At 37.0% G+C, this 61,243-nt stretch overlaps 3 protein-coding genes and 2 long non-coding RNA genes across 11 annotated transcripts; all 5 read left to right on the forward strand.

Moving 5' to 3' along the window:
* Nucleotides 1-15,862: 15,862 nt before the first annotated feature.
* On the forward strand, nucleotides 15,863-16,462 carry LOC139193091 (uncharacterized). Its single transcript, XM_070816053.1, has one exon. It carries the CDS (start codon nucleotides 15,863-15,865, stop codon nucleotides 16,460-16,462), a length of 600 nt encoding a protein of 199 aa, XP_070672154.1.
* Nucleotides 16,463-20,576: 4,114 nt separating this feature from the next.
* LOC103426744 (remorin-like) lies at nucleotides 20,577-20,990 on the forward strand. Its single transcript, XM_017329925.1, has one exon. The coding sequence runs from the start codon at nucleotides 20,577-20,579 to the stop codon at nucleotides 20,988-20,990; it is 414 nt and encodes a 137-aa protein (XP_017185414.1).
* A 19,492-nt stretch (nucleotides 20,991-40,482) lies between these two features.
* Nucleotides 40,483-48,076, forward strand: LOC103426677 (subtilisin-like protease SBT2.5). 6 transcript variants are annotated; one of them, XM_008364761.4, is made up of 11 exons: nucleotides 40,483-40,745; nucleotides 41,467-41,682; nucleotides 42,550-42,694; nucleotides 42,801-43,195; nucleotides 43,822-43,917; nucleotides 44,010-44,082; nucleotides 44,483-44,768; nucleotides 45,752-46,077; nucleotides 46,500-46,767; nucleotides 47,088-47,369; nucleotides 47,477-48,076. In XM_008364761.4, the coding sequence occupies exons 2-11, from the start codon at nucleotides 41,507-41,509 to the stop codon at nucleotides 47,881-47,883; spliced, it is 2,454 nt and encodes an 817-aa protein (XP_008362983.1). In that variant the 5' UTR covers nucleotides 40,483-40,745; nucleotides 41,467-41,506; the 3' UTR covers nucleotides 47,884-48,076. The 6 variants fall into 6 exon arrangements, with proteins under 6 accessions (XP_008362983.1, XP_008362984.1, XP_008362985.1 ...); XM_008364762.4 differs by having other exon boundaries at nucleotides 40,483-40,741; XM_008364763.4 differs by having other exon boundaries at nucleotides 40,483-40,689.
* A 336-nt stretch (nucleotides 48,077-48,412) lies between these two features.
* On the forward strand, nucleotides 48,413-49,715 carry LOC139192889 (uncharacterized). Its single transcript, XR_011577427.1, has 2 exons — nucleotides 48,413-48,713; nucleotides 48,891-49,715. It is a non-coding gene; the product is annotated as an uncharacterized lncRNA (long non-coding RNA).
* A 1,202-nt stretch (nucleotides 49,716-50,917) lies between these two features.
* On the forward strand, nucleotides 50,918-54,128 carry LOC139192892 (uncharacterized). Of its 2 annotated transcripts, none has more exons than XR_011577432.1 (3): nucleotides 50,918-51,129; nucleotides 52,268-52,319; nucleotides 53,887-54,128. It is a non-coding gene; the product is annotated as an uncharacterized lncRNA (long non-coding RNA). The 2 variants fall into 2 exon arrangements; XR_011577433.1 differs by having other exon boundaries at nucleotides 53,892-54,128.
* Nucleotides 54,129-61,243: the final 7,115 nt, after the last annotated feature.

Raw genomic sequence — 61,243 nt, forward strand, 5'->3', positions numbered from 1 at the left:
TAATATACTCGGTTTTGTGACCAAATTTTAGAAAAAGGGTAAGAAAATATGGGTTCAATAGGATGTTGTAGGTCTTCGGGTTTCTGTGCAGGTTTGGTTTGTGCAGTCAATGATGCCCACTTCAATGGGTTTTTTGAGTTAGGGAGTGAACTTAGTGAATTTGAACGCTGAAATGGTTTAATGGTAGATTGAGATTTGTTCTCTGCCAAATGAAATGGTGTAGGGATAATATAGTTCGAATTGTTGGGTTAATTCAGGCCTGGGTTCAAACGGGTTTTAGGATAGAATTTTAGACAAGCTATAATGTTTGAACGTTTCTGTATTTTTGTGGATTTTGGATTCTGCAAGAAAATTCTCAGATGCCGATTCGGAACTTTCGATCAAAATCAGTTGAATATTTTCCTTGTCCACCAACGTCTTCTTCCCTAATTTCTTCTCAAGTTGAAACTTAGAAGGAACGTTGTTGGATTCGTTACTTGACAAGGAGGAAGTCTCAGATGTAGTTCGAGACGTCCTCGGATAAAAACTGGGCAAATTGTTTTGATTCATGAAAACCTGGCTCTGAGGCCAATGATAGACATCGGGTAGTTCATAGGATCGGAAACGGATGTCGCTTAGACTATCGATCACAATATGGTATGAAAGATATGAACACATAGTAAGTATGGAATTGAATGAATCTGACAAAAAAGGATTTGACAAAATATAGAGATGGAAATAACCTTTCTAGAGGAGTTGTATTCTTTATGGGCAGTTATAACTTTTCATGTTGAAATACAACTGTTCATATCATTTTAGAATTAATTAATTAAATAAATAAATAAATAATTGTATTATTTCATTTATTAATTAATTAACTTATTTCACTACAATCATATGTATATTAGTACATCAATGTTATGGTGTACCTTCGCACATAATTACACATATTGTGAAAACCATGTTATCATAATCATATTCCAACAACATACACGAAAGGTCAAGTGTTGCACTAATTTTTTGTTTCCCTTAGACTGTGTGGAGACCAATAACTACTGACCTAGCATATTCTTCCCTTTAGTTGGGTCTATAATCTCCTCATTTTTGGCGGGCTTCACAACACTAGGTACTGTCTCATTTAGCTTCGCCTTTTTCGGTTCCCTCCAAGACTTCATCTCCTTGAAAACAAAACCAGTCAACTATTTCGGTTTCCTTTGTTTCTTTTTCAACCTAACAATCCAGGTAGCGATCTCAGAGGAGGATGCATGTTTGTTTTCATCCATTTCCTTTTGTATGCATTCTAGTAGTCGCATAAGGTTTGACAATAAGTCATCACACTGATTGTATGCATCTGCAACAAGATCTTCAACATCTCAGCATATTTCGTGCTACACCACAGTATGCACTTGCACTACGTACCTCAACTTCCATTTTCAACTTTTTAATCTCTTCCTTCAATGACTTATTCTCCGAACGTTCCTTTTCTAGTCGTTGTTCCACACTAAGTTCATAATCTACTGACATGGTGTGATTCAATGAGTTCGCAACCGTTAACTCCTTTGTGGTAAAGATTATCTTGTGAATTGATACGTTGCAACATTTTTGGACAGGTCAAACTCTTTTTTGGAGTTAGTACTCACCACCTTTTTTTTGGGACTTCATCACCATTAGAACTACCACTCAAACTATTTGTCAAATGGTGATCCCGAACACCAACATTTTTCTGAAGTTCAAAATTGTAAAGTTTGAACAAGTTACCACACAAATTACATCCTATAGCCATATATATCATATTTCAAAAAGCATACCACCACAAAATCACTACTTTTACCTTTCCAGATGCAACCCTAGTAATCATAATTTACAACTTCATGTTTTTCTCTAAAGACTTATGCGCCTCCCTTGCATTTTGAGGTTCATCACTACGAAATTTGCTCTAAAAATATCCAATGCCAGGGTCTTGTGCACATCTTTTAAATCTTGGTTGTAGATATATTTCTTATGGTATTATATTAAACAATTAATTGTCAAAGACTCAAAATACAAGATAAAATGATTACAATAAAATAAAATATCAACATACCTTGAAATCTTGATCACTATTTATCGGGGACACCTTATTATGAGATTCACACCTCAAACTTCTAGTCATGTGTGACTTTGATGCATCGTTAATTTGATTAACCAAAATGATACTCATCATCAAAACAATATATCAGAATCACCAATATGTAAAAATATTGTTGAATTCAATTTAAAGTACCTATAAACTCGCAATTTTGATATACAACATAGCCTCATGCAATACTTGCAGGTCCCACTTCACAAATTTGAGTGCTAAATGTAAGAATTACATAAGAATTAAGCTAACAATATTACCAACGCAGTGTTAGGATTACCAACATGAACAAATAGATCAGTAACAACCAAATCATAGCATCACATTAGTCGCAAGGAAGACTTACCTGATTAAGTCACCATTGAATGAATAACATAAGTAGTCTTCTATTTCCAGCACACAACAACGATCTCTACTATTGAATATGGTTTAGTTTTGAGAATCTAATTGTGTGGAAGCAGGGACTTCCTCAGCTGATATATATATGTATATATCCTCACATTATCATATTAGAGTTTCACTCAAACCAGCCTATTATCAGTAAGAGTGATAATTTCTCTCTTTAATAAGATTAAGTCCCATCATGACTTTCATTTCTTATATTTACTTAATAAAGGCCCTTAATTGATTGCATGTAATTAAGACTCCAATATGTTTATTTCCTTAAGGCACCAAGAGTCCTAGAGATTTCATTAACTTGTATGCCAAGTCAACTTTTCTCTCAATAATTCTCAGCATAATTCATTGTCATTCACAAAATGGTTTTACATTCTCCCACTTGAATGTCAATGAGAATACCTCAACGAGATAAATATATATGATGATCACTTGAGTCCACTAAAGTACGCAATCATACATTTCAAGTAACTTGTCACATTAAGACTAAGTGCAGAACCAAAGAAAACAAGGCACACATTGGACAGTTCCTTGCACTCCATGATTATATGCACACTTAACTCAAAGCACTATGTTACTAACAAAGTCATGATATCAAGAGCTAATAGTCAAAACATTAGCTCACAATAGTCGAACTGAAAATATGAAAATATATTTCAATACAAAAGTAGTTCACAAAAGAACTCAATAAGGTTGGTAACAAAATCCTACTTTTCTGTCAATATAGAATATAATAAGAGAACAAGTAAAATACGACATATTGTTTACAAAATCAAGACCTCTTATTAAAACTTATGAACAAAATTTAAACAAAATTTACTCTTAAAGCATTAGCCACTAACACTTCGAAATTTTAACACAAAAGGTAATCTCTTACTCCCATTGATTAACAGAGACAACATTATATAGATAAATTATTATTACTCCCACTGATTAAGAGAGTAAAACAAAACTTTGTAAATGTCTACAAAATAAACAGATACCTTTCAAATACTCCCATTAGCAAAACATTAGTCATGGGATCTAGAACATAAAATTTGTGAGCTCAACATCTTTATTCTAGATATCTGTAGGGAAGTGACTCTTGTGACTAAAAAACTATACAAAATCATTTGGTTAGTTTTGTTCATCTAACATTTGACAGAAATAGAAAACTTTACTGAATGTTCTCTTATTGCATCAAAAGCATATAATTCTAGAATCATCTTTGGACAGAAACTAATTATATTAGGTTTACATAGCTAAAACATAAAATACAAGGGCAAACATATATAGCTTCAACACTTTTGTGTAGATGAAGTATTTACAATCTTGTCAATTCCATGCTTCACTATACATTGATTTATAGTTGTATTGAATAAGAAAACACTTTTGAGTAGATTAATTATCCATCAATAACATATAAATCACAAGTCCAATTTCTTGAATAACAAACAAGAATTAATAAGCAAAACACTTTTGAGCAAAATATACATATTAACCCTTCTTGAATTTCCTGCAAGATTAGTTGCATATATAACCAATAAAATATAAACAAGTATGATAATGTACATCTTTTCTTCCCACAACATGACATTAAATGGATGCAAAATTAATGCGTGTGAAGCCCATAAAATATTATTTCTCCCACTTGGGCAAACACTCCTCAAAATTGCAAGATTAAACACTAGAGAAAGTGGTTTTCATATAACAAAATATAGGGTAGTTGAATCAATAAAGATCAAATACATAATTTTTTTTAAAGTACGTTAGAATTAAAAGTTCCATAAATTAAATATTAGGTCATAAATTAAAATGAAACCTAATAAGAGAATCCAAAGTCAAAATTTATGTTTTAATTCTAAAACAAAGTCGATAAACACTTAGATATCTCAATAACATCAATTTTCCAACAATAATTTTAATCCAATTTAGAACTTAGAGAAAATTAAGGCAAAAGATTGGCAAATTTACCTGCTCATTCTCGATTCTGCAAGATTCATCATGGAAGTAATCGAGTTGTGGAGGATCGAACCAACTGCAAATTGCATGATTGTTACACCTTTGGGCTGAAACTAATCATGCAAAGAAAATACCTGCATAGCTTGCCAAAACATAAAATACACCAAATACATACTGCTTCAACAGCTTTGGCCAGATGAAAATATGTTAGAAGTACTTTATGATTTGCTAAAATACTTGCACAGCAAATACATTCTGTTTTTTTTTTTTCAAAATAATCCTTTAGAACAGTATTAAATAACCATTTTGTTGGATATTCAATGATTCTCAAAAGATTCAATCAGACACAAAAGTACGTCGTTATTGACATTGAACAATAGAGTTCTCGAAAGAGGAAACATGGTTATTCAATTATTTGATAGGGACCAAAATGATCAATTAGTAAATTGATGCCACTTTTCAATTTTCTCTCAAATGACAATTATCATCATAATTAGAATTGATGACGAAACAAAACATTGGTTTAAGCAAAACAAATCAATACATCTTTAAATCAAAATTTAATCAGTGTTGTCTATAAAAGTCATTAGTATTGAGAATTTGCATAAAATAAGGGCATATAGGAACCATAAACTTGTATAATAATCGGTACCAATAGATGTGCACAAAACAGTGAAACAATATCACATAACAAAACTAGTTTTGAAGTACCAAAATTCAACAATACTACTTTAGTTTGCAAATTCACTAAAAACTCAATTCTCTTTAGATAATCATGAAAATTTTTAGGTATGCACTAGACATATATGGCTACTATTTTGAAAAATTTCATGATTTGTAAAATTTTTAAGCGAGCCAAACATGAATTCGAAAAGAGAGGCGCTTGAGAAATTGCAGAAAATGTTCAGTACAGACATGAGATTACAAATTCACCAAATATTCATTGTTCATCCGATATGCATGAAAATTTTCAGACATAAAGCAGACATACAAATCTGTTAATTCCCAAAATTTCATAGTTTTTGAGACTTTACAAGTGTACTAAAAGAGAATTAAAATGGGATGTGCTGCAGAAACGGCAAAAATTCTGCAGTACATACTGGAGACTAAATAATTCACCAAAATTTCAATTTTTCTCTAATATGAATGAAGATTTTCAGAAATGAAGTAGACATATAAATTTACTGTTACCCAAAGTTTCATAATTTTTACAATCTTAAAAGTGGGCTAAAAATAAAATCGAAATGGCATGTGCTACAGAAGCTGCGTAAATTCTGCGATATAGTCCCGAGATTAAAAATTCACCAATAAGTCATTTTCATACCAATGTGAGTGAAAATTTCCAGACCTGAAATAAACATCTCAATGTATATCCTACTAAAATTTTATGAATTTATGAGTTACATAGATATATCAAAATAATGTCACAAATTGTCACAAATAGACTATGGTGCAGAATTCCAGCAATATAGTGTAACACTTAAAATTTACCATAAATCCATTTCTTGTCCAAAAAATGGGAAAAAAAAAATACCAGCGTCTATAATTCATTCGATATTACAACATAATAAATTTTCATAATATTTGGAGTTATGGAAGTCTATCAAGATCAGAAACAAAAATAGAACAACATGGTCTTGTTTTTAGAACAACCTTTAGCATGTCCATTGTGATATATCAAAATCACTTCTAAGATAAGAAAACAATTCAAAAGTGAAACCAAAATGGCCACGGCATTAATGTGTTTATTTGAGGAATTTCTCAAAATCAATTGGGTCTCAAGTAATCTAATTTTATGTTTGAAGACAAAGATTAGTAAACACAGAGGACAAATGTAGTAGACATGAATTGAAATCTAATTACATATATCAAATGAAGGAAAAATTAGATTTATTAATCCATTACTCAAAATTATGCAGCGGATTAGAACAAACGACAATTAAAAGTGATTGAAGAAAATCCTCACAACCCCAATTCTGGGCATATGGTCCAGAAAACTTCATGTGAACAAGATATTATATGTACATATAGCTCAAGCTCCTTAGGATCGCAAGATTTGGGACTTGAAATGTTTTCTAAACCTTCTAAATTTCTGTAGAATTAATTCATACATTCAACTAAGATATGAACTTGTGTGCCTGCATACGACATGTTAGTGCCATGGTATCCAAATCCAAATTTTAAAGTATGGAATCATATACAATGGCTCACCCAGGAAACTAGTATCCATAAGGTTAATTTCCATCAACTCAAAATAATATCACAAGATTGTAATAGAGAACCTACCAAATTTAAATTTAAATTTTTTAAACATAAGCAGAAGCATGAACTCTTAACTTAATCGATTTAGTTGGAACCAAAAGCTTAATTTCAATTCAACCAAATTAGGTAGAGATTAAGAACAATTTCATACCTTTCCGGAGAGAATTTGTAATGAAAAATGCCGAATAGAGCCAAAAGCCGCTGGAAAAATATTTGCGTCTCAAGCTTATGTTAATCAGTTGAACCTCTAACCAAGAACCATTGAGCAAACACTCACATGGTTCATCCAAAATAAAATCAATCATCAATTTATCTGTCAAGTCATTTAGTGATAGATAAATGATATTGATTCCTAAAGTTTTAATTCATTTGTTGAAGTCTGATACTCCTTCCATTTGATGCCATTCTGCAAGCATTTCGTCTGAGAAAGATTTGTACAAGCATGTATATGTATGTATGCGTTAATTAATTAGGGATGGAAGCAATTAGCCAATATGCAAAGTACCGGTTTTGATGCGTGCAAAATATGCAGTAAGTTTACAACAAACTCATTCAGGATTGTGGAAGCGTTTAATCAGGATCAACCAAGTGTTTTCATTACTCTGAATGGATGTACTTCTCTGCATAAACGTAACAAACACAACTCAAAGAATACCATGTAATTATTCATCATGCAATTGATTTTAAAAGAAATTGCAGATGAATTGGTCAGAGTATAGCGAAAAAATTAATTTAACCAGAATCAAATATATATACATCAGTTCCTTTAGTAAAAATAAAGAACCCTAGCCACTTTGGGTGGTTCTGATACCACATGTAAGAATTACATAAGAATTAAGCTAACAATATTACCAATGCAGTGTTAGGATTACCAACATGAACAAACAGATCAGTAACAACCAAATCATAGCATCACATTAGTCGCAAGGATGACTTACCTGATGCAGTCGCCATTGAATGAGTAGCAGAAGTAGTCTTCTACTTCCAGCACACATCAACGATCTCTACTATTAAATAGGGTTTAGTTTTGAGAATCTAATTGTGTGGAAGCAGGGACTTCCTCAGCTGATATATATATATATATATATATATATATATATATATATATATGTATGTATGTATATATCCTCACATTATCATATTAGAGTTTCATTCAAACCAGCCTATTATCAGTAAGAGTGATAATCTCTCTCTTCAATAAGATTAAGTCCCATCATGACTCTCATTCCTTATATTTACTTAATAAATGCCCTTAATTGATTGCATGTAGTTAAGAATCCAATATGTTTATTTCCTTAAGGCACTGAGAGTCCTAGAGATTTCATTAACTTGTATGCCAAGTCAACTATTCTCTCAATAATTCTCGGCATAATTCAATGTGATTCACAAAATGGTTTTACACTAAATAAATTCTCCCTCTTACAGGTTTAATCAACGAAATTTTCTCCCACAACCAAAACTATTGACACAAAATATTTTGTAAGTGAACTAAAAAGCATATAGAACGATTTGTAAACCCATCACCTGATACATACCGGCAACAAAACAACACATCTAGATACATGTGATGGTTTTCCGTAATTCTTGACTAGCGTGATTTTTCAAACAATATGATGTTGCTTTTGCCCAATTGTAGTCTTCCATTGTTCGAACATCTTGACACTGCGAAGTTATGTTCCAAGAGATGGTATTACAACTATTAGAAAATAATAATGCAATACAAAGAAGCAAACGCATTAGGCATACAAATCCTAGAGATTCTGTTGTGTTTTTCCTTTTTACTACATTAATCATGGCATATTCAATATTTTGCCTAGTAAATCTTTCAACTATTTTAAAATTTCTTTTAATGAAACCTTCCTCACTTTTTGAACACCGTTCATTAAGATTGTTATCCCGACCAAGGGCAATCTAAGCAACTCCTCAAAATCAAACCCTGTGAACATTTCACATCTGTCACCAAATTTGAATTCGGTTAGCTCAGCATTGAAATAATTAATTATTCTAATTATATCTACGTAAGTCTTCCTACACATATATTCGCTAACTAGCCCTCCAGCATAAGCTTTGAAAAGACCCCAAAATGGTGTTCCCTTTGTAATTTTTCGATGTTCATCCTGAATTTTCAATTTCAAACCATTAAAAACATTCAAAAAAGGACCAAATGCAGCTAGGTAATGCATTTTTCCAAATGGTTTCCTGTTGACTTCCATTTGCAAATCTGCAATGAAACTAACAAAACAAGCGACAACATATCAAGCAATGTGTGAAATCCCGTTCCTGAATTTCACTATTTTAAACTACGTATTTGTATTAACGAGATTTTATATTACTTTTGGGAATTTATATTAGTTTTATTAAATTTAGATTTTAATTAAACTAATTACGAAGTTTGAATTTTGTTCAGTAATCGTTAAAAATTCATAGAGCTAATGAGGTCACACTAAGCATAAATGGATAGAGCTCTATCCTAGGACTGTGTAGGCGAAAGCCATTCGCAAATCAGAGTTGAAACAAAGAACTTAGAGACGTTTTAGTTGTTTAAAAAAATAAATCAAAATTAGAAGATGCCAGATGGCAGCAGGAAAGAGGGGGAAAATGAGAGATGCAAGAGAGAAAAAGAGGGAGAGTGACCAATCAGGGGGAAGGAAAAGGTGAGAAAGGAGAGAAGAGAGAAGCACATGATCCCCTTGACCCGCACGACCCGTTTCCGCGACTGTTTCGACGTGATTTCCATCGGTTTTTCCATTGAAACGTCACCATCCACCACCTGTAACTTACTCAGCGACCTCCCATCTTCCATCTCCACCCAAACCCGAGGGTTTTTGACCTCGTTTTCATGAAGAATAGCACCGGAGTGCTAAGGAGGTTCTCGACAGTGATCTGCTGATCCTGCAGGCAGCACCACTAACCACCACCTATAATCGACTTTCCTTGAACCCAGAACAAGGCCCAAACAAGTTTGGGGGTGGCAGAGCACCCAGGAAAATGAATTAAGAACACCCATTTATAGGTATGCCGGTGGTTCATTGCGTTTTCAGGCCATTCCCCGGCCGAATTGGACCTCGGCCCAGGTATAAAAATTACTCATCTCTTCATGATCTTCATTTTGGTGTAATTTGAGAATTTTTGGAGTTAGGAATCATTTTGGTGGCGCGTGGCCCGAGGAATTATTTGATCATTCTAGACTACATTTGATACCCTGGTTCCATATTTGACACCCGATTAGTGAAATTATGTAATTTGAACCTAGTTTCATTAAGGAAGACCACTTGACCATTGTAGCGAACGATGATCCAACGGTTGGATCATCACCAAACTTTAGCATTCTGACGGTTGAACCACGTTTACCATCAAGACATATATCTGTTTTGAGTATCTACGCCTCTATACTCTGGTGTCGATTCGGCGTGCTTATACTCTTAAAAATATAATCACTGTGAACTTTGTAGAACTAGCAACATTGTCTTCAGGCTGTAGAACCCAAAGGACGGGACGTGTTCCTTCCTCTGCCGCAATCGTAAGATCGAGAAATCAGCTGCGCGCTCAACGCAACTTCAATTCATTTTACTCCTCGGCCGACGAGTTGGCACACCCCGCATCAACCGATGGATGTAGTTAGCCCATTAGTTATTCGACCTGCGTGCCACGTAGGCTTGATAGTTTTTAGGGTCAACATTTTGGAATGCCTAGTGGGACACAATGCTAAAACTATGAAGTTCATGACCATCGAGACACGATCAGTAAAAAAGAAAACAACCATGGGAAAATCAACGACCGATCTGCCAGTTCAGAGTCCTGGACAAGAAGTGTCACATGCGCGAAATCCTATCGTTGTTGTGACCCCTGAGGCTGCAAGTATAACACATCGAGAAAAGGAAGTTTGTCTCTGTACCCAGCCTCGAAACACAGAAGTACCCAATTGAACCACAGGCGTTTTCATTGAATGAATAGTGAAGGACTGCGACAAAGATGTTGGTGAAAGCTCTGACCCTCCAACTAGGTCGTTTCTTTGAATACGACTTGACGAGCCATCTCGGCAAGTTGACCAGACAGTTATCCAAAAAATGAACAATTTGCTCGAGGTAATACGAAGTAATGGTGAGACCCACACCAAATTGCTCGAATTATTGGTTAGCAGAGCCTTCAAATGGGGACCTGCCGATCAAGCTCGACAGCTTCCACTTAAAAGTAATTCGCTACAGGCCGAAGTAGCGTCTACTCGGCTAAAAAAGATTGACTTGGAAAAAAGGGGACGATCAAGTAGTAGGTCAGATGGATTCGACCCGAAAGTGGAAACATCATTCGTTTATATGATCGAGGTCTAACAGATGATCGATTTGGCCATGAAAAAGGGGCCAAAGTTCCCGAAATTCATCCATCCATATCCAGCTTATGTGGAAAAGTTCGAATATCCTAAAGGCTTCAAGATTCGGATTTCATCCTTTTTGTTGGAGAGTCGTCCTCATCCTCGTTAGAACATGTGGTTCACTGTGCAATGAGGAGATATCAATAGTGATTTCCATAAACTACAATTGTTCAACTTTTCGTTGGTAGGCTCAGCATTCGCATGGTATATCAATCTCCTACCTAATTCCATCCACAGTTGGGAAGAGCTGGTTGAGAAGTTTCACGAACAGTTCTATCGGCCGGGGATGGAAATGTCAGTTTCTTCATTGGCTAGGATGGCTTAAGCATCTGATGAGTCACCAATGGACTATCTTACAAGGTTTAAATCAGCCAGGAATTAGTGCCGAGTACCTCTGCCTGAAGTCAAATTTGTTAGGCTCGCTCTGAATGCGCGAGACGTGGAGTACAAAAAGAAATTCTTGGGGGCAAACTTCCGAGATATGTATAAATTAGCCCAACATGTCGAGCAATATGATTATTTGCTCCAAAAGGAAAAGATCTCAAAGTCCCCATCCCAGGGAACAATTTACAAAAATCCCACAATCAGCTACGCATCGGCCGAAGGTGAAGATTCCCAATACGTCAATGTGGACGCAACCGAGATAGTAATAGATAAACCATATGTCTGCAAAGCTTTGACTCAAATTAAGTCCAAGGATGCCAAAACCTGCTCGGCCACTGAAGAGACGGTGAAAATGAAAGTTTACACTTTTGATATTACCAAGGTCGATGCAATTTTCGACCAGTTGTTGCTAGCAAAGATTATCAAACTTTGGCCAGGACATAACATTCCCAAGGCAGAAGAACTTAAGGGCAAGATATATTGCAAGTACCATAACTCGAATAAGCATACCACGAACAACTGTGTCATGTTCCGTGATGATATTCAAAGCTAGATTGATAAAGGCAAGCTAAAGTTTCCTGAAAAACAAATGACGGTTGACATTGATCCATTTCAGTCAGTAACATTCGGTATGGTAGACGCCCACTTGCCCAAGAAGAAAGGGAAATGGAAGGCCGAGTTTGTCCCAATACAACACATCCTAAAGTAGAACTCTCGGCCACGGATCAAAATTGATCTATTTTCCAAAGAACCACCCACATAGCTTTCGGGACCGGTCATAGTCGAACCTATATCAGACTCCAGTACAGAAGAGACCAACGAGCCGATGGTTTTGTGTAGCAATTGCAAGGTAGGCGTCGTATTAACCGAACCAAATGAGAAATCACCTCAGACTCAAACACCACGACAAGCATCTAAGGCCGCGGCGACACCTCCAAAGGAACTTGGTGGAAGCCAGCGCCAGAAAGTGTTCGATAGGCTCAGCCCCTAGAAATGGATGGACAGCCCTACCTTAGTCAAATGTCGTCTTGATTTCGACGCGCCGTTTTATAACGAGGATTATTACTAGCGTAATTCCAGCAGCTCAAGTTCATCGGCAAATAAAAAAACCTTCAGACCGCCTAAACCATGCAACCAACGTTGGTACAATTATAATTCTCACCTGGCATGTATATTGCACTTTCTAAATCTCAGAAACATCGACGTTAGCGTATGAACTCCATGGCTCGACGACAGGCAGCCCAAACTGTTTCAGCCGCTACATGGCAGCCAAAAGAAGCAATAGGAAGCGGAGATGACTGGCCAACCCCAACAATCATGGCTAAATTATAGGGGCATAAGGGAACCAATCATGACGTCGAAACTACCATTGAAGAGTCCTAGAAGCGCATAAAACTTCTCATTCGGCCCGGGGAGATGAAAGCTCGCTTCGAGCAGTTTAGGAACGAAATCGAAAACAAACTTCCCCCGTTACCCCTGCAAGAGCCGCTAATAAGAGTTCGACAGAATCTACACCTTCTATTCCTCGGCAAGTCCTTAGAATACATGAGGGAGTTTCACAAGAAATTTTCTACCAACGATTTGTACGGACTACCCAAGGCGTGTCAAGAAGCTCTCGACCTGGCACTAACTTGCCCCGATGCTGAACAAATCATCCAAAAAACCATTGATCCAACAATGAAGGACAAATTCTAGAACATATGAGAGGCTAGGGTTTTTGGCTTCGAGGTCGACTTATACATGGACATTGATATGGCCGAGCTTCCTTTTTCTCTTGAAGACCTTCAATACTTATGGCATCACTTCGAAGCCTTCTCGGCCATGTCTTTATTTGGTCTAACGGCTGATGAACAAGATCGGGTGGCATGTTTGGATGCCTACCTAGACACAAGGGATGCCCGAATCACCTATGAAGAACGAGCTCGTAAAGCATCGCAAAGACAAAGTTAAACACCAGAAATGGACGGGTTCGAATGCGACAGTAAGAAGGAAACAAGGTCAGGTTATATACCATAAGAGCAAGTACTTGTTGAGGCACACGATGATCAGGTCGAGGATGCTCTAACGCATGATGCTGCAGTCTTCGATAACACGGAAGACGACGACCAAGATCCAATGGGCCATTCAGTCCTCTATAATATGGAAATCAGCGTGGTCCACTTTTTACCTGTTGAATTTCAACCGACTGCACACCAACCAAATATCTTGGATGGCAATGTGGTTATCGAGGAAGCAACGCAAATCGACTTCATCGCCACCATCGAAGATGGGCAAGCAAGTAACGACCACAAACTTAAAGCAGCTCTAACCATATTGTTTCCCTGCTCATCCTTGGTTAATCTTCAACATCTAAAGCTATTGTATGTCATGGCCCACATTGAAGGTTATCCAATCTCTAAAATTTTCGTCGATTGTGGGTCAACGGTCAATATCATGCTTATATCTGTCATGAAAACATTACGACGATCCAACGACGAACTCATCCTATCAGGAATAACCATGAGCAACTTCGTCAGTGACAAATCCTAAACCAAATGAGTACTCCCTTTAGAGGTAAACGTTGCAGGTCGTAATCACATGATCGTATTTTTTATCATTGACTCCAAGACCGAGTATAATGCATTGCTCAGTCGGGATTGGATTCATTAAACGAATTGCATTCCCTTATCTTTGTATCAAGTTCTCATCTTTTAGGCATGGTATTATGATGACCATGTCGGTTATATTACCCTACAGGGTTTAAACGGGGAATGGTGACTGATTAAAATTTCGGTCCAAAAAACGATTGAGGTAAGTGCCGAGACTATCCATCAGGATTCGACGAAACTTGGGCTGGCCGATCTGATCATCGACATTGATGCTTAAAGAAAGACAGGACAGACGCAGGGCCGCGATTTCATCTACCATGAAATGACTGTTGGCCCACTAGTATGTTATTTCCAAACACCTAAATTTGGGCGTCAACTTAGTCAAATTTTTGGCCGAAGGAGACAATGGCCCTATACTATCACTAGATAAGGTTCAGGCTGCACCGCCCAAGCTCGAGGATAGTCAACCTTAGGTTAAAGATCCACAGGAAGAAATAAATATTGGAACGGCTGAAGAGCCACGACCTTTGTTCATTAGTGCTTTGTTACCCCAACATGTAAAAATTGATCTTTGTAATTTGCTTAAAGAATTCAATGATTGTTTTTCTTACCATGAGATGCCTGGTCTAGATCGCACCCTAGTTGAACATGAATTGCGCATCAAATCTGGATGTAAACCATTATGCCAACCACCTCGACGATTTTGGACCGAAGTACAGCTCAACATAAAGGACGAACTCGTTCGACTTTTAAAAGTTGGGTTTATTTGGACAGCTCGATATGTCGAATGGCTAGTGAATATCATCCCCGTTTTACAAAAAAATAGTGCCCTGCGCATCTGTATTGATTTTCAAAATTTGAACTTGGCAATGCCTAAAGACGAGTGTCCAATGCCAAATCTTATCCTTTATGGATGGACATGCTGGTTATAACCAAATTTTCATTGCCGAAGTTGATGTCCATAAAACTGCTTTTCGTTGCCCGGGGGTACTCGACATATACAAATGGGTCGTCATGCCATTTGGCCTCAAGAACGGCGGTGCCACATATCAACGAGCCCTTAACACTATTTTTCATGATTTGATTGGTACCATCGTCGAAGTCTACATCGACGATGTTGTAATTAAATCAGAACGTTGGCATACATATTTGGATAACCTTCATCAGGCTTTTTTACGTATGCACCGACACAATCTTAAGATGAATCCCGCCAAATGTGCTTTCGATGTATTAACCGGCAATTTTTTAGGATTCCTCGTACATCATCGTGGTATTGAGGTAGATGAAAACAAGGCTCACGCAATCATCAGCGCTCCATCCTCGATGACTAAGAAACAGCTACAGTCGTTGCTCGGTAAAATTAACTTTCTTCATCGATTTATTGCTAATTCGGCTGGGAAAATGAAAGCTTTCTCCACGCTTTTGGAACTCAAAGCTTCCGATAACTTCGAATGGCGTGAAGAACACCAAGAGGCATTTACGCAGATTAAGGTCTCCCTAACAACTCCACCCGTCTTGGCCCCACCACGACGTGGCAGACCTCTTAAGCTATATATCTCGACGGTCGAAGAATCCATCGGATGCCTTCTTGCATAGGACAATGATGCCGGGCGCGAACATGCCATTTTTTATCTTAGCCGAAACCTCAACCCACCAGAGATTAACTACTCTACCGTCGAGAAGCTTTGTATCACCTTATTTTTTGCTACATCAAAACTCCGACATTACATGCTCTTGTCAGTCACTCAGGTCATTGCTCAAACCGATGTAATTTGTTACATGCTCACTCGGCTAATTGTAAAGGGTCGAATCGGCAATTGGACGATGGCCCTATCTGAGTTCATCTTGCAATATGTGCCCCAGAAAGCTGTCAAAGGCCAAGCATTGGCCGATTTCTTGGCCCAACAACCTTTCCCGTATGAGTTCGGGGGCAGTGACATTGAAATCGATATAGTAGAAACACGTGATAATTACTGGACAATGTACTTTGATGGTTCTAGCACTTCAGTATCGGTTGGCGTTGGGATTGTTATTCAATCCCCAACTCATAGCTGCTGGTATTTTTCTCTCAAGCTCAACTTTGATTGTATAAATAATCAGGCCAAATACGAAGCCCTTGTCATCGACCTCGGTGTCCTACATGATTTGCGGGTGACTCGTGTCCTTGTTTTTAGTGACTCCGAACTTGTAATTAATCAACTCAACGAAACTTTTCGTTGCATGAGTTGTACTCTGACGCCCTACCATATGGTTGCTAGCTATTTGGCCGAATCTTTCGACGACGTTACTTTCAAACACCTTTCACGAGTTCATAACACTGACGCCGACGAGTTAGCTCAAATAGCTTCCAGAGCACAACTCCTGGGGGGGGAAATTAGGCCGAGAAGTACCTGTATCACTACAAGCACATTCGGCCTTGATTAATCAGCAAGTTCTCCAACGTGATTGCGTGATCCGTACACGGGTCATGTCCTTACCTTCATTGTTAGAACGATTATGCGATATATTGATAACCCTAACAAAAAAACATGACCAACGGACAATGGTCCATGCCACAAACTACGTATTATACCAGAATGAGTTGTATCGAAAAGGTGAGGATGGGTTACTGTTGTTGTGCCTCGGCCCGCAGGAAGTTGCTCAAGCAATGGCAGAAGTACACAAAGGAATTTGTGGAGCTCACCAATCTGGACGAAATATTCGTTGGCTGCTTCGGCGGCACGGCTATTTCTGGTTGAGTATTCTGAAGGATTTTATAGAAGTGTGACATGGAGAAGGTGAATCACCACATGAAGTAGTATGGATGAAACTTGATAGATCTCTTCCAAATAGGGATGGGCAAATACCCATTGATTATGGGTAACTGCGGTTACCCGCCCATTTAAATTAAACGGTTACGGTTATAGGTAACCGTTTAGATAAATAAACGGTTATGGGTATAACCGTTTACCCACGAAATTTAAATGGGCGGTTATGGGTATTAACCACGGTTATAAACGGGTAACCGTTTACTTATTTATTTTATATATGTAAAACTAATACAAACCATGTTCTCGATCCAATAATACTTAGCACCCAATAAATTAGCAAGGAATTCATCGGTCATTCTCTCAATAACACTACTATAGGAATGATGATTCTCATCATCAAGGAATTGGTCAAACTAATTTAAATTCCTTGCGGGTAACCGTGAAATTGAAAGAAATGCTTTGACAGAAATGTCTTCTAAACAATTTTTGTAACCCAATAATACTTAGCAAATATTATATTTATCTTCATTGGTAACAATTAAAAATATCGTCCGTAAATTATTATTTCAATTATTGGAATGGTACAAGGACTTAAAAAATTAAAATATGGAAATGTATGATGAATGTACCTATAACGGTGTTTAATTGTCAAACAAAATTATGACAATATTTTTTTAATTTTCAAGTTGTTAAAAAACATGTAGATGGGTGAAAAATGGGTAATGGTAAAAAAAAAAAAGATAAACAGGTTAAAAAGGATAAATGGGTAAACGGGTATTAAAAGGTTACGGTTAAATGGGTATGCGGTTATGGGTATGGTTAACCGTTTATAAACGGTTATGGGTATGGGTATAACCGTTTAGACAATTACCCAACGGGTAAACGGTTATGCGGGTATGAGCATAAACGGTTATGGGTAAATTAACCGCGGTTACCCGCCCGCCATAACCATTGCCCATCCCTACTTCCAGACATGAGCAGCCTTAGTACATGTTTCATGACTACTTAGATTCTTCACGTGATATGAGATTGTATGCATAAACTCCTTAAGAAAGTCCCGGAACAACTCATCAGAGCCAATCTTGGTATAAGTAGCTTTGAAGTATTGAACTCTTCTAGAGAAACCCACCTTGGTGATACTTAGGTCGAGGATATTCATCACTCTTACGCGTGGAAGAAGACATTTTGAAAAAATACAATTTTTGCAAAAAAAGACCGAGAAATATTGAAAATTGTTCGAAGAAGAAAATGGAAGGGAGGCACGGCACCAGGCCGGTTTCCCACGGATGCTAAGGTGCAACCTAGTACAGCAGCAAGCCTAACCCAGCGGCTTGCTTCTTCTTACTAGGCATGACTCAACCTGCGCTAGTCTAGCTCGCAGCTTAGCCTTTCATACTCCACCACACGGCTCTCAACCGCACCGTGCCAGCAAAAAAAACAAAATTCTTACCGTGGAGTAGTGGCAACTATAATGACAAAGACGACGAACAAATCTTCACAAGGCAAGGGGCAAGCAAAGAACAAAATTGGGGAAGAGGAAACAATTTTCTCTAGCTTTCTCTATTTCTTGTTTGAAAAATAATTGCACTCTAGATTTATTTAATCCTCTATTTAAGGTAGAGATAAATAAATGTGAGACTTTGGATGCGGTCTTTAACTATGAATATTCAATGATTGAAACCTTGTTGATTTTTAATTTTTGATCAAGGTCCCTGAAATTAATGTGATAATTTATTTCTATGTACGTTACTATATTTTTTAAATTAAAAATTAGAAATTTTAGTTGTTTATATAAATGAGATTTTAAATAAAAAGCCATAATTTGTGGGATTAAAAATATTAAAATATAAATACACTATTGTGTGTGTGTGTGTGTGTGTGTGTGTGTGTGTGTGTGTGTGTAAACATGGGTACATTCATCAAAATTAGCCAAAAATTTTATTGTATCAAAACATGGGTACATTCTTCAAAATCACAAAAAAAAAAGGATATTAGGCTTAATAACATTAGTAAATTTCTTCGATTAAGCTTGATATGGATACATTTAAAATCAAAGAAAAAAGAATGTACCCATATAAGTTTAAAAATGGATTAGAAAAAATTGAATAGATTTTATATAAAAAAAATGGTACATTTTACATATAACAAATTGGTATATTTAAGAATGAGTACATTTTAAGATTAAAAAGTTTTACATGAACAGGTACATATAATTAGCATGGGTACATTTAGCAAAATAAAAAGTACAAATAAAAAAATATATGGGTACAAATACAAATAAACTTTAAAAAAAATATGGGCACAAAAAGAAATTAATATATGGGTACAAATTAAAATTGAAAAGAAAATTGGTACAAATTTGGGTACAAACTTAAACTAAATATATGTGATAAAAAAATTTAGTCATAAATATATATATACTAATTGCAACATTTTTAACATTAAATGAATATATTTAGAAATAAAATAATATTTTATTATTAAAATAATTAATGATGTTATTAATACCCAATGATCTTGATCAAAAATTGAAAAGGAATAGGATTTTAATCAATGGAGTAGCAAAAGGAAGGATGAGAACCTAATTTCTCCTAAATAAATCCTATAGGCAGTTGGACTCCATCTCCTAAAAGACTTTCACTACAAGTCAAAGCTTATAATTAAAATGACACACCCCGACCCGGAATGACCACTATGACTCCAAATCGAGATGTGTTGGCCGACATCTGGAAGGTGACGAAGCCATAAAGTGCAGTTATATGGAAAATGTAAGTAAATTTAAACCTAAAAGTGCCTAAATACCAGAGTGCACTAGTGAGCGGGTATGCACCCTCTTCATACGTGTCGTCGGAACATAAGTACAGTAGTGTGGGTAAAGATCATACCCTTAGAGGTAGCCACTTATACTAAGATTCACCAAGAATTCTCGTCGATACGAATCTTCAGCAACTAAAACCTGGAGGGGTGCAAAACAAAAAATATGAGTGGGCAAAAACAAAGTTTTTGAAAACATCATTCTCTTTAGAAATATACATCACAACCACTAACATCATAATGTACTCACATGTAGCTTACCTGAGCCTCTGCAGCATCATGCAACATTATGCATAACTACACTAATGCATATTGTTTGTACCATACTTAGGGCCTCCGTATTTAGACCTCGTATAAATACTCGGGGGACTCAAGTGTAATTATTTAATAAATGAAGGGTAAATATGTAATAAGTGAGGAGCCCTTATTCTATAAAAGGACTCATCACTCTCCTCATTGGGGAGCCAAGTTTGAGGCCAAGATTAAGGGCAAGGCTTAGGCCACAGAAAATGGGCTAGAGAGAAAATAGGCTAAAGAGCACACTGTCTCTAGCCTTCTTGTATATTCACCATTCAGAGTGAGCTAATATCAACATCAGTGTAGACGTAGCCCAAACATTGGGGTGAACCACGATACATCTTGTGTTCTTTACTTTCTTACAGCTTCACGGTCGGATTTACGTTGTTCCAAGACCCCTCCGATTTTGTGCATCAACATTTGGCGCCGTCTGTGGGAAACGATACGAAAAGTTGTGTCGGTTCTCTTTCATTTTTCACCCCCACCGTGAATCTGCAAAATCTGCAAAAACCCAACAACCCAAAGCTTTCCCAGAAAAACCCAAGAAACCAGTCTCATCTCTCTCTCTCTCTCTTTTTCCATTGCTTCTATAATCTTCTCATTCTAAAGACTACAGTGAACTTCCTTTTGAAAACTTTAAGGTTTTTTCCACTTTCAAACCAACTTTAGCAATCAACATGGCAGAGGTAAAGGAATCCAAAAAGCTAGAATCCAAGTCACCCTCGGATCCTCCACCCGCTCCGACTACAGCTCCGGTGGAGAAAGAGAAACCGCTTCTGGAAGATCCAAAAGACCCTGTGTCCCACAAGGACAAATCTGAAATTCCACAACCTTCTCCTCTTGAAAGCAAGGTCGAGCCTAATGAGTCCAAAGCCCTTACTACTATTGTTGACAAGCTTTCGAAACCTATTACCAAAGAGAAAAGTAAGGAGGGTTCCATCAATCGCAATGCTGTGCTAGCAAAAGTTGCAACAGAGAAAAGGCTGTCACTTATCAGAGCATGGGAAGAAAGAGAGAAATCAAGGGCAAAGAATAAGGTTGCGGCGAGGAAACTCTCTTCTGTGTCCGCGTCGCCAGCCAGACTCATTTGAGAAAATTGATGAAGGATTTGCAGAGAGAGACTGAAGCGCCACCACCGGGTCAGAATCCCGTAGATCATGATGATCAGATGGCAGATGATGATCCGTCCTCGACGGCCCTCGATCTCACTAGCTTCCGGTTCCACGATCTCGACTCGGTCGAGTTATCGTCGAGTCTAACAGAGTTAGACCTGATAATGAACCGCCTCACCGGTTTGGACTCTCGGATTGCAACCCTCTCCAACCTCAAAAAGCTCTCTCTCCGTCAGAACCTCATCCGATTTGCCGACTCTGGCGACGTTCTCTTTGTCCATTACAGTGGTCATGGGACCTGCCTTCCCACCGAGATCGGCGATGATGATGATACAGGATACGATGAGTGCATCGTCCCCACTGACATGAACCTCATCGATGAACTTCCTAGTTTGCGGTGAAGTTAATGAAGCGCCAGACACAATTGCGGAGGAACGTACGAGAGGAATATTTTGACCATACTTTCTTAGTCTCTGTTGCTTTGAGCTGTCATCCAGAGCTTTACCCAGCAACCATGTGATAAGTTTAGTATACTCAACAATATTTTGACCATACTTTCTTAGTCTCTGGGATTGTTGTTGGTGGAGTCATAAGAGATGGATTTGTTCATAACGACTGCTTTACTTTTTTATATTTAATATGCCCCACTATTCCACTATCCCATGGGATAACATGATTAAAGATAAGAAGATGCCCACCAAGGTTCCCCGTCTCCACTTTCTATTGGACCAGAAGATGCCCATCAACATGATGAAAAAGATGAAACTTTCATCATGAAGGGGAGTGTAGTCCCCCAACGACTGCTTTATTTTTTTGAATGATGTAATTTACTTTTCTTATCTTTTAGAGACATCTGTATAACCCCATCAGAGGGTAATAAAAATAAATAAAATAAAAAAACGGCAAGCCCAAAATAATGGGCTAGAATGTTATGTGGAGGGCGAAGGCCCATATGCCCAAAAGAGTCAGGCCCTCTATTATCACCAACCAAGTGATCAAAAGTACGTCCAATACTACAAAAAATTATTTGACAGCCTGCCGCTATTATCACCAACCAGGTGATCAAAAGTACGTCCAGTACTCCAAAATTATTCGGCATCCTACCGCTATTATCACCAACTAGGTGATCAAAGGTACGTCAAGTACTCCAAAATTATACATGAGCATCACTCATGTCAATCATACATAAACATTCATGAGCATCACTCGTGTCAATCATACATAAACATTCATGAGCATCACTCATGTCAATATCAATGGCATTTCAATCACATTTCATTTAAAACAATTTCTGGGAAAAACATAAAGCATACATACGTATATATAGAAAACCAAATACCTACTTACCTGGAATATGAGCTACAACTCCCTAGCATGAATATCGAGATGTCTTGAACGATCACCGCCTAGAGCAAATATCAAATCACATCTCATAATCCTTACTGATGGAACACGTAATTTACTTAAACACATCCCCAAGGACGATCTAGAATGATTAAAGACCCATTGACCAAAAGTCAACCATCGGTCAAAGATCGACAGTAGGGTCCATAACCCTACGTAACTCGATCCGGGAGATCCACATATCAGATTTCTGATCCATTAGTTCTTACATTCGTTAAATATTACGAATAATAACATATTAAAGTTTTATGACGATCCAACAGTCGAATCGTCAATTCATATAAGGACCCATTAACGTATCGTTGAGAATTTAGGGTCTAACAATTAACCTACGTCATACAATTATCATAACTAAATTCTAGGTATCTAATTTAACCTAAAAAAAAAATTGATGGCCCTCTGGCCACGCGCCGCCGTAGGTGGCGGTTGGCCGTCCCGACTTGTCGGAAAATCCAACTATTTCAAAAAATTACCAAAATTTATAGAAATGAAGATCTCAATGAACGGAGCAACTTTCATACTTGTGACTAAGGCCAATTTGGCAGAGAAAAACCCCAATTCCACGAAAATCCACCATATAGAGGGTGACCTTCAATTTGACTTCCATACTCACTCCGACGCCTCCACAAACCCCTGGGCTTTGTTCATGGGTTCTAGGGGAGTGTTCTATTGGTGGTAATTGAAGGAGATAGTTTCACAATTGGTGGATCCCAAGCAAGGTTGTCACGACACCCCCATGGGTTATTCGGTAATTTACAACCAAATCCCTTCCAAATTTGGGTGGAAAACAACCGGAAAATATGGAGAAATGGGTCGGTTTACGCGGATCACGCAGGTTGAAGGAACCCGCTTCCTCTTTTCCCCCGTCTCTCTCTCATTCTCATTTCCCTCCTTCCTTGTTTTCTGATTAGGCAGTGCCCATTCCTTCCTCTCCAAGCCCTCCACGTGGCACCTTAGAATTATCTGGAGAAATTCAGATTATTATCAATGATAATTTCACCCCTAACTTTGCTCATTTATAACTTCTTCGTTATAACTCCAATTTCAATTCCGCTTGCGCCCATGCATTCGTAACGACGAGTACTTTGAGAATACCTTAACGGAATAAGTCTTATGTCTCTTAACCATGGCCAACGTACGTCAAAATCTTTGCCTCTAAGGGCATTTTTGTAAAATTACTATTTTTAAGATTTATAAAAACGTAAAATCAAGGATGGGTCGTAACAATCTACCCACCTTAAAAAACATTCGTCCCTGAAATTTAAAATCATTTACTAGACAAAAGTAAGGAAAATACAGTAGAAAAATAAATACGTGAATGAGATATCAAGTTAGAGTGGTTGCATAAAAGAGAATGTCATTCATTCGCGATCAAATTGCAATTATTCCTCTTTCATGCCTCCAAGCTCATACTTTCCTTCTCCTTCAGTACAATTCTTCAATATAAAATCCTTTACAAAAATATCAAGTCAAAGATAGATATGTAAAAACATAACATCAAATTATGTATATATATAATAACGTAAAGTTAAAGTAATTGTACTAAAATCAAAGACCGAACATCGAAAGATTTCACCTATGCTCTAGTAAATGGACCTAATTGCCCACTTGCTTAACGAACCCAACAATAAGCTATTGATATTACAGTATGTAGCCCTCAATACCAATAACTCAATGTCGTCTCGACAAGCAAGGAAGGAATTCTTGAGGGTGTAATATTACCATCTTGCCCCTCATTGGGAAATACACGTACATCACCTGAACAAAGCTTCGATCGTGCTCACACACTACTTTCCCAGGCAACATTGTCAATATCATAAAATTTCCATGTCATAATCTTGATCATTCAAATACATGCTCGTAATTCTCTTCTGATGATCAAATATTGCGAGTAAATATTTATACCATTTCTCAAACGATGCTATGCTCATGACCAGGAATGTAACCGCAGTTACGCATAACTCTAATAAAAGTAAGTGCCTACCAATCATGTACCCAGCATAACATTCCTATATGTCAACCCCAATGGTACCACAACTAAACCAAAATAGTAACCGTAGTTACAAGCAACTAAAATAAAGATAGTGTTATATTGCAACCAAACTAATGACAGGATAGATAAAATGCAACACATCCATCAAGGTTAGAGTAACTCGTATCAGTCTAATCGTTAGTCTAGGAGTAGAACTGTGATACTAAATAGAATCTAATACTCATAACCTTCATAAAGACTTCCAAAGGCTTGGCAGTGAAATGCGTAGCATGGTGAGATATATATACACCAAGATGATAATCTTGTCGGGTTTCTGTTTGCCTGAACTAGCACAAAATTCTAGAAGCAGCTCTCTCATAATGCCATCATCCTTTGAAAGCAAACAGAGAATAAATTGTGGTTGTCCAAGAAGTTTGGACTTTAGTTCATCAATCATCCTTTCTATTCTAACCAAAGGCGGGGCTCGCCTAGACCGAGAATTCTTTTCAAACACCTTAAGTGAAGCCTCAGTTTTAATTCCTTTCATATCTCCACATTTGATTAGATCGCGAATAAGGGCTTTTAGATCACAGGGTGTAGAGAAATTAATAACAACTTACTTTTTTATCTTAGTTGGTTTGACAAGTGTCTTGTTGTTGAAATTCTAGCGCCCATTTTAAGGAAAGAAGTTGTCACCATTACCGACTTTAAGCTTTGGGGCTGGAAGAACACTACCTTCCACTTGAGTAAAGCTACCACCAATTGGAACACCACCTGGACGTAGCATTGGTTCAACATCATGATTATTGATTTTCACATTCTCTACATGTACAAAATAACTCATATAGGGAGCTTATAGTGATGATTCTTCATCTCTGATCGAATACAAGAAGTGATTATAATCATTCAAACAATTCTTCATAATCCAGAAATAATGTCAAATCAATGTTGGTGAACTCCAGTTGAAATGGGATAGGAATGGCTGGAAGTGATCAAGGGTAATTATATATTTTGCGGTGGTAAACAATAACTAAGTTTGCACAAACAGGATGATGTACAATAGTGTAAGAGTAGACATCTTCCAAATTCTTCCACCGTCGCAATAAGAAATTTGATTCTTTTCAGATGAAAATGTACTTGAGAAATCTAAAGTTGATAAAGATTTTGGACACATTCTCCACCTAGAAATGTCATTCGATTTTCAAGCAAAGATGGTAAATGTTGACTTTAGGTCATAGGTAAGATCGTTCTTTCCAAACAGTTCTACACATTGGAAATATAAGCGATAATCCACCATGCTGCCTCTACATAGCCGAAACATCCAAAGGACGCATCATCAAGGATTTCCAAAATGATCAACATAATCGAAGAGTGTAAAACGGTTGTGAGGTGAGACAACAGTTCGGTTGTTAGAAACTCTGTTCCTATCCAATTTTCTAACTAAGTTAACTTTCCTCAGCCAAAAAGTGAAGAAGAATACTATAATAAAAAAAATCTCTAATCAATTGTCGATAAAATCAACAAGACCATAGATATCTCGAAATTCCACAATGCTTTGTGAGAATTTCAACTTTCTTCCGCTACAACCTTTTTGGGAAAGGAAAAGAATCTCGTCCACTGAGATCACATCTCCCAAGGAGAGTACCAATTTAATCAGAGTTTACAATCGAGGAATCTGGTATAAAGCTGACTAACATAGCTTAAATAATTAATCTCACTGTCGAGGTAGATAAAAAGATCATCGATAAGACCACTAAGAATTCATCAAACCATGGAGGCAAACTCAAGTTACAAAGGTTAATCGACTAAACCATCAGTTTGAAATAGGGTTTACATGATTTTTAATCGTCACCTAATCAAGTTGCTAAAGTCTAGGCACCAACCTAGGGTTCAATCTTACGCCTTCTCGAATAGATTTGAAGTTCCCTAGATAAAGTGTTTAGTTGGGTTATTCTCTAATCGGTAAGCCTTGGTGACTAAGTTCTCTTAATAAAGTAGGACTCGTTCGAACAGTCACAAGGAAAACTGATGTAGGAGTTGTTCGATAAGGAATAGGGAGAATAAATATGGTGATAACAAGGTGAATCACTGTTGTATTCTACTCCTCGCATTCAGTGGCATCCCAAGTAGAATTTTGAGAAATGATGCCAAAGATACACATCCTAAAAACATACTAAACTACTAACCAACTCTACGACACGAACTAAAAGTCTTCACAATTTTCTCGTCACTCAAACATTCTAGCAGTGAGATGTCAATTTGTATTTCGATCCTACTGTCTACCTGTGGAAATGATCGAAAGGTTGCTAGTCAAAGAAGTTTTGATTAAATAGGTTAGAGGGTTAACATAACCATGAGTTTATTGTCTTAATACAAGGTATGCTACTAAGTTTCTTCGATTTAATTTCTCCGGCTCAAGTAGTCACTGTTAATTAATCTACCAGTCGTGGCGCTATTTAACGCATATACGATATTTTATTATTGTTCGCTACCCTAAAACGGTAAATCGACGTTATGGCACAATGGTATCATTTCCAGGTACTAGCATATGTCTGGTATCAGAAATCATACCGCCTGAATACTGATTAACAACTTCTGGATATCAGACAGTGTCGCCAATTAGTAGCGACGTTATAGGCTGATTACATGTAAAGCCCGCTCGGGTGAATGGTTTTGAACGATTAGTAAAGAATTAGTCCTAGGAGGTGGTTCATAGTTCTAGGGAAAATACTTTCTACTTCGGGAATTCCTACTAACCGTAGGTATAACAACTCGTACACAAGTGCCTATACTCATCAAAATGACGAGTACAACACCAAAAGAAACTCGGGAACTAGCGTTGGCTGGATAGTCCTAAGGCCAAAGAAAGAATTTTCTAACAATTTACTTTAGGACGAACTTAAACGGAAGTCGATCTTCCAAAGATCTGGAATGATCACTAGTGCATTTGGTAAGATTAGTGTTATCAGGGACCAAAAGTGATTGTCCCAAGATGTTCTTCCATCGAGTGATACCCCTATAGCACCACATTGTCACTTAATACATTTATGGAATCTTGACGAGAGTAGACTTCATAGGAATTCTAATAGGTGGTACTCTAATAGACACTGCCAAGGAACCAAAACTATTTATGATTTCCAATCTCAAAAAAATTTAATAATGATGGCTAAAGAATAGTGATGAAATTGATTTATAGATCCCTGGTGATACACCGTTATCGATACATTAACCCTGCTTTAGGGCCATCAACTAGTCTTAAATCTACATATTTCCTTGGTAGGGAAGTTCTTCGCTTATAATTTAGAGGTGTTCGCCAAAATGATCTTCTAAAATGTCAACAAGTCAACAAAACTGCCAAAAACTTAGGAAGAACTAACACATTTTTTATAGTCGACGAGGTGGCGAGATTCAATATTTAGGTTCAAGAACCTAAAATGCTTACATCATGCGTGTGATGGATACAATACTTTCCAACTCATGCTCTGATACCAAACTGACATATCCTAACCCAGAATGTCCACTAGGACTCCGAATCGAGCTGTATTGGCCGACACTTGGAAGGTGATGAAGCTATAAAGTGCAGTTATATGGAAAATGTGAGTAAATTTAAACCTAAAGGTGCCTAAATACCAAAGTGTGCTGGTGAGCAGGTATGCACCCTCTTCACACGTGTCGTCAGAGCATAAGTAAAGTACAGTAGTATGGGTAAAGATCATACCCTCAGAGGTAGCCACTTATACTAAGATTCACCAAGAATCCTTGTCGATACAAACCTTCAGCAGCTAAAACCTGGAGAGGCATAAAACAAAAAATGTGAGTAGGCAAAAACAAAGTTTTTAAAAAACATCATTCTCTTTAGAAATATAATAACCCCTCACCGTAAAACCCGTATAATTTTCCCCAAAAATAGTACTACATACATATATAGAAATCATTCTCGAAAGCATTGGAAACAAAGTATATGTCATGCCAACTATCGCAGCAATAAATATGTAAGTCAGGTGAAATAAATCAACATAAAATGATATGTCAACCGGAGTCACCTAACGTGACCTGTACAGCTGAACCTACTGCTCATCAATCCAGCTGGAGTCACCTAATGTGACCTGTACGGCTCTAAACCTGCACACGAGTCAGAACCACTTAATGTGGTATGTATGACATGTTGGGTGTAAATAAGTACGCTCAAGTGCTACGATCACGTGAAGGTTGTACGAAGTATCGCAAGTCACCTACGAGTCGGAACCACCTAATGTGGTATGTACAACAAGCCGGCACTTGCCTTAGATCCAAGGTAAGCGTGTGGTGTGGGAGGTGAACGGTCACGTGAAGGCTAGGTCCTGGCCATGGGTGGAGCACTAACACTGGGGTTTAGGACAATGGGCTCTACGTGCATCCAGGCATAACCATATACATCATAACCACTAACATCATAATGTACTCACCTGTACCTTTTCCTAGGCCTCCGCAGCTTCATTCAACATTATGCATAACAAACGTATATATACTAAAATATAACGCAAGTATGACATGGCATTTCAATCACATTTCATTTAAAACATTTTTTGGGAAAAACATAAAGCATACAAACGTATATATAGAAAACCAAAGGCCCACTCACTTGGAGTCTGTGCTACAACTCCTAGCACGAATATCGAGATGTCTCAAATGATCGCCAGCTAGAGCAAAAATCAAATCACATCTCAGAATCCTTACTGATGGAACACTTAATTTACATAAAACACATCCTCAAGGACGATCTAAAATGATTTGAGACCCATTGACCAAAAGTCAACCGTCGGTCAAAGATCGATGGTAGGGTCCACAACCCTACGTAACTCGATTTGAGAGATCCATATATCAAATTTCCTATCCGTAAGTTCTTAGGGTCTAACAACCGTCGTCAATTCATATAAGGACCCATTAACGTATCGTTGAGAATTTAAGGTCTAACAATCAACCTACGTCATACAATTATCAGAACTGAACTCAAGGCATCTAATTTAACCTAAAAATAGCATTGATGGCCCTCTGGCCATGCGCCGATGTGGGTGGAGGTCGGCCGCCCCGACTCGTCGGAAAATCCAACTATTTCCAAAAATTACCAAAAACCCCAATTCCATAAAAATTCTCCTGAAACCCTATAGTGGGTGGCCTTCAATTTGACTTCCATACTCGCTCCAACGCTTCCACAAACCCTTAGGCTTTGTTCATGGGTTCTAGGGGAGTGTTCTAGTGGTGGTAATTGAAGGAGATGGTTTCATAATTGGTGGATCCCGAGCAAGGGTGTCACGGCATCCCCGTGGGTTATTCGGTAATTTACAACCAAATCCCTTCCAAATTTGGGTGGAAATGGGAGAGGAAATGACTAGGTGATGATTGGGAGTGGTGTCTTGATCCAATTCGTGGGAAATCCGGTGGAAAACCACCGAAAAATATGGAGAAATGGGTCGGTTTACGCGAGTCATGCGGGTTGAGGGAACCCGTTTCCTCTTTTCCCCCGTTTCTCTCTCCTTCTCCTTTCCCTCCTTCCTTGTTTTCTGATTGAGCAATGCCCATTCCTTCCTCTCCAAGCCCTCCACATGGCACCACATAATTATCTAGAGAAATCCATATTATTATCAAATGATAATTTCACCCCTAACTTTGCTTATTTATAACTCCAATTTCGATTCCACTTGCGCCCACATGTTCGTAATGACGAGTACTTCGAGAATACTCTAACGGAATGAGTCTTATGTCTCTTAACCATGGCCAATGTACGTCAAAATCTTTGCCTCTAAGGGCATTTTTGTAAAATTACTATTTTTAAAATTTATAAAAACTTAAAATCAGGGACGGGTCATAACAATCTACCCACCTTAAAAGCAGGCAAGGAAATTATTATCAAACGTAAAAGCATGCAAGGAAATTATTTTTGGCAAGCCCACTCAACTTGGGATTTTTACACTTCTAGCACCTCCTATACGCAGCATAGCAGGTATGTGGCATTTGTAAAGTAAAAAATAATTAAGAAAATCTTGGATTTGCCACATGGATTTTATTCACTATTGACGAGTCATAATTGGTGAGAACCACATTCGTTCCACTCACTGTTCAACCAAAGAAGAAGACCTGATATGCTACTACAATCTCTTAGCTCCTCTGCTCATCGCATGAAGATAAGGCAATTGAATTAAAGTAGAATTAATAACTAATTCCTATCTTTAAGCTTTCCTAATTGAAGACATGTTCTTTTATTCAAGAAAACGCAATAAAATCCAATTAAGGATTCTCCAAAGATAATTCTTAGATATTATTTATTTAATAATATCTTTATCCTCAAGCATTTTTATGATATTTTTATGATATGTCAACATCTTAAAGATACTTTCCTACTGCATCTAACAGATGATACACTCTGACCAATTAGAAGCCGACACATGGCATGAGATCCTGTACACATGTGGCCAGCCAAGTTCCTATAAATACCCCACCACTAATTCATTCTCTTTTAAATTGATTTTACGCAATTCATTCCTCAATTACTCAATATTTTTACGGAGTTTTGCACTTTGGATCGGAGGTTCATTGGTTAAACTCCCTCTTTGAGCACGTGGCTTTGATCAGTAACGTAGATGTCTCTTTGTTTTGTTGATACAATTTCGTCAAATCATAAAGCGGTGAAATTTTTACACCACAGTGATCATGTTCTTGACCCATCGAATCCAAAAAGGTATAAAAAAGCAGCAGAAAGTTGGATTATTAGGATGATTTTGGTTTTCATCTATCATGCACCTAAAAGTCCATTAACTTTTTTGAGTGTTTGAAACACTGATTGACAGAAAAAGATTAACCCTCGTCCCCTTGCGTAGCTGAAAAATGAGCGATTCATTTCACCCATCTATCCATGTATGAGTTTTCCTATTACTGGCACATTGTTTTATGGAAAACAACTTACATGAATGAATGAAAGTCCGTATGTCATCGCTGAATAATCTTCCAATTTAATAATTAGTGCTTTGAATTCTAATCTCCCATGATACCACTTTTTTACTTTATCAGACAACCAGCATCAACTTTGTAAATCTAAAGAGATTAGACGCGTTTTCTTTTTCTTTTCTTAATCCTTTACAATTTCATTTTTGTTTTCATCTGAGGCAAAACCTTCACTGTCCTTCATCCAAAATCTCCTCTCAGTTCCTATCCATGAGATAACTTTTAATTGATTAAGAAGCAATAAAAAGATAAACTAATGATGATTATGGTATTAACGTGGTTTACTCAATGAGAGTTACGTTCACAGGTTGCTAGAAATTTTCACTAATACAAGAAGTAGATGACCAACTACAAGCATTATCCGCACACTCATTCACTCAAATGAGAGTTGCGGCTATTTCAAGCCTATAAGTGACTCCGCCCTTCTCCAGTTGCTTGTGAAATAACCCTAGTCTATTAGAAGTGGGGTTCTAACTATTAAAACCCACTAGCTATTATATTAAAACAAGACAAGGCAATTACATTAAAATCATCTAAGTTACGAGAAAAGAGATTCAAACTTGGATACAGAACGTCTATCGTCACAACACTCTAGTTAACTTGGCTAAACTCAAATTTACCCGTATAGTAGTTACAATTTATTTCAAATAAAAGTTAAACAAAACACAAAACGAAGTCACTATGGAGCTACATATTAAGCCTCAAACTTAAATTTTGCACAATTGAGAGGTTTACATCATACATGAGAAGAAATTGAAGTTATATAAAAACGACTTCAACTCCACATGAATTCCAATATCGAAACAAAAGAACGTGAATAAAGAAGGAAAATTAACAAAAAGAAAGTGCCCATATGATCACATGCACCGAATTCGTGTAAGGCACTGTTTGGATTTGGATGGCCGAAAGATAATAAACTAGCTAACAACTGCTCTTGGATTAAGCTATCTGCAATGTGATTGAATAATTGGATTTATTTTGGGGCCACTGAAACGGTGATATATTCGAATGCCATGTGATACACAAAGCTTGTAAGGATAAGTTTGGTGGGGGCAACACTCACAAGTTCTCGGATACAAATGACCCTCACAATAATATTCAAAAGTGAGATGATATTCAGACATTTTTTAGTTAACCAGTTTTATGTCTGATATTAGTCTTTTTAATTAAAATTGGGTTAAAAATAATAAATAGCATGAATGAAAAATGTTGTAGGGGAGGGGCAAAGATAAAAATGGAATTCACCTGGTGAATTGTAGTGGTTGGATGACCCGTCCCATGGTAATTGATATACTTTAGTCTTTAGTCTTTTACTCCTTGTGATGAAGCGGGACCATGAGCAGGAGATTGCTCGAAAATCATATTACCACTAGGTGATTAGGAAAAGACACCCCTCACTAATGGACCCATTACTATAATGTGGTTTCAAATCCATGCTGTAATTTACTTTGGAAATAGAAAACAAACCAAAAGGACAGTCATCGGATGCTGGTGGATTCATCTGATCATGGTGCCGGGCATCAAATCGCTGGGAAGGGAACGGGAGCAAACGCAGTGGTGGGCGACAACAAACAGTAGTGGCGGTCCGGTGGTCCCGCGTCTCTGTTTTAGATTATTTCTTTTCTTAAGAATGACAAACCAAAACCAAACTAGGAAATGAAAGAATTCCACTGATAGCAACTGGAACGAACAAATAAACGAGACAGGCAAACTAGTACCAAACAGAAACAGATTAAATCTTGAATGCTATGATATCAAGTTGAAAATCAAAAGTACGAACAAAATACTAAACTATGAATGATACTTTATTAATTGAAACAAAAAACAACACAACAAGCGGGCCAAGATGGCAATATAATCTGTAAGACTAACTTATTTCTCACACTATATTATAAGTTATATTTATAGAGACCTAAATCTAAGAAACCTAAATACCAAATAATACCCTAATACAAAATCAAATCAACTCTCTAATTTAACTCCTAAATAAACTAATAAATTTCACCATAATAAGCAACTAGCCACCATTTTAAACAAAATTTAGACCCCAAGTATAAGCAAAATTTTGACCCCATTTTAAGCACTCCGGAATTTTTAGTCATTAAAGATATAGTTTGTACTTTCATATTAACTTCTGGTTATAATTATCATAAACTTAGAAGAGTAGCTATAATTTTATTTGAGGTCCAAATTTGAGTTATTTTTCATTATTTCCCATATTTATAGAGACTTGAACCTAAGAAACTCAAATACCAAATATACCCTAATACAAAATCAAATCAACTCTCTAAATAAAATCTCCAAGTAAACTAATAAATTCCAACAAATAAGCAACTAGCCACCATGACACACCCCGACCTAGATCGAGGTATGCTGGCCGTCACGTGAGGGTGACGTAGCCATGTGCACAGTGCGAAAGCAATATTGATATAAGATATGCGAATAAACAAAAACCAAACCAACCAGAGCACTAGATGAGATAAGGTGCAAGTGCGATAATAAGTGTGAGTTCACGATCAGAGCATAAGTAACCTAAGTATAGTCCGGCAAGACAAATATTAATTATACAACACCCAAAGGGAATCCTACATTAGTGATAATCTGTCAGAGCTGCCGTGAGTTCCTCGTAAGCCACCAACCAGCACTCTTACCTAAAACCTGGAGGGGCGCAAAACAGAAAGTGTGAGTGGGCAAAAACAAAGCTTTTCAAAACCATTTCATTTATCAAAAGTTCTAACCCCTCGCCGTAAAACCTGTATAATTTACCAAAAAATAGAATATATACATATCTTAAAACCATGCTCAAAAAACAATATTCATAAGTATGCCATGCTAAATATCTCAAAATAACAGAATAAGTGACTCAGGTGAAATAAACTCATGAGAAATAACATATCAGCTGAATTCACCTAAAGTGGCCTGTATGGCTAGGTTTATATCTCAACAAGTATGCCTGCACACAAATTGGAACCACCTATAGTGGTCTGTACGATAGGACAGGGTGTAAATAAATACACTCTGGTGCTACGATCACGTGAAAACTGTGCGAATAATCACGGGTCACCTACAAGTCGGAACCACCTAAAGTGGTTTGTACGACATGACTGTGCACCTAACTTTGATCCAAGGTGAGCGTATGGTGTAGAAGGTGAACATCATGTGAAGGACTATGCCCCCAACCACGGGCAGGAGCACTAACACCGAGGTGTAGGTTTATAAATTCTCAACACATGTCACATAATCATCAAATCACATATAAACAGTCTACAACTTACTTGGTACTCACCTGAGCGTCCACAACGTCAAATCATATTTATGCATACTATACTAATTAATACTCTAAGTATAAATCAATATGCATGGCATTTCAAAACATAATTTCATTTAAACGCATTTTCTGGGGAAAATACTAAGTATATAAGTATATACTGAAAACCAAAAGTCCACTCACTGATATGTGGCCCCCGAGTCTCGCTTGATTGCACTCGTCCTCAGGATAGGTCTCACCTATATGCGAAACAACTATATAAACGTTATTTTAAAGCACATACACAAAACTAGGTAATAACTTCTCATATATTGCTCAATTGGGGTATTTGAATATACCACCATGACCTACTCAACCTCAGGAATATCCCCATATTTTTAGAAAAAAATTTCGAGCACCCACGCGCCCTCACACACCGACCAGGGCACAACCAGACGTGCGGCCCACGCGCAGGCACGTGCCTGGCACACCAAACGGATTCCCTAACAACGTTAGGGAATATTTCGTTAAAAATCAGCATAAACCGTTATAATTACCTGACGGCATTAGAATATTTCGTCAACTTTGAAGAAGCATTCTCCTCCTTCTTCCTTGGTTCACCGGAGTCCGACGCCAGTGCCACTGCGATCGCCGAAAATTGGAAAAATCTTTAAAACTTCATATCTTCTTCATTTCTCAACTAAAATTCATGAATTATATACCAAAATGGAGCTTGAGATGAGAGGAACAAAACCTTACGAAAATTCTTCTAAAAGCTTCGTGAAGACAATCTAAGACTTCCAAAAAGCTCAAAACTTCAAGAAACACTCGCGATCACGTTGAGTGAACAGTGCACCTCATCGGGGGTTTTCGAAGCTTTCACGACCAACTGATAGGAGCATATTTATGCGACTTAGTGAGCTTGTTTTTGTGCATTTACGTGTGTTTTCTTAGTTAAAGTAGTCTTTTAAGCTATTTTCATGTGTTTTCAGGTTTTAAGGGCAAAGTATGCAAAGTAGTGCATTTTGGAGCCTTTTGGAGCAAAATTGAGCTTGGAATGGTTATCACATGCTTGGAACGAAAGGAATGGACGAGATTGAAGGAGTCCTAATTGAAGAAGGATTCCTAATCAACGGAGGATTCCTAGTTAAAGATGGATTCCTAGAAGAATGAGGATTCCTACTCAAATAAGGTTTCCTACTTGAAGTAGGAAAGTTAAGCCTAAAGTTTCCTATTTTGGGTTGATCTTTCCTAAACCTAAATGGCCTTATGTTTCAGCAACATTGAAGGTTTCCTAAGCATTTTTGGGACACAAAGAAGGTTCTAGAACATTTTCCTATAAGTGCCGCACCAATTTCAGCAAGGAGACCTTTTTCCTTGCCTTGCAAGGCTTTCTAGAAGCCTTATCCTTCTTTCCTTATCCAGCCGCACCTTGTAGGCCTTTTCCCCTTTTAATTCTGATTTCTAAGCCTTTTCCTTGGTGGATTTGGGTTCTAGAAGCCCTAATCTGATTGCCCTAGGGTTTAGGTGCCTATAAATATGTATTTTCAGCCTTTGTCGCACCCTACCACCCCTCATAATTCATCAATTCACGCCAGAAACCTCTTCCCATTCTCTGCCGCAACAATCACCACCATTCTTCCATAATTCCTGAACCTAAACACCCTTTGCCGCACCACCCATCCATTCTAAACACCACTATACTATCCCCCATCCATTCTACACCATTCATAACCCCAAAACTTGTCCCCAAACTTTGTGCCGCAACAAGGAAGAAGGAGAAGTTCGTGGATGTACCTGCTGTCCAAGTTGGAGTGTCTAGGTGTTCTCTTTCTTTGGATTTCAATGTCTAAACTTATTTATCTTTGCTTTGTGCGTATGAGGAACTAAACCCCCCATTGGCTAGGGGGAATTCGAAACCATGTTTTATGCTTGCTATATGATTTGATTACTTCTAATTGTGTTTCATAAGTTGTGAATTCAATTTGCTTATCGATATGAATTAAAACTGATTTGTGTGTGTTGGTTGAGTGTGCACGCTTAATTTTCATGCATAAATCTAATGCTAGGATATAAGGGAGTTTCACCTAATCGTTATGAACTTATATTCGCAAGTAGTAAAGGTTGTTTATCACAATCGTGTTAAGTAAATTCTTGGCATAAGTTTCATGCAATTCATAGTAACAAGTGCCTCGTCAATGCTTATGGTTTTCCTAGAACTAAATGATTCTTGCTTGTATCTTTATTATGCAATTCATGTAGGGAACTCGTGGGGAATGCTTTGGGTTGTCGTATGCAATCATCCAATTCACTAACTTTAGGAAAATCTGAAGGTTAATTAGTGCAATTCACGGTTAATTTGGGGCGTTGAGAATTCATGGTTCATTGAAACGCAATTGGAAATCGTTTTGTATGCAAGTGTGACATGTGTGGAGAAGAACCCCTTAGCTAGCTTTCCATCCATTCACTTTAATCAAATTTGTTTTAAAATCTGTTTTAGTTTACAAAGTTTTTGTTTTGTTTTCAATTTCGTCAAAACCAAATCCCCCTTTATTTTGAAGTGTTAGATTAGTTAGAAATCAATTTAGTTTGTGTTTTTAAGTGTCTTGAGTCAAGTTATAACCTATTTTCGTCCAAATTTGTGTTTGGTGTACAAAACTGCCCAAATTGTGTTTTTAAGGTAGTTTTGAGTGTTTATGTGCTGTCTTGAGTTTTGTTGGTTTGTTTTAGTGTTTTAGAGTTTAGTTTTGCATTCTTTGAGTCTAGTTTAGTGTTTTAAATTTAGTTTTTACGTTTTTGAGTCAGTTTTCAAGTGATTTAGCAATCCCTTCTAATCTTCGGCCTAGAACGATCCCTACTTACATTCTTTACTACAATTGATAAAAAGAGGGTTTAATTTGTGTGCTTATATATTTTGCATCACCAACCAAAGGTATAGATCGAGTTCTGAGCTCACAAGGAACACAAAAACAACTACCAAAACCCCAATCTGCAATTAGTGAGCTAGGTTTGATGTTGTCCGTACGGTGGCACGAAAATGGAAGAAAATCCGAAAGGGATGAGAGAGAGATGGTCAACGGGATTGGTTGGTGTGTGTGTGTGGTCTAGTTTGCAGCCAATCAACCAAAACCTTAGGCCTTTTTGTTCTAATTAGGTCAAATTAATTAGGAATATAACTAATTGGTCCAAGACCTTAGCCTATACACACACATGACTCAACAATTAAGGGGCATAATATAAATTTTCACGCTCTCGAGGGTAAATAATATATACGTTCGGGACGAGCTGTCACACATCATTTTAAACAAAATTTGGACCCAATATAGAATTATAAGCAAAATTCGGTCCCCATTTTAAGCAATGAGGAAGATTTTAGTCAATAAAGGTATATTAGTACTTTCATAAACCTAGAAGGTGACTATAATTTTATATGAGGTCTAAATATTGGTTATTTTTTTCAAATTTCCCATATTTATAGAGACTTAAACCTAAGAAACCCAAATACTAAATATACCCTAAATCAAATCAACTCTCTAATTAAATTCCTAAATAAACTAATAATTTCCAACAAATAAGCAACTAGATTGAAGTTCAATGATCCTTTTCCATTTGTAAATAAAAGATTTTAAGTACATGATTGGCGAAGACATTTAATATTTGAATTGAATTCGACATCTAATTAATAAAAATGAATACTTGTGTTGAGTTCACTACTTAATTATGACTTACTCATTGACCTGTTTTGAAACTCATCTTAATTCTCCATTCCCTTACGATGCGTTTGTACATGGAAATTAATTCATGAGAAACACTTTTCTGTGCCTTTTCTTAGGGTGTGGGAACTAGATTCACCTATTACCATGTTTGGTAAAAATGGAAAAGTAAATATGAAATCAAAGGACAAATTAGTATTTTTATTTTTTAATAGGGATAAAATTGAAAAAGAAAAGTTGAGTATGAAGAATTATTAGTTTTTAGGGCAATGTTGTCCCTAAATTTTGTAATAAATGTTAAAAATGTGCAAAAACAAGAAGGGAAAATAGAGGGAAAAAGCAAACCCTCCATCATCCATGGGTTGGTTTTTCTCTCTCTTTTCCCAACATTTATTACATTTTTTTTCCCACAAACTTAAAGTTCAGATTTACCAAACATGGGAATGGACATGATTTTCCATTCCCAAGCCTCATTTCGCACATACCAAACACAGAGTAGAATATTGCATCCCCTTCGTTTAGAATAGGCAATTACACACCGTCTTAGTTCTCATACACATGCACTTATGTTTAAGGGTTAATCTCACTTTAGTACCTAGTTTTTTTTTTTTTTCAACATTTCATACATCAAGTTTTTTTCGTTCCAGTCTGGTATCTAAAGTCATAATTCAGAGACATTTTCATACAACTGTTAAGCTGTCTGTTAAAACAGTCGTTAACATGTAACCAACCCCCATTTTATAATTCTGAGACTTAATTTCCGATTGTTTTAACAAACAGCTTAACAGATGTATGAAAATGTCCTAGAACTTCAAAACGGTAAACTGAGATTAACCATATATTTAATTATGTTCTTGGTTTTATTTGGTTTATTCAACCGAAAAATTATCTTATGAGTACCGTACAAAATTTATACTCCAATCATACTTCCCAATTATCTTATGACTATGACTAATTGAAATTTTAAATAGGGAAGCGTTATTGAACTAGTAGTTAATGTTAGAGCATCTTCAATGGAAATGTCAAATATGAATTGTCAAAATTTTATTTAAAGGCTACGTGGCCATTTGAAGTTGAAATCAAAATTTCTTTCATTTCAAGGAGTGTGTTAAATTATTGTATATTGATACCCCCTACTACATTTTTTAAGAAAAAAGTAATTTTAAATGGTTAAAAGTTGTAACCTATTGGTGTAGGCTTTTTAGCCAAAATGGTCTTTGAAATTTGTATAACTCCTCACTTTGGTTTCTGAGATTTGAAATCAATACAAGTGGTCTTTGAGATTGTCCACCATCAATCATTTTGGTCCTTCCGTGAATAGTTATGTTAAATAAAGATTAAAATGATAAAACTACGCTCAATTTAATAAATAATAGGCCAAAATGATTTGACAAAAATTGAGGATATTTTTGTCATTTTATCCTTATTTATTGGAGTATTTTCACGGAATGACCAAAATGATCGATGGTGAACAAACTTAGGGACCAATTCAATCGGTTTCAAATCTGAGGGACCAAAATAAGAAGTTTTGCAAATCTCATGAACCATTTTGGATAAAAAGATCCCTCACATTAAATAATAAATTGACTCCATCTTTGTTTTCTATGAAAAAAAGACGACTAGAAAGTAAGAAGTCAAATAACTCAGCTGCCATATTAATTATGACATCTCATTTGAAGAAAAAAAATCATTGATATTTTTTAGTCCTATTTGACGTATTTGACGTTTCTTTTAGAAATGCTCTTAGAAAATCATTTCCCACTCCTCGCATATATGAGCTCCTTATATTGCAGTTTTTGTATCCTAAAAGCGGGATAGGATGTGTAATGAAAAAAATAGACAGACGGACAAAAATACCTGAAACATGACAGTTGCATTATCGTCACTCAAACCCGATCCGGCAGGCAGCCGCTCCATCCATCCGCCATCCGCCATCCGCCGTCTTCCCCCGCGGCAAAACCACGAGGGCCGTTTCGTCATTTCCGTATAAAACCCCCGACAGCTTGCGCGCGAATGTTCGCACCAGCACGAAAGATGATAAACTTTGACTTTCGTACGAAAAATTAAGCCAAAATTTACTGAATAATAATCCCCAAAATTTACTTTTAGTTAAATCGAGCAATTAATAATTAATCCCTCCATCATCTTCGGCCCCCCGAGAATCCGAGATAATAAATAAATATATAAATAAAAAACCCTAACCACCAGAGGAGATACTCCTCTCGCTCTCACTACCGGACACTCTCACTCACTGAAAAGTCGACCAGCTTCTTCACAGCTCTCTCTCTCTCTCTCTAGAGCTCTGCATTGAACCAATGCGATCGCATTCTGATCAAATCTCAGCCCTCCATTGTTAGCCTTGATGTAAATCTCAGCTCCCTCACTCTCCTCTCCCGATTCGCCTCTCTGGATCTCTGCAAGTAACCAAACACTGCCTTTCCATTTTTTTTGTTTTTTTATATAATTGTAGGGGAATTTTTTTTTTGTTTATTTTGTTTAGTATATGGTAGCCGATTATTCCTTGCTTGGATCGCTAACAAAGTGGTTGCTTTTATTTTAATTTTATATATTTTTTTTGGATTTATGAGATTCATTCTTTTGCTTTTTTAAGGTGCTTAGTAATGGAAGCGACTTTTTTCAAGGGAATGCTTTTTGGTGCTCGTTTGTGATCTTGAAGCTATTTTGCCTTATTTCTTGCACTCTGCTACTCACTCACCCGCTCACTCACTTGCTAATCAAAATCTCATTTTGTTTAGGCTCTAATTACTTCAGTAATCTCTTCTCACTTACCACAACTCGGTGCATTTTTAGTTTTTTGCTACTTGGGTATGCCATTGTTAGTATTCGGTTTCGATTTCTGTTACTTCGGTGTTGTTTGCAACTCCACAAGCATAGGAAATGCTCGACCGAAAAGGAGATTTAAGCTAATGTTTTGAGTCAATTTATTTTCTTTACGTGTCCGAGAAACCAATCAAATTGTTACTTTGTTTTCTTTGAGCTCGTAATTGTGAAAAATAAGCGCAGGTAGCAGTAAATTAGTAATTGTTGTGGTCATTTTTCCTAGTAATTATTGTGTTTTTCAATTTAGCTTACTTAAGATCGACTTCTTTTTATTGACTCGGTGTGTTTCTCATGATTCAGATCTTGTGGAGTACTGAAGTTGGATACTTGAATCGTAAAAATGGTGGCCGTGGAGTTTGGGTGCACGGTTGCCGTACTGTTTTCCCTTTTAATTATTGGCAAAGCTGATGTTTACATCGTGACGATTGAAGGAGAGCCTATTATAAGTTATCAAGGTGGTGTTGATGGATTTGAAGCCACTGCTGTGGAATCTGATGAAAAGATTGATACAACTAGGTATATTCAAATTTCCCCCATGATTTTTTTTTTCCAATGTATCTTTATATATCTTATTGTTCACACACACAATTATGCATTTATTTATGTATGTATATTGGATAAGAATATTATCCTATTACCAACCAATCATAGGCAGCCTGGGAGGTGTTTGTATGAAGTTTGAGAATCTGTCAAAGTCATGCATGATGTAATTGTATGAATCTAATGACACGGATGGAGAGCTATTGAAAAGAATTAGGACCATCACTAGAACAATGTTTTGGACCATCTATGAAATGCCACATGTCCTCTAGATATTATGTTAGTATTTGACATTTGATTGATGCTTTTACAAAAGATGATAAAGTCCACCGAAAAATTGATCCAACAAATAGAACTATCAATTCTATTTTTTTTTTCAGGAAATGATCAAACAGGTTAGAGTAGGGTTACACCCAATAATCTGTCATCTGCTTTGTTTGTGTTTATTATGGCAATAATTTCTTTGTTATTGCTTTGTCTTACTATCAATTGGTTTTTGGTCGACCACTTTTTTACATCTTACAATATGTTGCCTGTTTGAAGTAGTTGTTGGGATATGTTAATTAGTTTCATCAATTTCTTTTCTAACACATTGAGACATATGCATGTGTACATGTTCATATAGTACCTTTATGTGACAGCTTACATGCAACTAGTTACTTTCTCCGAAAGAATTCGCCTTTCAATATGATCTTGTTGTCTATAAAGTGCACATCGTTCATCCTAAACTATCATATACGTGATGATATATTTCCCTTTATGACTGGGGTGGTTATCTCTCTGATTCTGAATCATGAAATGTACTGATAAATCTCTTTTGGCCATTCTTTTGGCTTCTTTCAGTGAATCAGTCACGTCCTATGCCCGACACTTGGAGAGTAAACATGATATGCTTCTTGGCATGTTGTTTGAGGAAGGGAGCTACCAAAAACTCTACAGCTATCAACATCTTATTAATGGATTTGCAGTCCACATTTCTCATGAACAGGTAACAACTTGGACAGACACTTCCTGTTATGTCGTTCATATGAATGACAGATATTGATGTCTTCTCTTGCATTCTCATTTTCTTACGCTGTTCCTTTTATTAGTAGGCAGAAACATTGATGCGTGCTCCTGGTGTGAAATCGGTGGAGAGAGATTGGAAGGTGAAGAGACTTACAACCCACACCCCACAGTTTTTAGGTCTCCCAACTGGAGTATGGCCGACAGGAGGTGGCTTTGATAGGGCTGGGGAAGATATTGTGATAGGGTTTGTGGACTCAGGGATCTATCCGCACCATCCAAGCTTTGCGAGCCCCAATATCGATCCTTATGGGCCTGTTCCAAAGTATAGAGGTAAATGTGAAGTTGATCCAGACACAAAGAGGAACTTCTGTAATGGGAAGATTATTGGAGCTCACCATTTTGCCAAAGCTGCAATAGCAGCTGGGGTATTTAATCCTTCTATTGATTTTGACTCTCCTATGGATGGTGATGGACATGGAAGGTTAGGCCCCCACACCTCTGTTACACTTTCTTCATGGGAACCTATGCTATTGTGTATTCTGGATATTCATACATTTAAGGAAACATATTCATTTCAGAGAATTAAAGAGATAAGTACATTTCTTAGTAAGCTTAGACACAATTGGGGAATCCAACAGTAAGCTTAATAAGGCATCAGTGAATACTCTACCATGGATGGCATCAATTGAGGAATTCAATTAGTAAGCGTAGAAACACTTCCATAAATGACAAAAGGTTTTATACTTTCTTCTGTGAACAAAGAGTAAGGACATTTATTAATTGACATACATTTCAATGAATATGAGCATAGGGATAGCATTATGCTAACATATTTATAAAAATATCATACAGTTATAACTTTGATAGATTTACAGAAGATGTAACTTTTGGGGTTTCACTGTTCAGAAAGGGAAAACTTGACAACCATAAAAGTTCCTCTTTCCTACTACTTGGAATTGACAGAAACTATTTTGCTTTCGTTTTAGGCAACATTTATTGTAACATAATATCTTTTGATTCCTTTTCCTTTTCCCCTTTCTGCTTGTGTCAATTGATATTTTTTTCTATCTGAAGCTTTTTTCCTCCTTTTTTATCATTGTCTACCAGTCACACTGCAGCTATTGCAGCTGGTAATAATGGAATTCCAGTGAGAATGCGTGGTCATGAATTTGGGAAAGCAAGTGGGATGGCTCCCCGTGCCAGGTGAGGAAGAAAAGTTCCTCTGGTCATTTCTTGTATTAAAGCAGTAAATGTTTTCTTTCTTTTAATCCAGATACGTAAATTTCTGTCTTCAGAATTGCTGTATATAAAGCCCTTTACAGGCTTTTTGGAGGATTTGTTGCAGATGTAGTTGCCGCAATTGATCAGGTGTGCAATAATTCCATAACATAGAACAAAAGACGTTGGGTGAATGCTTAGTGCACATCTTTTTGTGTACATTTGGACTTATGTGGGTGTCCTTTTTACATGTCGGTATGTGCACATGTAGATATATGTTCCTGCTCACTCTGCAAAACTCTATTAATATGTATTCTTTAGAGATAAAAGAAAAGACAAAAGGTTATTTTTTGCTTGTCCTCTCAGCACATCTCCATCATCTCACAGAAAAAAAAGGGTAAAAGGTTTAAATTGGTGACTGCTAACATATTTCATTAAAGATGAAACAGATAGTGTTGCCTTGCCAACTAGTTTTACTCACTTTTGGGCTATTACCTTTGGTTGCTATGTCTGGAATGGTGGTTCTTATTTGAAGATATTTTTTGAACAGGCTGTATATGATGGAGTGGATATATTGAGCCTTTCTGTGGGGCCAAACAGTCCTCCAGCTACCACCAAGACCACTTATTTGAATCCTTTTGATGCCACACTTCTTTCAGCTGTGAAAGCAGGTGTATTTGTTGCACAAGCAGCTGGAAATGGAGGACCTTTTCCAAAAACTTTAGTTTCTTATAGTCCTTGGATAGCTTCTGTTGCTGCTGCCATTGATGATCGCAGATACAAAAACCATTTAACGCTTGGAAATGGAAAACTATTAGCTGGACTTGGGCTGTCACGTAAGTATCTGTTCTGGGAGCAAACCTATTTAGTTATGTTCTTTTAGCAAATTGTGAGTAGCACATTCATCAATAACCTAAATGCTTGCTGCATAATCTCTTGGAAATAAATTTCTTTGTTAATCAGTTGTGTAACCTAGACTTTAGTTTAAAATAACAGTCCTGATTTAGGCTAAATGCCAAATAGGTAGCCATTAAGATAAATGCATTGTAATCAATCTATAGACTCCCCCTCAAGTTGTAGAACGAATTTTGACAATTCTCAGCTTGCTGCAAGTAGAAACAGTGTGTTTATGAGGTTTTCTGAAAAAGGTGGACAACTCAGGCTCATTTCTAACATAGAGTAGAAGGGGAAATCCTTTTGTCCCACTGGGACCAAAGTAAATAAACCAAGAACTGAAAAAGAGATCTTGATGAAGACATAGTGGAAACTGTGGCATAGCAACAACAGAGAAGTTGTCAACTTTTTCTCTTTGTTGTGGTCCAAGTAGGGTAAGAATAGCAATGGGTTTAGGTCTCAGGACAAATACTGCTCTAACACCACATTGAAAAGTAAATTTCAAATAGGGAAGAAAAATCATTGTGTTTAAGATTCAAACGAAAGCAGTACAATGATTAATTTGGGATGCCTGGACATATACTCTGGTAATCAGCTCTAACGGTTAGACCTATATTTAAGCCAACAACCCTAATTTTAAGCTTAATGCATAGTAACCAGCAAAAATGATAAAGGCCTTATATAAGGCAGCCTCATTAGCATGAATAAGACACGGTTGATTTCAGGATGGTTTTTGTAATGCCTCCACATGGATCCTGGAGCATTCCATGATTGTGTTATCTTGCGACCACTTCAATTTACAGCAGTTCTCACATGTGTGTTATAATACAGGCTTTTTGCATTCTAAGGCAATAACTGGTTCACATTCTACATTTTCGCATTTCCAAAGCCTGAATTACTCCCTCCTCTGTTCCCCTTTTTGCAGCATCAACACATCCAAATCAAACGTACACACTGGTTGCTGCAAATGATGTGCTTCTTGATTCTTCTGTAGTTAAGTATAGCCCCTCAGACTGCCAGAAACCAGAAGTTTTAAACAAGAACTTGGTTCAGGGGAATATTCTTCTTTGTGGCTATTCATTCAATTTCGTTGTTGGTACTGCATCAATCAAGAAAGTGTCCGAAACAGCCAAAAGTCTTGGTGCAATTGGTTTTGTTCTTGTGGTGGAAAATGTTTCCCCAGGGACAAAATTTGATCCTGTTCCTGTAGGCGTTCCTGGGATTTTAATCACCGATGTTGAAAAGTCAATGGTAATATTTCAACTTTTCTCCTTAACGAAACAGTGTATTATTTATTTAAATTGCTTTTAAAGAATTATGAAGTTAGATTTGTTGTAATCAAGTAATAGAGTATGGAACATTCTCCAAGCGTTTTTTGTGAAATTAGATTTACTACAATAGCATATGAGCTTAAGATATAATCATGCAAATTCATTTGTCTTTGACCTCCTTGACAAGAAAAATAAAATAAAACTTCATTTTTGTCACTTCTTTGTATCATATGAACTTGATCCTGTCTGATAACTTACGGTGCTTACCATCTTTTACAATTTAATTGAGCTATTATTTAGGTCTCTGGCCCCTTTTCCTTCTTATGCATGTTCTAACTTTTCCCCTTTCCTGCAATTATGTGCACGATTGGTTCTTGGTGCTCTGGCTTCGATGTTGTTCAGGATCTTATAGAATATTACAACATCTCTACAGTAAGGGATTGGACTGGTCGTGTGAAGAGCTTCAAAGCTATAGGTAGCATTGGGAATGGTTTGACGCCTATACTCCACAAGTCTGCACCACAGGTGGCAATATTCTCTGCTAGAGGACCCAACATCAAAGATTTCAGCTACCAAGAAGCGGATCTTCTCAAGCCGGATATTCTAGCTCCTGGTTCTCTAATTTGGGCTGCTTGGTCTCCAAATGGAACAGATGAACCTGATTATGTTGGTAAGGATCTAATTGAAGCATTTTAAGTGTTTTCTCCCCATATTTTGATGTTTCAAACTTTCCTGAGATTTTTTAGTACTTGGCGGTGTACCAAACTTTAGTTTCAAAGCTGTTTACGAGGTATCAAATTCTGAAATAGGTTAAGAAAAAATTTCCGACACATCCTCATTTTGCTTAGAAAAGAAGGGGAAGATATTCAGATTTCTCACTCACAGCTGTCAAATTAAACCCAAGTACAGCTGTCAAATTAAACCCAAGTCAATAACAATTGTACCTCTAGAGATGCACTTGACATATTAAGGGATTATTTCTTTGACCAGGGGAGGGATTTGCCATGATTTCGGGAACAAGTATGGCTGCACCACATATAGCTGGAATAGCTGCTCTTATAAAGCAGAAGCACCCTCATTGGAGCCCTGCCGCCATCAAATCAGCTTTGATGACAACATCAACAACTATGGACAGGGCTGGCAGACCTCTTCAAGCACAGCAATATTCAGAAACACAAGCCATTAAGTTTGTCAGTGCCAACCCTTTTGATTATGGGAGTGGCCATGTCGATCCAAGAGCTGCTCTGGATCCTGGACTAATCTTTGATGCGGGTATGTATTCTTCTACATCCTTGAAATGATTTTACGCTATCGGACTTATCTTTGGCACATTATGTGATGAAATCTCAATCGAATAACTTTTGGTTTTTAAATTTTAGGCTATCAGGATTACTTGGGTTTCTTGTGTACAACACCTGGTATTAATTCTAATGAGATAAAGAAGTACACAAACTCCCCCTGCAATTACACTATGGGCCACCCGTCGAATTTCAACTCTCCTTCAATTACAGTAGCTCATCTTGTGAAAAGCCAAACAGTTACACGCACAGTCACAAATGTTGCACAAGAAGAAACCTATGTGATCACAACCAGAATGGCCCCAGCCGTTGCCATCGAAGCTAGCCCTCGGGCAATGACTCTGAGACCTGGTGCATCCCGAAAGTTCTCAGTGATTCTGACGGTTCGGTCTGTGACAGGATCCTACAGTTTTGGCGAGGTGATGATGAAAGGTAGCCGGGGGCACAAGGTGAGGATCGCTGTGGTAGCTATGGGATACCAACGGTAGTTTGGGATGGTAAATTAAAAATTTTAGCCGTTATGGTTGTAATATTCTTTGTAACCTGTGGGAATAAGATGTGAGGCTAGATGCATGTTTCTGAAATATATATATGTATGTATGTGGAATTGCTGTAAAGAGAACTGGTGGGGAGACTCTTTGTTTCTTCCACTTAAGTTTTTGCTAATTTGATTTGGTACAAGTTTTGTTCCCTGCATTTCATTTTAGGAAGCTTATTCGCGTTAGACGTGGGCATACAATTAAATAGGTTCATCTGATGGATCATTTTGGATACCTCAATCCTATCGAAATTTCTAATGTGCGGACAACATTTTGCGGACCTTCCGTGCAGACTAAATATGGGCTGTTGGATTTAATCTCAATGGTCATAAGCAAATTAATCAAGGAGAGCTTATAGTGAAATCGGTTCATAAATGACCCGTCATTAAAACCTAATGGATGACTCGACAATAGTTTTTTTTATTTTTTTATTCAGCTAAAATTGTCCCTCTCCCGGACAAATAGTTACATTTCATAAACTTGTTGTCTTCTTCACCCAAAACTCTCCTGCCGAACGATTTGAAAAACGTTTTAGTTGACTTCCCCCCTGTTCAAAACTCAGTCGAAGTTGTCTAGTATTTGTCGTCTTCGGCACGACCTTTGAAACTCACTCGACTTCCACATCGCGCATTCAAAACTCAGGTGAACTTCGTTTGAACTTTGTCCAGTCAGTTCGATAGAAAAGACGTGGTGCTTGCTTTCTTCCAGTCGCATTATGAGTCCTTGTTTCCACAATATTCGACATCATACTTCATTCCCTAAAGTCAATTTGAAATTTGGTGAGTTTGGAATTTGAAACCTTAGAAATAAATTTTGTTATTTTTGTCAAATTTGATTAAATAATTTAGTGTTTAAGGTTAATTATGCATGTTCATTGATGAAATTAGTTGAAATTGATGCATATTTGTAGAATTTTTGGGAAATTTGGGTGTGATGTGATGAAGTGTTGTTGACAGGTTGTGTATAAGGGCTATGCTATTCACTTTGTTTTGTTGAAGTTATATTGTTGAGTTGTGATTGATTTGAATACCTAAACACTTTGCCTCGAGATTGATGAATGTGAAGATCGAAGCTACTCAGAGAATGAATGGTTGCCTCTTGCAAAATGTATCCATGCGATAAGCGTAATCATTACGATCTTTTATTGCATGACATTGAAGACCTCACACCTGAATTCGAAGTGCATTCTTCGCATCGTAGCAGGTCGGACCACCACACAAAGTTTGAAGACTAACCGGTATGTATTTCAGCTTACTCTGAAAGGCACGGTCTTTAGATAACTATCCATCCTCAAGGGAAATAGATTGTCTTTCCGATACTTAGTAATGGGCAATTGTCAGACCCTAATTTTTCAAGATAGGAATAAGGCTGATCCGAATACAATTACCTCAGAAGTTTGGTCATGGACTCGACAGCTCCAAGCAGAGTTGGACCAGATAGAGTAGCCGTACTACCATCACCTTGTTCTGGGGCAATAGGTGAAGTTCGAGCGACTCTGCTAGATGACCATGGTTGTTTCACAAAATACGCGATTTGATCCAGATATGGACTCGATCTGATCTTTATAAATCTTGGAGTTCTTACAATATAGGAATTGGTGTGCGTCGCAAGTAATCGTAACTTTTAAGAGGATGCAATATTTATTTCTAGATATCCTCTAGGATTTTCCCAACTTAGACCGAGGATTGTATCTTAAAAAGGTCTCTCTCCCAACGGTATAAATACACTATCCAGAATTCATTTCTGGTAACGCAATCTCAATACTCTAATTCTCTCGACCACTGCTTGAGTCTAAAACTGCTTGCTAACTTGACCATCGAAAAGCCTTTGGCCGACACATCGCCTCGGTCTTAGGCTTGTTCATGGTTATTATCTGTTTTACAGGTTACCCGAGTTTGTGCCTCCACCATTCGGCGGTGGGCATATTTGGTTCCAACAAATGCCACAATTTTTTAACTACATTGGTGTACCATATGATGTGACAAGTAATTATACATATCATGACAATTAATTAGTTTATCTCATTAGATGTTCATCAAATGTATCATTTTCTACATCATTTGGTACACCAACATGATTTCTAAAAGTTGATCCCATAACATTACTCTATAATTCAACAAATAAAATAAAATAAAAAACCCTAGACACTAGATAGAAAAAAGAAAAGAAAAAAAAACTTACTGTCTTCGACCCCACCTTGACCTTGGGGTCAACGACAATCCTTTTCAATCTCTTCTCTTTCTTTTTATGTTTCTAATTAATAGTGGTCACTCTCTCACTTTGTCAAGGAGAGCTTTTAGTTGTGGTCACTCTCTCCTTTCGAGAAGGAGAGCCTTTTGCAGTAGTTATGATTTACTTCTCAAAACCGAAACTTAAAGCAATAATTGTGGTTCAAATTTGAGGTGGTTTTGGAGTTGCGTACTTGGTACAAACTATGAGGAGGAAGCTCGACTTATGTTGAGGTGACTCGTAATAGAATTTTTTTGTCGATGATTGGAAGATGACCAAAGAGTGGTGTAATCTTTCTCTTGTGGTCACTATAAGAAAACATGGATTGGGTGACGGAGTTTTCTGTGGCGTGTAAAAATTCATCACATTTAGGTAGCATAAGTGACGCTTTTTTTTTTAAAATAGTACCATTAAGATTTTCGCGGAACACCAAAATATTTTGCCTCACTTATACTTTTAGTTTCGTCACAAATTTAACATTCATCACATAACAAGGGAGAATGCCACCTAGTCATTCCTCACTTAAAATATTAAATTTTAAAAAAAATTGAGAAAACCCCAAATTAATAAAAGGAAAACTAATGAAAAGGGTTTGAAAACTTTAAGTTTTAACTATAAGGACAAAATAAAGGGTAAAGTGAACAATATCAGAATTGACTTTTTAGTGTAAAAATGTGACTTTTCGTTAAAGTGAAGAGTACCATGAGCTTCTCGTTAAAGTTCACGTTAATAAAACCTATCTCATTTTATTCACCCCTCCCGTCAAACCATCCCTTCATCTACTCCCTCACCCCAACTCACGACGACCAGCTACTTGGTGGTTGTCAACAACGGCGACCACCACCTCGGCCACTCTCCCACCCTTTGATTCTCATTCTCCAACTCTCTCATCTCTTTGACATAACAATACCAAATTGCGGAAAGAGAAGTTCGATTTTTATTGCAGTTCTTCCAATCGACAACAAGGTACTTTGTTTCTCTATATTTCCTAAATTGTTTTTGGATTTTGTTCTCCAATTAATTCTTTGGTTGCCAAGTTTAGACACCCAGTTATAAATTTCCTTTATATTTCAAAAATTAATCAGCTACAATATATTATATTCCCTGCAAATTTTGCCTCTGTTGTGAAGGTCGCACATTTTTTGCCATATGTATGTAAAATTTGCAAACTACAAACAATGAAATGTTCTTTCCTACTCTCCTTTCTCGCTGCCTATTCTGCATTTGTAATTCCCTATTTGTTTTGGTGAAATGTGAAGTTATTTTACGTGTAATAAGTTGGTAGGTTTATGTTTGAGCAACATCTCTTTTAAGTGTTTGGATTTTGTTAAGTTCTGGATGTTATTGTTCTGCAGTTTTTAGTACACAATTTGAACAACATGACCTTATTAACTACTATAACAAAGATGAAGAATTATTGAAGTTAACTTAATTCTGGGTTTGTGTTGGTCCATTACATATTAATAACAAACATTTGACGTGCTCCTGACTATAAACCTTGCATAGGCTTGTGACTGTTATTTGTTTCAGCAACTTATTAATCTTGTGTACAAGTCAAAAGCTTTCATTTGATGGACGATGACTCCTTTGTCTGTTGTGTTTTCTTAAGCTTATCTTATTGAGGGCTTTCCATATAGGATTTAACGGTAGTTTATATTGGATGTTTTTTAATGTCAAATACTGTTTTTAGTTTTCAGATTCTCTTCCTATCTATTTGTTTTCTTCCTCTCAATTTTTGTTTCCAAATTTTCATTAAGTTAGAGTAATGAAATTGGTATACATGTTGGTCAATACTTTTGCATTCAGCAGTTTTGGGTTGCTTGAAAAAAAAAAAACTATGCATATGAGACCCACTATAACCCCATCATGTTCATTCACTACCATAACCAAAGCCAAACAGTTATAGAATTATAAGAAATTCTATTTCATAATTTAAAATTTAAACCACAGCTTATGCTTAATGTGGTTTTATTTGGCTACTTGCTCTGATGCACAATCCACAATCCAAGTACAATCCACAAACCACAAACACCGTTTAGTTTATTCTGATGCACACTTACCTTTCTATACACGTATGAAATTTTTATACTTTCATGATTTTTAGGATTGAAGGTGCTAAAGATCGAGATTAATTAAGTACAAGACCAAAGCTTCAAGTAAGTATGTTGTCTTAATGATTGCAATTTACAATGACATAATATTACTGCTACCTCTAGCCAAATTATCATTACATATGAATAGTAATGAAGAGTATGAAGTATTGTGCATGTATTGAAAGCATGCTGGTTTTTCTGTTAGGTTATTACAATTTATTATCTAGCATGCTGATTTTTGTGTGATTTTGCTATTTTTTAGTATGCTTGTTTTAGTATCTAGTTGCTCTTGAGTTGGGATGTGTATTTTTTGAATTGAGCTTCTTGACGTTTTTGGTTGTTATATTATATGTCTATCTTAATAATTTTTCATATATATTTTATTAGGGTAATGCTAGGGAGTTCAAATTATTTAAACCCAATTTGCAAACCAAATGATGTGGTTGTAGATGATTGGATTATTAACTAAGTGTCGATTAACGTTCTTGTTTCTTATTGGTGACACATCATTTGGTTTGCAATTTGGTTTAAAAATTTTGGTCTCCCTAGCATTATCCATTTTATTATGGCAACATATTGAAATAAGAGTGTGCAGCTCAGTACTAGGAGTCTAGGATTGAAGTGATCTGACTTCATGGATCGACAATGGATTCGTAGTCGGGATCACCTTAGTTCCGAATATAGAGAAGGGGTCAAGTTATTTATTGACATTGCTTGTCACCATGTGAACTAGAATAATCAAATACCATGACCTTGTAGAGTTTGTCATAACATCTTTTTTTGGTATGGATGTGAATTATGATGGATGGATATATCATGGGGAACATATCCATAAAAAACATAGGTCACTGACTTTTGTATTTTATGATGCTGATATCGTTACATATTAGATTTATAAGTGACGACAGAAGTATCACGTAAAAGTAAAATATGTGGCAACTCTACCATTTTGCCACTTAAACTATCGCTGACGTTGTATAGGTGATGGTAATTGTGACGTTGGAATTTTGTCACATATAGTCAAATGTGACGAATTTTCATATTTATGTGATTAATGTTGGTCGCTACAAGAGTCTTGTTTTCTTGTAGTGGGTGCTTTGCAATGGTTTTGAAGGATACATAATTGTTTTTTCTCTTCAAGTGATGGTATGTGTTTACCTTGTGTATTTAAAGGTGTTGGGTCCAGCTTGTAATGTTTAAGTATTGTGAGCTTATCTAACTTGTTGGGTAGGTGTGGATCTTCCGTAGCTAAGGAATCATACTTGCGAGGAGTTTGTTTTGGGTTGTGTTATTTTGTTTGTTTTGTTTATGGTTTTGTGATGCCTCATAGAAAGACTTCTTTGTCGAAGGAGCATCGTCTATTGCAAGTTCATAAAAAAGTGAAGCAAGGTTTTGTCCTTGTGAGCATTAACTTTTTGTTTGGTTAGGTGTGGTTATGTGACTAGGTTTTGTATGGGTTTTTTTTGTTACGTTTGTAATTATAAAATTAATTTCTTATCAATGATGTTCATGGTTTTATTTTATTAATAAAATGTTTTTTATCTTAAAAAAAATGCAAATCCATACTTAAAGTTGTTCAATAATGTTTGTTTTGTTCTTTTATTATATCTTGTATTGGTTGTTGGAGAAGAGAAGTGAAAAATGGCACAGACTAAGAGTTTGGAAGCGAAAGACGCACTGATTGAAGCCTTTATTGAGAGAAAGGCTAACTATCAATCACGAGATTTCTGATTTTGTTTGTTGTGGCTACTACCATGATCAGGATAGGGTTTATGTCCCCTTGACAAATTGTACTTTTTATTTTCTTTTTATAAATCTACCCCATTGTCACTTTCCATGATAATAATGCTAAAGTGAGATTGACTTTGTGAATTTACAGGAAAAAAAAAACACACGAAGGAAAAAAAAAAGGCTAAAAAAAACTCAAAAATTGTGTTTTTTGTTGTAGTATGAATTTAGTGAATGAAGAAAGAGGGAGATTTGCCAGAGGGAGATAAGTGCTTGAGTACTTCGTGAGTCATATTCCTCATGCCTTATTCCTTTATTTATACTAATAAAGAAGATAGAAACTTGCTCAGTAATACAAGTTGTACAAAGAAAATCTTCTAAATCTCATAGGATTTGTATAGATAATCTACTAAGATTTATACAATCATATTCCTAATTAAAATAGAATTGCAACACTCCCTCATGAGTGTGCAAGTACTCAAGTAGATGACACATCAAGTCTCCAACGATAATGTAGAGGTAGTTGATGAAGTTATTGGCACAATGAATGAATGTGAGTCTAAACTAACAAACTGAAGAATGCATATAGTAGTATTCCACGATAATGTAAGTACTCAAGATATTGTAGTATTCCTAATGGTAAGGATATAACGGTCTGGGAATGTGCCTTGTGCGGGTTTGATGATAACCTTAGATATTGAACTTCGGGTTCCACAACCTCTTTTCAGACCAATAGTGAAGGAAGTGTCATGTCTAATACAATGAGCTAAGCATAACAAAGAGTAAAGTTGAATTTAGATATAAAACTTTGGGTTCCACAACCTCTTCAAGGGTCTCATTTTCATCTAGTGAGATTCATTCTCTCACTATTGTGCTTTTGAGTAAGCAACATGGTAGTAATCAGATTCGAGAATTTAGTGAAGTTTTGTTCTCTACGTTGTTACTTCAAGAGTATGTTAGAGCAAGAAGGATGAGAAAAATCTTCTCTAGTCAAGATTCACTCGAGTTTTATAAACTTCAAAATTGTATCTATTCATGGACGTAAAGGTTTCAATCATGTTTTTCTTCAGGCAAGACCATCTTGCATGATTGAACGGTCTATAGAGCGAGCCAAAGAGCCCTGGAATCCTCTTTAGCGAGGTACTTCCATTTTTAATTTTTTTTTATAGGCATAAATCTTCAAATGAAGATAATGGAGGAGATTCAGCTCAATTCATGTCATTATTGGCTTTAATGGTTTTTCAGCTTCCGAATAGTCAAGTGGAGTATCATGTCTTGTACCCACATAAAGTAGTTTCGGTCAGAAACTTCCATGTCAATGAAATCGAACTTGAGACAGTTTCAATAGTCCACTGAATGAAGAGAATAAGATTGTGGCTGGTGCTATGAGAAATAAAAACCTACATAAAAGTATCTCTAAATGAGATGTCAAAATCCTAAGTGGAATGTCATTGTGCATATTTGACATCAAAAGTCTCTCTAATTGATGTGTTATTTTTTGATTGGATTTCAAGGCTTTGTGATTTGGAGTCAAATTTTGACATCAATATCAAATTTTTTATTAATTCATCTTAATGGTGGGTTCCTTATTCCACAAACATTTCAACCAATTCGGTTCGAGAAGTACAAAATTTGACATAAGATTTTAGATGCCACATTAGCCATCAATTGTATTTTGACTCTTATAATTTGATATTTCCTTTGGAGATGGTCTAAGCATCAAAGTTAGAACATTGGGTTCTAACTCATGGTTTGGTTTGTTGAAAAACTTCATGTTTTTCATGGGTGTATTGTTTTATTAAAGATTCGGGTTTCAAGGACACTAAATTTGAAATTAAAAATTCGATATAAATGAACCTCTAGTTCAAAACAAAGTACTTGCAAGAACATAAGATACAATGTACAACTAGTATAGTGAATTTAGGTTCCTTCGGGGACCCAATATGAGTAGCTTTGGAACTACGAAAGGATGTTAATAGTCCCAAGAAAAATGATAAAATATTGAATCGTAATTTATAAAAAATAGATTTCATGTCAAAAATATGTTTTTTGTCAAAATTATGGACTCAGGGTCACTAAATTAATCCAATAGGTCAGGCCCAAGCAGGGGTCGACAGTATAAGCAAGAGAATATAGTGGTCCAAGCCCATATTTGGGCTAGGTGGCTGCGGGCCAAGTAGAAAAGAACCTAGATTATTGGTATCGGCCGCGAGAAAGGCATCCCAACAAAAACTAGGCGTTGGCTGAAGCAAAACGGTAAGCCCAATTGTTTGGGTTTGGGTCATGATGTGCAGCAGGCCCAACGAATTGGGTTGCAAAAGCAGGATGCCAGACGACATCATTCTGAAATGGGTGCAGGTCGTGGCTTGCGTGCACGATTAGGGTTTTGTTTATAATTTTCTTAAAACACCACAATTTCTTTCTATTTTCATGTTTTTCTTTGTACTCACACAATTTATAAAACATGAACAGCATGTATAATTGAACAATATAGGCAACATATAAAGCAAAAATAAGTGTGTGTTGTGGCCTATATTTTACAGAGATGTGCGGCAAAGAGAAGAAGAGAGATTGGAGAATAGACTTGAGGAATTGTGTGTTAATTCCCCAGTCCTTGTGCCTTTATTTATAGTAATTAGGAGGAGAGAAACTTGTTTTCCAAGTAATACAAAGTATATTAGGGAAGATCTTCTAGATCCCAAAGGATTCCTACTTTATCTCTACTTAGGATTTACACAATCACATATTGATAAGAACATATGTCACAACACTCCCCCTTGAGTGTGCAAATACTCAAGTAGATGGTGCATCAGATCTTCAGGCAAATGTAGAAGTAGTGGATGAAATCGTCTCGTTTAGTCGGCACAAGTAGCGAATGCGAGTCTCAAAACAAACGGAAGAATGCAGGAGTGGTAAAACTCATAAAACCTTGCTATGGCAAAACCCAAGGTGGGAGAAAAACCCATAGGCTAAGGAGAAAAGTGAGAAGTTGCATTAAGTCAAAACTATACGTCTTCTGGACGCAAGTAGAAGAGCTCACAAGGGTATGATCAGCCCAGGATGGGTGCCTCGTTAAAACCTAGTTAGGTAGCAAAAACCCAGTGGGAAAAATTCTCCTAATCGTAGGGAAAAAGAGTACATTAAGATCAAGTGAGTATACTTCTAGATACTCCCCATGAGTTTGACAAAACTTCCAAATGAAACTACAAGCATCGCAAATGAGAAAGTTACGCATACCAATTCCTTGGACAACCTTCTGAAATGTAGACTTCGGTAGTGACTCCGTGTAGATGTCAGCAAGGTTATCTGGGATTGGACTGCTTGACTTCAATCTTCTGATGCTCATGCTGATGTAGACACAATATGCTTGGTGTTGACTTGTTGGATGTATCATGATCTGATCGATACATACAACGTTGTATTCATGGATCGTTGTTGGGACTCAACGATGGATGAAAAACGCAGGGATTTTGAATATGCTCAACAAGAATTCTCGACCATATCTCTCACGTGATGAGACATAGTGAGTCTTGGAACAATTCAAAGGTTTCGCAACAAAAGGTCTATCTAGTTAACCTCCAAGATATTGCGGTGTTCCTTAATGGTAAAGACATAACCATGCGGGAACGTACCTTGTGTGATCAGATAGACGGTCTGATTCAGCGAATCCCACAAGGTAGGCATCATTCTGAAGATCAAGGGGGGTGTGATATATTCTGAGATGTATAGGGAATAAGCCCAAATCCGTAGTAACGGAAAAAAACGTCTTTAACACCAAATTTGGTGGCGGCGTGTTAGGCGCAGTGCTGCTTTATGCCAAAAGATTATCAGCACATAAGATGTCTGATCTAGTGCATTTGAGCTAAGTACAACAAACGCCAATGGTACTTAGATATGGTTGCCTTACGTTCCAATATGGAACCTTATGCTCCATACCCTCCGTTAAAGGTTTCATTTGCATCTAGCATACAGATGATCGGGATATACTCATACGTAACACCTTCTGGGTCTAGTATGAGTGGTGGACCAGAATACCATCAAAACTAGCTTGAAACTTCAGGTCGAGGTAATGTCAAGTTCTCCCAAGATCATTCACCTTATAGTTCGACATGCGAGTTATTTTGCTCAACTCTAGCAATTTTGGATTTTATACACGCAGGGGCATATATCCTTAACTGATCAAATATTCACTTAGACGGGTATACCACATCCGCCCAGATAGTTCTGCATCCGTAAAGTGAAGGCTTCTTGGGAATCAAGAGGATGTTCTTGTGGTCTAGAACTATTTGAATCAGTACATGTAAGTCTTTTGGAAACTCCATGTAGGTTCATATCACGATCCCAGAGATACTACAACCACGTTTGTAATGCTGCAATCCATCAAATGGCGTATGAGATAAACCTTGCGCCACAAGGCGCCATATTGCACTATTTCATTCATCTCATTCGTCATAGATTGATTCTTTTAGTTGACCAATCAGTTCTACGTTGATATTAATCAATGGAACGCGGTTCGTTATCGTCGCTTTTCATTTATGTCGGTACCATATAAATGAAACATCATTTATGATAATCTCATTCCAATTTCATATCTCATCCAAACTAGTATACTGGACCAAGAACTTCAGGTCTCGGGAGTAATCCGGATTTAATCTCATGAGATGAAAAGGTCTGAGACAGCGATCAAGGGGCGGATTCATTCGTGGCACGTTCCTCCTCTTTTGGGGAGGTGAATCCTCGAACCGAGTTATTTACCATGCTTCTGGCATAAGATAGATTGATTGGCTAGTCGCCAATATACGAGGGTCGGCCACAATTGTGGTTTTCCTACTTTCAGGACAAAGGTCCGAAGAACATTTGGTACACATCTTTGTAGGCACATTTGCAGCTGGTATATGTGATCTCGTCACTTTTTCTAGATCAGAGGAAGTGTCTGGTTAAACTCTGACGATCTAGATTGGGATCGATATGAGACATAGTGGGGATGTCCACGATAATTCGCGTCATTCTTTAGGAATGGTGACGTTCTTATCTCCCCCTAACGACGGGAAGACTGGCTCATAAAAGTGACAATCCGTAAAACGAGCGGTAAAGAGATCGCCTGTCAAAGGTTATTTAGTAACGATTATTAGAAGAATAATCATAATCGACATAGATTGCCATCCTTCCCTGAGGACCCTTTTGTTCTTGTGTACGTAAGGGCGGCGCAAATGGCACATAGACCACACAACCAAAGACGCGCAGATGCAATATGTCGGGTTCGTATCTGGTAACCAACTGACACGCGCTTTATAAGGTTGGGTCGTGACGGGCCTCAAGCGGACCAACATGGTTGCTTGCAATATTGCATGGCCCCAAGCAGAGGTCGGGAACTGTGGTACGTATGACTAGTCGACCACGCAATCATTTGAAGGCGTTTAATGAATACTTCTGCTGGGTCGTTCTGGGTATGAACATGGGACTGGATGTTCAACTTCAAAAAACCCAACCTACATGCAATATCCATCGAGATTTAAAGTGTTCGATGTAAATGTCGATGTAAATTTTCCAACTTATCCAATCAAATAAAGTTGATCAGATAATCAGGGTGGTGAGCCCTGAGCTTGTTAATCTGAGCTACCAGTGTGGAGAATGCAACTTGTGGACAACAACCACACGTGTGACAAACGTGTAGAAGCATCAACCAATACTATAGAATATTTAAATGGTCCGTAGCGTGGTTGAATCTATCCACAAATGTCCCATATGAATCCTTTGTAAAAAGATGGAGGGTGCTAAGGTATAATACGTGTCCAGGTATGATTTCTTTACTTCTGGTAAAAGGATGCCCAAAACGGCACATCACGAATCATCCTAGATATACCAAACGTACATCCATAGCGAAAATTCCTTAGGAATCGCGGGCTTTTGGCCGGCCATATAATGGGGCTGAATGGATGTAATCCATTCGTTAAGCGTTCCATCTTCTCTAGAATATGCATTTAACTATATTCGTAGGAAGTGCAAAAATGGTGATATGCCAAGGAATTTTTTCTCCATTTTCTACATTGGTTTCGATATGGTAATAATACTCTCGAATATCCTTAAAGCTCAAAAAGGCGTTCTTCCGGAACGAAGTGAGTATAAGGCTTCCCTTTATGGTAAAGTTAATACCATTGGACAATATAGGGCAGTGCCATGCCCCACAATCAGGTTGGATAAGCCTGAAAGGTTGTCAGGGGATGATTAGGTATGAAGTTAGCATAGAACCAGACAGCTAACTTCCCCACAAAACATACCTAAGCATGAGTTAATTGTAGTCACATGTGGTAATCTTCGTTAATTAACTCTTTTATTTAAGAATAATGGTGACATCCAAACACTAATCTTAAATCCGAGAACAAAATAAATTATTCACAAAATAAACCAAAAAAAAACAATGGGGTTCGGCCAATAGGCCGTCCATGTCAAATTTCGCTCTGCCAAATGTATTAGGTGGAGCAAAATGAGTCTTCACAAATGGACTACGAGAATTTTACCTATTCATGGACGTAACAGTTTCAATCATGTTTTGCTTCAGGCAAAAATTCATCTTTGCATGATTTGAAACAGTCCATAACAGATTTGAAGAGTCAAGGAGTCCTCAGCAGGGAGGTACTTCCATTGGATATGCTTCAGGCATAATTCTTCGAATAAGGATCATGGCGGATGCTTATTCACGTCTTGTATCCACATAAAGTAGTTTACTATTCGAAACTTCCAAGTCAGTGAAATCGAACTTGTTACGGTTCGACAATACACTGAATGGAGGAAACAAGAATGTGAGTGGTGTTTTAGGAAATAAAATTGCCATAAACAACAAATTTAGAACATTCAGGTTCTAAGACATGGTTTGGTTTAAACAGATTTAAGCATGGAGAACTTCGGGTCTCAACATGAGTGTTGCGCATTAAGAAACTTCAGGTTCATATGGTACTTTTCCGAAACTTCGGGTTCGGAAGTATGAACTTTTAAGTTCATAATACCAGAAGACAAACACAAATATATATATGCAAGCAAATATACAACAAGGATATACAAAGATATAACTTCAGGTTTATAATTATAATTGAATTAATTTATTTGGACTTCGGGCCAAATTAAAATGTGGGTGAAAAAAATATAAAACCCATTGGGCCTAAAAATAATTAGGCGGATAAAATGTGGGGCCCAACAGAAAAATGAAGTCCACGGGGTGGCATAAACAAATGGGTGTCGTGTGACCTAGGCCCAAAATGGGG

The sequence above is a fragment of the Malus domestica genome, chromosome 16, assembly GCF_042453785.1.
Source record: "Malus domestica chromosome 16, GDT2T_hap1".
Classification (NCBI taxonomy): Eukaryota; Viridiplantae; Streptophyta; class Magnoliopsida; order Rosales; family Rosaceae; genus Malus; species Malus domestica.

What these genes read in the sequence shown, in the direction of transcription:
- LOC139193091 (XM_070816053.1), top strand. Translation starts at nt 15,863, where the DNA reads ATGGCCCTATCTGAGTTCATCTTGCAATATGTGCCCCAGAAAGCTGTC.
- LOC103426744 (XM_017329925.1), top strand. Translation starts at nt 20,577, where the DNA reads ATGGCAGAGGTAAAGGAATCCAAAAAGCTAGAATCCAAGTCACCCTCG.
- LOC103426677 (XM_008364761.4), top strand. Translation starts at nt 41,507, where the DNA reads ATGGTGGCCGTGGAGTTTGGGTGCACGGTTGCCGTACTGTTTTCCCTT. An exon ending in GAAAAGATTGATACAACTAG is followed by an intron (nt 41,683 to 42,549) that starts GTATATTCAAAT and finishes GGCTTCTTTCAG; the next exon opens with TGAATCAGTCACGTCCTATG. An exon ending in AGCTGGACTTGGGCTGTCAC is followed by an intron (nt 44,769 to 45,751) that starts GTAAGTATCTGT and finishes CCCTTTTTGCAG; the next exon opens with CATCAACACATCCAAATCAA.